At 41.1% G+C, this 60948-nt stretch overlaps 1 protein-coding gene and 1 long non-coding RNA gene across 6 annotated transcripts; one reads left to right on the top strand and one right to left on the bottom strand.

Moving 5' to 3' along the window:
- Window positions 1-2913: 2913 nt before the first annotated feature.
- On the top strand, window positions 2914-39171 carry SLC35A3 (solute carrier family 35 member A3). 4 transcript variants are annotated; one of them, XM_072127167.1, is made up of 8 exons: window positions 2914-3065; window positions 26945-27149; window positions 32021-32175; window positions 33164-33286; window positions 34324-34495; window positions 36187-36305; window positions 37472-37605; window positions 38553-39171. In XM_072127167.1, exons 2-8 carry the CDS (start codon window positions 26963-26965, stop codon window positions 38641-38643), a joined length of 981 nt encoding a protein of 326 aa, XP_071983268.1. In that variant the 5' UTR covers window positions 2914-3065; window positions 26945-26962; the 3' UTR covers window positions 38644-39171. The 4 variants fall into 4 exon arrangements, with proteins under 4 accessions (XP_071983268.1, XP_071983269.1, XP_071983267.1 ...); XM_072127168.1 differs by lacking the exon at window positions 2914-3065 and adding an exon at window positions 8840-8886; XM_072127166.1 differs by lacking the exon at window positions 2914-3065 and adding an exon at window positions 16957-17513.
- Window positions 39172-59654: 20483 nt separating this feature from the next.
- On the bottom strand, window positions 59655-60648 carry LOC140105078 (uncharacterized). 2 transcript variants are annotated; one of them, XR_011850487.1, is made up of 4 exons: window positions 60554-60648; window positions 60365-60450; window positions 60103-60219; window positions 59655-59999 (listed from the first exon to the last, which is right to left on the bottom strand). It is a non-coding gene; the product is annotated as an uncharacterized lncRNA (long non-coding RNA). The 2 variants fall into 2 exon arrangements; XR_011850486.1 differs by having other exon boundaries at window positions 60103-60450.
- Between the last annotated feature and the right edge of the window lie 300 nt (window positions 60649-60948).

The following is a 60948-nucleotide window of genomic DNA, read 5'->3' as shown; positions in this document are numbered from 1 at the left end:
CCTATCCCCCAATGTCCTGCTCCTTCTCTCACAGCCTATCCCCCATGTCCTACTCCTTCTCTCATAGCCTATCGCCCTCTCCCATATCCTGCTTCTTCTCTTACAGCCTATCCCCCCATGTCCTGCTCCTTCTCTTACAGCCTATCGCCCCATGTCCTGCTCCTTCTCTCACAGCCTATCCCCCATGTCCTGCTCCCTCTCTCACAGCCTATCCCCAATGTCCTGCTCCTTCTCTCACAGCCTATCGCCCTCCCCCATATCCTGCTCCTTCTCTCACAGCCTATCCCCATATCCTGCTCCTTCTCTCACAGCCTATCCCCATATCCTGCTCCTTCTCTCACAGAATATCCCCCAATGTCCTGCTCCTTCTCTCACAGCCTATCCCCCAATGTCCTGCTCCTTCTCTCACAGCCTATCCCCCAATGTCCTGCTCCTTCTCTCACAGCCTATCCCCCAATGTCCTGCTCCTTCTGTCACAGCCTATCCCCCAATGTCCTGCTCCTTCTCTCACAGCCTATCCCCCAATGTCCTGCTCCTTCTCTCACAGCCTATCCCCCAATGTCCTGCTCCTTCTCTCACAGCCTATCCCCCATGTCCTACTCCTTCTCTCATAGCCTATCGCCCTCTCCCATATCCTGCTTCTTCTCTTACAGCCTATCCCCCCATGTCCTGCTCCTTCTCTTACAGCCTATCGCCCCATGTCCTGCTCCTTCTCTCACAGCCTATCCCCCATGTCCTGCTCCCTCTCTCACAGCCTATCCCCAATGTCCTGCTCCTTCTCTCACAGCCTATCGCCCTCCCCCATATCCTGCTCCTTCTCTCACAGCCTATCCCCATATCCTGCTCCTTCTCTCACAGCCTATCCCCATATCCTGCTCCTTCTCTCACAGAATATCCCCCAATGTCCTGCTCCTTCTCTCACAGCCTATCCCCCAATGTCCTGCTCCTTCTCTCACAGCCTATCCCCATATCCTGCTCCTTCTCTCACAGAATATCCCCCAATGTCCTGCTCCTTCTCTCACAGCCTATCCCCCAATGTCCTGCTCCTTCTCTCACAGCCTATCCCCCAATGTCCTGCTCCTTCTCTCACAGCCTATCCCCCAATGTCCTGCTCCTTCTCTCACAGCCTATCCCCCAATGTCCTGCTCCTTCTCTCACAGCCTATCCCCCAATGTCCTGCTCCTTCTCTCACAGCCTATCCCCCAATGTCCTGCTCCTTCTCTCACAGCCTATCCCCCAATGTCCTGCTCCTTCTCTCACAGCCTATCCCCCCATGTCCTGCTTCTTCTCTCACAGCCTATCCCCCATATCCTGCTCCTTCTCTCACAGCCTATCCCCCAATGTCCTGCTCCTTCTCTCACAGCCTATCCCGCAATGTCCTGCTCCTTCTCTCACAGCCTATCCCCCCATGTCCTGCTCCTTCTCTCACAGCCTATCCCGCAATGTCCTGCTTCTTCTCTCACAGCCTACCCCCATGTCCTGCTCCTTCTCTCACAGCCTACCCCCCATGTCCTGCTCCTTCTCTCACAGCCTACCCCCCATGTCCTGCTCCTTCTCTCACAGCCTACCCCCCATGTCCTGCTCCTTCTCTCACAGCCTACCCCCCATGTCCTGCTCCTTCTCTCACAGCATATCCCCCCAATGTCCTGCTCCTTCTCTCACAGCCTATCGCCCTCCCCCATATCCTGCTCCTTCTCTCACAGCCTATCCCCATATCCTGCTCCTTCTCTCACAGCCTATCCCCATATCCTGCTCCTTCTCTCACAGAATATCCCCCAATGTCCTGCTCCTTCTCTCACAGCCTATCCCCCAATGTCCTGCTCCTTCTCTCACAGCCTATCCCCCAATGTCCTGCTCCTTCTCTCACAGCCTATCCCCCAATGTCCTGCTCCTCTCACAGCCTATCCCCCAATGTCCTGCTCCTTCTCTCACAGCCTATCCCCCAATGTCCTGCTCCTTCTCTCACAGCCTATCCCCCAATGTCCTGCTCCTTCTCTCACAGCCTATCCCCCCATGTCCTGCTTCTTCTCTCACAGCCTATCCCCCATATCCTGCTCCTTCTCTCACAGCCTATCCCCCCATATCCTGCTCCTTCTCTCACAGCCTATCCCGCAATGTCCTGCTCCTTCTCTCACAGCCTATCCCCCCATGTCCTGCTCCTTCTCTCACAGCCTATCCCGCAATGTCCTGCTTCTTCTCTCACAGCCTACCCCCATGTCCTGCTCCTTCTCTCACAGCCTACCCCCCATGTCCTGCTCCTTCTCTCACAGCCTACCCCCCATGTCCTGCTCCTTCTCTCACAGCCTACCCCCCATGTCCTGCTCCTTCTCTCACAGCATATCCCCCCAATGTCCTGCTCCTTCTCTCACAGCCTATCCCCCAATGTCCTGCTCCTTCTCTCACAGCCTATCCCCCAATGTCCTGCTCCTTCTCTCACAGCCTATCCCCCAATGTCCTGCTCCTTCTCTCACAGCCTATCCCCCAATGTCCTGCTCCTTCTCTCACAGCCTATCCCCATGTCCTGCTCCTTCTCTCAAAGCCTGCACCCTCTCATGTCCTGTTCCTTCTCTCAAATTCTGTACCCCATGTCCTGATCCTACTCTCATTGCCTGTTTGTCCCCCAAGTTCTGTTTCTTCTCTCAGTCTGTTTCCCTTATGTCCTACTCCTTCTCTCACTGTCTGTCTGTCCCCCATGTCCTGCTCCTTCTCTCACGGCCTGTCTGTCTGTCCCCCATGTCCTGCTCCTTCTCTCACGGCCTGTCTGTCTGTCCCCCATGTCCTGCTCCTTCTCTCACGGCCTGTCTGCCCCCCATGTCCTGCTCCTTCTCTCACGGCCTGTCTGCCCCCCATGTCCTGCTCCTTCTCTCACGGCCTGTCTGTCTGTCTCTCCCCCATGTCCTGCTTTCTCCGCCGCCTGCAGCCGCACACCACCAGACACTTCCCTTTAGAGAGGCTCCTCCCACTGTCTGGTCACGTGGCGCTGACATCCTGGAGGTGTTACAGTGTACTAGGAAGTGGCATCTAGCAGCAGCTAAGTGAGGACAGGAGCGGAGCAGCTGAGCTGTGTGAGTATAGCGCTGACATGTGCCGCTGCTGTGCTGCCCTCAGACGTGTCCTTCTCTGCAGCCCGTCTCTATTTATACTGTGCATGGCAATTGTAGTAATGGGTGTTCAGCCTTGTTCTATGGCGGTAATCTATATGTACAGCCTACCTACAAGAGTCCTATGATCAGGTCTGTGGGGTTTGGTTTATGAGCATTGATTTCGCAGTGACTCAGATGACAACATTGAATGGGATTGTGCACAAAAGCCACACACATCAGACCCCAATCATGTACAGCCCAGTGATGTGCAATCTTCTCTGCAGGAGCTTGTTATACAGCAGGAGGTGCTGAGCCGATCGTACAAGTGTCCCATCTGCAAGGAGCATGCTATATAGCAAGAGATGTTTAATGTTCTTTATGCAGGCAGCGTGTTATAGAACAAGGGGAACAGAGCAGATTACACATTTTATAGAGAAATAGGAGTTGAGCAGATTGCTCATAGTGTTGTATCTTCTAGAATCATGTTATAGAGCTGGAGATTATACATAGTGTCCTATCTGCTGGCAGCATGTTATAGAGCAGGAGGAGCTGAGGAGATTATACATAGAGTTCTATCTGCAGGCAATGCGTTATAGAGCAAGACTAGCTGAGCGGATTCTACATAGGGTCCTCTCTGCAGGCAGCATGTTATACAGCAATAGATGTTTAATGTCCTATTTGCAGGAAGCATGTTATAGAACAAGGGAAACAGAGCAGATTATACATAGAAGCATGTTATAGAACAAGAGTATCTGAGCAGATTGTACATAGGGTCCTCTCTGCAAGCAGAATGTTATAGAGCAAGAGAAGCTGAGAGCAGATTGTGCATGAGATCATCTCTGCAAGCAACATGTTATAGAGCAAGAGAAGCTGAGTGCAGATTGTACATGGGGCCCTCTCTGCAGGCAGCATGTTATAGAGCAAGAGAAGCTAATTGCAGATTGTACATGGGGCCCTCTCTGCAGGCAGCATGTTATAGAGCAAGAGAAGCTAATTGCAGATTGTACATGGGGCCCTCTCTGCAGGCAGCATGTTATAGAGCAAGAGAAGCTAATTGCAGATTGTACATGGGGCCCTCTCTGCAGGCAGCATGTTATAGAGCAAGAGAACCTAATTGCAGATTGTATATGGGGTCCTCTCTGCAGGCAGCATGTTATAGAGCAAGAGAAGTTAATTGCAGATTGTACATGGGGCCCTCTCTGCAGGCAGCATGTTATAGAGCAAGAGAAGCTAATTGCAGATTGTACATGGGGTCCTCTCTGCAGGCAGCATGTTATAGAGCAAGAGGAGGAGAGCAGATTATACATAGTGTCCTAACTACAGACAGCATTTTATTGAGCAAGAGTAGCTAAGGAGATTGTACATGGTGTTCTATTTACGTAGACAACTGCTCAAAATCCTCCCTAATGATAAATCTCCCCCGATGTCCTAGATGTGCTCAATTGGATTCAAGTCTGGGGAACGAGTGGCCAGTCCATTGCTTCAATTAATTCATCTTGCAGGAAAGGAACTGTTAACACACTCCAGCCACAAGAGGTCTAGCATTGTCTAGGATTAGGAGGAACCCAGGGCCAATTGCACCAGCATATGGTCTTACAAGGGGTCTGAGGATCTCATCTTGATACCTAATGACAGTCAGGCTACTTTTGGGTAGCACATGGAGGGCTGTGCGGTCCTCCACAGAAATGCCACCCCACACCATTATTGACCCGCTCCTTCTGTTCCTCCTTGCACAAAGGAGGAGGTAGCCTTTCTGCTTCTGGGCTGTTGCCAGACACAGGGCTTATTCACATGGCCGTCTGCGGGGACGTACATGCGTACACACCTCCTCCTCCACTCCAGCACACGGCGGTATGCCCGCACGGCATACCTGAGCCACTTATGTGGGTTGCCGATGCGCTGTAGAAAGGTCATACAGGCACGTGGAGGCCAGACACTATACTGAGCCTCACTTTGTCTTTTTTTTTACGGGCATTAAATCAAAGTTGATTCAGCCTGTAGTGTGTTTTTCCACTTCCATTTTGTGGGTGACTCCAAATCCAGGCCTTCATTGGTTAATAAATTTGATTTCCATTGATGATTTTTTTTTGTAATTTTGTTGTCAGCACATTCAGCTTTGTACAGCACTTAATCAATGAGAATATTTCATTCATTCATTCATTCATTCATTATTATTATTTGAGTATATGTGTCCAATCTGCAGGCAGCAGGTGGAGAGAAGCAGATTGTACATAGTGTCCTTAATGCAGGTAGCATAATATAGAGCACCTGGAACTGTATGCCATATGTATCCGCATTGTTTAGCTGGACTATGGTAAAGCGAGTAAAGGTGCATTTGAACTAAGGAAAATGCAAGTATATACAATGTCTATCCCTGGTTCTCATTTAAATATCATCTGCTGTCCAATATGAGCACCAGGAAATCAAATCTATACCAGATAGGAGATACCATAGATTTCTGACACAATTTACTGCTTTCTTCCATAAATTATAATGAGCTTTTTAGGGGCAACTACTTCTCTTTGATTTATATTCCCAAGCTCCATGTTTCAAGAAAGAAATACAATTCAACATATAAGTGCATGTTGGATTGTATTTATTTTTTTGGGTGCTGTTTTCTGTGTATGACAGCCAAATAGTAGTTTGTGCAGCATGTAAAATAATAGCCAGATGTAGGCACTCGTTTATAATTGTTGACAATGGATTTATTTGACCTTTACACCAGGGACTGGTCTGTAACTTGGGGGATACAGAAGATATAATTTGTTCAATTATGATGCACTGACACGTGTCACGTGTAAGTTTGTCTATGATTTCCATGAGTGTCTCATTAGTGTGGTTTATTAGCAGGAAGTATCCCCGGGTGTACCCCCACTCGCCCTTGTATTGGGTAAGCAGGATGATGTCCACACATGATACGGTTTTTGTGAACTTTGTTTATTTACATGCTGCTGGTTTTCATTAACGCTCTGTGTGCCTTTGGGACAAAGAGCAAAGCGACAGTCTCGTAAACCCCTCAAAAAGTAGTGAGTGATCCTAAAACTGCTATAATTTTGTAATTGTACCAAATTCTTTGTTTTTTCTGTAAATCTGTTAGTATAGTGTGATTTGTGAAGTTGTGTAACCTTACATTATTTTATATGTCTCATATATCCCCCAACAGCAAAACTCGAAGCTGTCTCTCCTCCTTGCTATCATTAACCCTAGTGTGCTTGTCTTTCATTCTGCACATTTTATCTCTACATGTACATATAATAGTCAGAATTTAATGTGTGCCTTAAAGGATTCCTGGAAAACCCCATAGGGCCAAAATAGGGTTAGGCTACCCTCACACAAATGTGTGCAGGTCTCTGGCCTCAAACGGTCCCGCGGTCTGTTGGTTACAGCCTGGTAAACTGGGCAGGAATAGGACCTGCTTCGCACAGGCATTCGGCTCATGAACGGAGCAGTGAAAACATTTGCTCTATGGATTTGCTTCTTGAAGTGTTCTGAAAAGTCAAACTTCTAAAATCTGTCTACCATATGTAGATTCGCATAGATTCAAGTAGATGATATGTCTGTTTTTCTCTGAACAAACCCTGATCACGCTCTTGTCAGACTCTGATAAAACTCTCCATTTCAAATATGAAAGGGACCTACAACATTGACTCATATATATCAATATAGATCTCCGAATATGGTTAGCAAAATTCAATGTTGGAGATTACAGATTTGTGAATGAGGCCTAAAGCTGGGTATACACTAGTGTTTGCTGCTTTCTAAATAGGGTTTTCCAGGAGTTAGACAAAAAAGTGTTGGGTGTCACAGTGCCCACTGCATCTGATCAGGGGTCCTAGTGGGCCTTGGTGACATGGCATGAGTGGCGTGATCAGAACACACATTGAGGACTGCCGTGAGCCCGTCACACCGGGCACATGGCAGCGCGGGGAGAGGAGGAGGAGGTGAGCGCAGCTCACCCCCGCCCCTCTCCATAGCAATATATGGCCGCGAGCCCATAGAAGTGTATGGGGGACGTACACTCACCGGCCAATTTATTAGGTACACTATGCTGGTAACGGGTTGGACCCCCTTTTGCCTTCAGAACTGCCTCAATTCTTCATGGCATAGATTCAACAAGGTGCTGGAAGCATTCCTCTGAGATTTTGGTCCATATTGACATGATGGCATCACACAGTTGCTGCAGATTTGTCGGCTGCACATCCATGATGCAAATCTCCCGTTCCACCACATCCCAAAGATGCTCTATTGGATTGAGATCTGGTGACTGTGGAGGCCATTTGGGTCCAGTGAACTCATTGTCATGTTCAAGAAACCAGTCTGAGATGATTCCAGCTTTATGACATGGCGCATTATCCTGCTGAAAGTAGCCATCAGATATTGGGTACATTGTGGTCATAAAGGGATGGACATGGTCAGCAACAATACTCGGGTAGGCTGTGGCGTTGCAACGATGCTCAATTGGTACCAAGGGGCCCAAAGAGTGCCAAGAAAATATTCCCCACACCATGACACCACCACCACCAGCCTGAACCGTTGATACAAGGCAGGATGGATCCATGCTTTCATGTTGTTGACGCCAAATTCTGACCCTACCATCTGAATGTCGCAGCAGAAATCGAGACTCATCAGACCAGGCAACGTTTTTCCAATCTTCTACTGTCCAATTTCGATGAGCTTGTGCAAATTGTAGCCTCAGTTTCCTGTTCTTAGCTGAAAGGAGTGGCACCCGGTGTGGTCTTCTGCTGCTGTAGCCCATCTGCCTCAAAGTTCAACGTACTGTGCGTTCAGAGATGCTCTTCTGCCTACCTTGGTTGTAATGGGTGGCGATTTGAGTCACTGTTGCCTTTCTATCAGCTCGAACCAGTCTGCCCATTCTCCTCTGACCTCTGGCATCAACAAGGCATTTCCGCCCACAGAACTGCCGCTCGCTGGATGTTTTTTCGTTTTCGGACCATTCTCTGTAAACCCTAGAGATGGTTGTGCGTGAAAATCCCAGTAGATCAGCAGTTTCTGAAATACTCAGACCAGCCCTTCTGGCACCAACAACCATGCCACGTTCAAAGGCACTCAAATCACCTTTCTTCCCCATACTGATGCTCGGTTTGAACTGCAGGAGATTGTCTTGACCATGTCTACATGACTAAATGCACGGAGTTGCCGCCATGTGATTGGCTGATTAGAAATTAAGTGTTAACGAGAAGTTGGACAGGTGTACCTAATAAAGTGGCTGGTGAGTGTATGTCGGCCATATATACATCCCCCATGCTGTAGTGTGAATGCAGCCTTAGAGTGCAATTGAACAGAATAGCACTGAGACACTGGAGAAGGAAAGTAAAACTTCTGGGACCCCAACTGATCACATGAATGAAGGTCCAGTTCTTACTGGAGCGGCTAGTCAAGTATGCCTCCTGCCCCTTCCTTTAATAACAATTGATTCAGTAATAACGGAACCTCCATTCCTGTGGTTGCACCCTCACCAATCAAAATATTACCCCTTAACAAAGCAGTTAATAGACAGTTTAATTAATGTCAGTCCACAAGAGACACCCTGGCTGTCTTCACTTGTTACATCCAGTACAACATAAAGCAATATTTAACAAATGGTACCAAGTCTTGAATCAATAAAACTTAAGGATAATCTACCACTTAAGTAAAGCAAAATTAAACTACACATACTCGCCCAGCATGGGAGAGGTAGGTGACGTAACGTGACAGACTGCTTTTTATAACTTTTTTTCAGGCGATCCCGTTGCAACAAGATTAAAGAGGACCAACACTGGGATCAGGGTGAAGAGGAGAATAGGTGAGTATGTGTCATTTAATTGTGTAGTTTAATTTAAGTGGTAGATTTTAACCTCTAATAAATTTCATATAAAAAGATTAAAAGAGGTATTACACCCCCTACTCAAAATGCCCAGTGAAAATGAGTATCATCAAGCATATACCTGGAAATAAAATCAATGCGTCTGTGTTGCAATGCACGTTCATGGCCAACCTGTGTGTAGGCCGATATACAGAACCTCAGAAAATTACCTTATAGGGATTCAGGCAAGTCATCATAACAGCCTCCAATGGTATCTACCTGTGTGCATATTGTCAAGTATGGGGAGTGCAGAGGCTATTTTGCCCCTATGTGTACCCCGACAATTACTCCTGCCCTTACAAGGAAAGTAACAACACTTTCCCTGTTAATCTTGGGACCCACTCCTTAGTTGCCCTGATTGTGTGTTTTGGCTCTTTGTCATGCTGGAAGACCTTGTCCTTATTTTCAATCACCTGAGGAAAGGATGTTGTTGGCCACAGTCTCTTGATTCATGGCCCCATCCACCCTCCATTTAATACTGAGTAGTCATCCTGACCCCTTTGCAGAAAAACACTCCCAAAGTATGATGTTTCTACCCCCATGCTTCACGGTTGGGAAGTTGTTTTTGGGGTTGTACATCTTCCACCAAACATGAAAAGTGGAGTTGATACCAAAAAGTACTATTGCTTGGAAGAAGATCCAACTTTTCTAGACTACTAATCCACAATAGATACTGCAATTTATTATTGTAGCTTTTCTCTTATAGTTGAGATCTGCTTCTGAGTTGGCAGAAGTTCGTCTAAGTATGGGACCGCCACAATGTATTCATTCTGTCACTATTTTTGTAAATGGTCTGTTTGCTGAAGACATTCCGAACAAAGAACCTGAAATTGGAAGCAAGCCATCTTGCCTTTTTGGGACAGAACAGCAAACCTCGGGTATATGAATTAGGATGTGGTAGTATGTGCATTTATATGAAAGAAGGGTGTTGCTGACTTCACAGACTCCATCTTGACCCTCTTATATACTATGTGTTTGCTCAGATTCCTCAGGTTTATTATTAATCTGTAGCATCCGTAATGCTCCTTGATCAGAAACCATAGTGATGCCCTTAATTGTTTCCAGTTTGGGTATAGGGATTACCACATTCATCAACATGCTTTTGGATCTCCTGCCACAAGGTGTAAGTCTTTGAGTGTGCTGTTATGTTACAACAAATGAATGAGTGTGCAGAGAGCTGAACTCGATTTTGTAACCCATTTCTACAACTCTGAGAATCTGCTTTTTGTAGGTTGTGTTGGCGAATTTTTGATTGGGGTTGAATCCTCTTTCCTTACCGCCTTTAGGGTAATTCCAGTGACCCTGTTTACCTTTGCCTGTTTATCACGGGAGTCAGGAAAGGAAGTCTTTTTCTCTGTCTCTTTTGGATCTAGAAAGCCTTTCTTTTTATCTGCAGTCTTTTCAAGAATAGTATCAAGATCTGGTCCAAACAAATTCTGTTGTGAAGACTAAAGTTTTGACTGGAATGGAAATCTCCAGACCATTGCTTTTATCTAGAGGGATCTACAGGCCTCATAAAAGAGCACTCCTTCTTTTGCCTAAATCCTCACACATTCAACTATCAGCATCAGCCATTAAAGAAGCAGCTAATTTCAAGAGTGGTATAGCTGCTTCCCATGTCTTCTTAAGATGCAGATTTCCTGTATTTTAACTGTATGGCATCCTCAGAGGGTAAATCCATTTTCTTAAGCACTCTGATTACTTGCACACCTACCTTTGGAATAGAGTCCCAGTTCTTAGTTTTGCTTTCGTCAAAGAGAAGACTGCTTCTGAATTATTTTGAAACAGATAGGGGCTCATTTACTGTGGGTCGTGCATCTCCCTTTTGTCAGACTGTTCGCCTTTTTCGGGGATTAAACATCTTGGACATGTATTTAACAGGGTGATTAAGTTGTTCAGATTGGCGCAATGTTGTCTATTATATGAGTATTAGTTGGTTATGTATCAAGGGGTGGTGACCTGCGGCCGCCCTACTTATTGGGTCACTTACAAAGGGATACAATTATAATAAATAACATAAATGTGATAATGTGATGCCTGCGCCAGTGTTGGAGAATATATGATAGTTATCCCCAATTATAAAAATGTAGCATAGTGCCCAAATACTACTAATATAGTTACTATATGCACACTGATAGCGTCTCTGAAACGCGTTGGAAGTTTGTTCCATCAGACCTACCGTAGTTTGGTGATGTCACCACCCGGAACTACTCGGGACTGTGCACGGAGGCAGCAGCCACCGGCCGGGGCTCTACCTCTTTTGTGCTTACAGCAGTTTCAAGTTTACATACCTGCATGTGGATCTATTGCTGGATTGAAGCAACACTTCACGAGGATATGATCTAACGCCATAATCTTAAAGGTTTGACATCGTGCCTTGAAGCGGACTGCTCCAATTACAGGTATAGTTTTCAGGTATACAGCTATATATGCACATTTTACCATCAGTCTGCATATAGTAACTATATTAGTAGTATTTGGGCACTATGCTACATTTTTATAATTGGGCATAACTATCATATATTCTCCAACATTGGCGTAGGCATCACATTTATGTTATGTATTTAACAGGGGTCTGGGATTTTGGCACGCGCGCTGGCTTCCATGCAACAAAAATGGGGTTGTGCCGTTGGACGAACCGACTGATTCGGACTGAGCACGAGATTTAACTTTAAAATTACGTTGCAAGCCCATGCACTTACATGCATCACTTAAAAGATGGTGTACTATGTCGGACCTGAGCGGGGAAGCGACACATGCAGGATATCGGGCGCATGATCTTAGTGAATCGCGGCATAGTGCATTATCGTCGGGCAATGCAGTTTCTGTGAACTCCAGTGGACGGGTATGTAAATGTGCCCTATAGTCTTTTTTCTCTGGGTCCTTCCATGTGTTAAGGTCTATTAGGTCTTCTACAGTGTTGTTTATGGGGAGAAAAACTTCTCTCTCAATCCCCCAAACAATTCGTCCATCTTGATTTGGGGATCTTCTGCCATTTTTCCTTGAATATCCTCTCCAGTTCCCTCAATTTGGTGGACAGTCATTTTCAAGTCTCTCCAGAGAGCTCTTGCTTGGTCAGTCAAGAATGGTCACAAGAGTTGTTCTGAAGCCACTGCTTTGTAGTTTTAGCTGTGTGCTTAGGGTCATCGTCTTGTTGGATGGTGAACCTTCGGCCCAGTCTGAGATCCAGAGTGCTCCGGAATGGGGTTTTCAGTGATAGTTGATAGTTGGGCAGTTCCTTAGTCCTCATGATTCTCATGTGTTCTAACATGCACCGTGAGCTGTAAGGTTTTATATAGACTTTCCAAATCAAGACCCGTCAGTTTAATTAAACACAGATGAACTCCAATGAAGGTGTAGAACCATCTCAAGGAGAATCAGAGGGAAACGTACAGCATGTGAGTTAAATATGAATGCCACAGCAAAAGTTCTGAATACTTATGGCCAGGAGATATTTCAGTTTTACTTGTTTAATAAATTAGCAAATATTTCTACATTTCAGTTTTTTTCTGATAAGATAGGGTTCAGAGTGTACAGTAATGAGCAAAAAAAAGAACTTATTTGAACTTACCAAATGGCTGAAATGAAACAAAGAGTGAAAAATGTATAACCTAATATAGATGGTGCCAACCTGGTGTGCTGAGAAAATACCTACCTCCAAAGAGTAAAGGACACCTCATATGACCAGATGCCCGGTATTTGCACTTACCGCTGATGGCTTCAGAATTATGGCCGATCTGTCTTGGATGCTTCTGATGTCCCTTTTGGTGCGCTGAGGAAACCAGAAGTTGTGATTGCTGCCACAGGAATGTTCAGTGTGTTCCACCTTCAGGAGCCAGAAGCACCAGGGACACTGGAGACGCAGGAGATGTTCAAGTCCTGTGGAATGGGCATTTAGGACAGAATGCTGCACCTCTACCTATTGCCTCTCTTGCATTTGTCTTTGGAGGGTGAGCAGCCTTCTTGGGGGACTTGAATGAGTTTGTGATGTTGTAAAGATGCAATATTCTATGAATCACAGACTTGGAATGACCAACTTCTTTTGCTATGACTGATGGGGTCACCACTTTTGCCTTTATCCCGGCAACCTGCTGACACAGGGTTTTAGTTACTTTGGAATGGCACAACATTTTTGCAAAGTCAGTGCAAACTGAAAAGTTAAGCTACAAATTTAATAGGGTGTGCCGGATAATTAAGGAAATTAGCAGGTTTCAGATTAACATCTGAAAGGGTGCGGTCACACGTTGCAGTTAAAACTGCATCGCAATCAGTTGTGAGGTGGTTTTAGGTGCAGTTTTGTTAATTTCACAGGTGAAAGATATAAACTGAATGGGTGAACTTTATTTTGAAGAGGAAAGATGTTTTACAAATGTCATTCACCTGTTGGTTAATGGGGCACATGCGCTTTTCTCGAGGTACGTTCCCCGACGTGAATGCACTGTGCCGCGATTCACTGTGCTGCTCAGGTCCGCCGGAGTTTACCATCTTCTTCCCGGTGCATGTAGGTGCTTGTGTTGCAACACAATTTTAAAGTAAAGAACGGTGGCTTCTCCGAATCCGTCAGATCGTCCGAATGCCCGTCTGATCTGTGTTGCATGAAAGCCGGCAAAATCCGATCACGTGTAACACAATCCCCTTCTAAATCCCTGTCACAGCGACGCGATCCCCGAAAAGTCGGAAAACCCAACGGAAATGCGGCCGTGTGACCCTTAGTAAATAGGCCCCAATGTCTTTCACTTGTTAAAATAAGAAACTGCACTTAAAATCACTTCAAAACTGATTGCAATGCAGTTTTAACTGCAACGTGTGACTGCACGCAAAGGCTTCTCTAATTTTGATCAGTGTTCTTTTTATTCATCTCATTATCTACATTTTTATTTGGTACTTTAGAATTTATACCGTTATGAAATAAGCTTAAAATGCAGCTTTTTACTCATGTTAGGATATACTCACATAAGACTACAAAATACCCTAAACATTTAGAGAAAACGTATGTTCTCTAATTTTGATATTTATTGTATGTAAATACGCCAGCAAACTGGCTTCAAAAGAACCTGCCATTGAAATGAACCCACCCAAAATAAATACTTAAATAAATTAGAAACTTCGCTTTAAAAAAATCAGTTTGTAAACATATTTGCAACTCGCTTGATGGAGTCCAATGCCATTAAGTGAGTACAATTGGCCTTGTATATTCAGTGGTTACAGCAGTGCCCTCCCTCTTTGTTCCTGATTGACAGCTCTCAGTGCTACGACAAGCGGCTATATGGAACATTGAGAGAGAGCTCTGCTACATTATTGAGCACTTAAAGTCATTTGGCCTGGGTGATGTCATCTAAGGTCCTGTTACATCTGCAACATCTACACCATGTATGTATCTTATCACATAAAAACACAGCATAAATCCATGGATTTCTACTCCTCCCTATGCCTTCATGGACTTCTTCACCAACCTATTCTCCATCGAGGCACACTGTGATCAGATACATGCATGAATCAGATGTTGCGGATGTAACAGGACCTCAGATAACATCACACTGGTTACATGACATTAAGTGCTGAGTACTGAGAGAGGCATGTTACATGGGGAGGAGTAGATGGGAGGGTCTGGTTGAGCAAGAGATGTCCCCTCTCATGCCAGGGAATATAACATAAAGTTGATTTATGGGAACGTAAGGGGCATTTTGGAATGCAGTGCTAACACGTTTATGATTTTAACTGTCTTTTTTTTATTTTTCTATGTATTCTAGGGAAACGTTTCCTTTTTTAACTATTATTGTGCTAAAAAAAAAATAACTCGGGTCTATTAAAAAAAATTAACACTGTACTCAACTTTATGACGTCCCCAGCATGGTCTCTTCTTACTTCAGGTGCTCCGTCTTCGGGGCATCCAGCTCCTCTTCGGGTCCTTGCAAAATGGAAGCAACCACACAAATGGTGGAGCAGACAGCGCACAAACAATGACGTCGGCAAGTGGCTGATGTCATTGTGTGTGCCAGCCAATCACGGGGACCTGAAGACTAAGCTGAAGTAAGGAGAGGACCTGTGGGGGGTGTCAGAAAGGTGAGAACAGGGTAATTTTTTTTTTTTTTTTTATAGGCTTGGCATATTTTGGGCAGGGGCTGGCTGTATAATGGGAGACAGGCTATATACTGGAGGACTTGCTGGCTATATACTGGGGGACTGGCTGGCTGGCTGTATACCAGATTTCTGTTGCGTGCAATCCCTCTCTTAGAAACACCTTAAGGAGTGAGCTCCCTCTGTGCCCATTGGCACCCTGCAGCAGTGATAACAGGGTGCGGATGGTGGCCCAAGCAACCCGGCAGTCCTCTATGGGATCCCCTGGGTTGCCTGTAGTAGCTTTGTATTCAGACTCTGTCGCTTACACCTATGTTGATGCCTGATGATGATGATATCATGTTCATTGTGTTGGCCAATCCCTGGCATCAGCAGCGACGCCTGAGCTGAGGCAGGTGTCTGCTGTATTCTATAGCCAAATCTGCCATTTACTGCTGCAATTGCTGCTGGGGACCACTACTCCTAAACAGCGGTGGCACATGACATCATTGGGGGGGCACTGATTGATTATCATGACAGCTAAATGGCTACAATGGTTGTTATGTGGCATTTTTTTTTATTGCAGCCTGCCAGAGGCAGTAATTATCAAATACAGTGAGGGATATAATTGTGAAAAAATCCAATAAAAACATAAATAAAATTTATCTAAAGGTCTTACAGTTCTAAAACGGTATCGATGAAAAGTCGGTTCTTCTTGCAAAACATAATACATTACACAGCTTTGTATGCTGAAATATGAAAGAGTTTGGGTGTCACATTTACAGGGCCACTAAGGGGAAACCAGTAAAGGAAGGCTGTGTTGAATAGAAGTTGATGGAGGGGAAGAGCTGAGTATCTTGCAAAGGGGTGGATCCTTAAAGGGGTTGTGTGGCCGTTCTAGGTAAAATATGAAAAACAGAGCATCTCTATTAGTTGCTCTCTTTTTCATTTTCCAAGGTCCTTCAATTTTTTTGGGTATAAAACCTTCTGGCATAGAATAAAGACTAAAAGTGGCCGCTGCGCTCCGCAGAAAGACTGCAACTCCCAGAATCCTTGGCTCCCACGGAGCTGTGTCAGTGTGTACACTGCACACTCTGTTCCCTGATTGGCTGTTTAAGCACCGGCTGATCTATAAACAGTAGTGTTCACGCACGTGTGGATGTGAGCGAGCAGCCGCGGAGCACAGACCTCGCTGAATGCATGCGGACTAGGATCTGCATTAAGTCTCCTTGTCGTATCCTTGGAGATTAAGGGGTTCACATATGCTGTCTGGCAATAAAACATTTGTTTTATAACTCACAAAGGACTAGGAATTGTTTAGAACATTAAATTAGTGATAGTTTAGATTATTGTTATGGGTAATGTTTAAGCCCAATGTGTTTGACTGTACAACCCCTTTAGTAGATATTTTCAGGGCTGGTCACTTACAGATACAGTTTTTTTACACTTATTTATAATATACATTTATTTATTTTTATTCACATTATTTATTTTAAACAAATATTTTACCAGTGTAATTGTTAACTTTCTAAGCAAGAGTGATCCCAAACTAGGAATGAGTTGGCAGGTGACTTTCTTTTTACTGGCTGAAGTTTGTTTTCTAATGTCCTGTAGCCACGACTCCTTTCTAGCCCTGTTTCATGAATAGATTTATACATTAATATTTAATATACCTATTTATTAAGGTGCTGTGTTATTTCATAAATATGTTATTGTATTGCATCACAACTTGTATTTTACTTCCTAAGCACAGATTTATGACTCCATAATTTATTGTCGCTATTTTTACCCTCTGTACTGTGCACGCAGTGCCCCGCCTTACACCTTTCTACAGTTTAGATAACTAGTTAAGCCGCATTCAGCAAAGTGCTGTAAAACCTGGAGGACAGGTTTGGAGGTTTGGGTGTTTTTTTTTTTTTTTTCTTCTTTTAGATATTGCTAGTTATCATTCAGTTCCTGGTAGTTTCTCACAGCGAGCGCACGCTTAGCTGAGCAGAGGAGGGAGAGTTACACTTGTGTTGACTCTTTGCGTGGATGCGGTGTACAAAGAACTGCTGTTTGCGATGACTTTCCCTCTGCCAACATATAGCTCGCAGGATGAAAGCCTCTGCATCCTGGAACAGTGTGTGCTGCTGTGAACAGATCCGTGGATTAATACTCCAACCTCTGGAGACTAGAAAGCACTGTCCAGGCTTGAATTTCGGCTTGTGATGTCATCCTGTTACTCGCATTGATTCCTTACACACTGGTTTGATGACATGGCAGAAGAACTAAGAGTTGCTCCTCCTCTTATACAGTTTTTTTACTTCACAAGCTAAAAAAAAAAAAAAAACCTAAAACCCCTCTGGCTTGGATGATGATGCACACTTATAAGACAGCCTGCAAAATTTGACATTGAATTATTTCTCTGGGATTATATTTTTACAAGAGGGACAAGTTTCAGAGCTAGAAAACTTACCATGAGTGATCCAGAGAAAGAGGAAGTGGAAGACCCTAAAATCGAGGAAATCGTATGTATATGTTATATATTGAAAGGGATTTTATGCAGTATGTATTTTTTATGACTCCATTGATATTTATTGCATTGCTGTGGCTTCTATAGAGTACATATGGTAAAATATTTTAGCAGTCGCCAAAAATTGCATAGAGAATTGGTGTTCTAACGAGACGCTCTTCTAATAGAAGAGAGTCTTTATGCCTGGTATATGGTAGAACTGAAAATCTGTCACTGGAAACTAGTCTGGATAAGGGGAGAAGTCTTCACAAAGATTTTTTTGTTTGGAAAAGTCTCACATAGGGGCTTTCTGCACAAACGAAGGATAGATCTCTAATATTAGATCCCTAAAAATCAGAGCAGCTAATAAACAGAGAGTAGAAGACCGCTCCGTACTCGGTGTAGTGGCTAAACTCATCGCTACAGCTCATATCCTATTCAAATTAATGGGAACTGATCTGCAGTAACCTGGTCTGACCACTACAGATAGAATGGCGCTGTCTGTGTTGTGGTCTTCTCCACATATAGTACAGTCCCCCATCCACTAATCTGTAATTAAGGATCTATTCTGTGGATATATTACCCTAGAAAACTCCATCAAAGCTCTGAGTGATTAGGCCTTTCTTCCAATTTCAGACTCTTTTTGTGTTAATATTTTGTGTTTAATATTTTACTATAAATCTGAGATTTAATAAATAGATGGGTGAGAGGGGACTTACTAGAAGGAATAAAAGAAACAGGAAGATTTTAGAACAATAGATTTCTATTCTAGTATTTACAGATGCGTATCAGGTATATGGAACAGGATATACTGACATTGTCATTGTTCTAAAGCCAAGTAAGAATAAGCACAGCATAAAATGTTTTGTCTTGGTAACTTGATGTAAGAGAAGTTGATATGTCGGCTTTTTAATTTTGGTGCTATTGCTTTTTATGTTGAGACAATGGGGCACATTTACTAGGGGTCCGCACACCGCATTTCTGCCGGGTTTCCCGTCTATTTCCGATTTGCGCCGCACTTAACAGAGGTTTTTGGCGCATGCAATGGGATTTTGGCGCCGACTTTCATGCCGTCTGACCACCCGACTGATTCGGACTAAGCACAGGATTTAAAATTCAAATTATGTCGCAAGACATGCACTCACATACACCGGGAAGAAGAAGGTGAACTCCGGCGGACCTCAGCGGGGAAGGGACACATGCAGGATATCGGGCGCACGATCTTGGTGAATCTCGTCGGACAGAACGGATCGGGAATCATGACAGGACCGGGTAAGTAAATGTGCCCCAATGTCTCTTTGTGGGGAGATGTATCAGTTGTGTGTACTTGCATTCATTAATTCCTTTTTTTTGATGGAATAACGGGCCATTACATATTGCAGAGTTAGGCAACATCGTCTGTTTAGAGCATCTTAACTGGGTTTAGGCCGCCCAACTCATGGACCACGTTTCTCAGACCAACCTCTACCATAAACTATGTTTATTTTGTTTATATCTTTTAACCTCATAACAAATGCCATCTTTAGATGTCTTTATAGATGCCCGAGTGGAAAAAAAAAAAAATTATATAATGGGCATAAATCCTCCAGGGGTCTTTTATGGTGCCATGGGGGACATGTACTGTACGGATGACTTCTAGTTACAGATAGACCTTTCTGACCATTGTGTCCACTGGTGCCGCTCTATGGATACTGATAATTTACTGAACTTTAGTCCCAGGCTGTAATGATCTGCTGTAAAGTGTCTATAATTAAGCTTTATTGTTGATCCTTGTTCTGATATACCATATTTGATCTCTTGTACCTGATTGTGCTAGTCGTATGAAATCCGTACAAAATGGGAAACATACGGCAACATTTGTGTGGCCCAAAGCCCCTAGTACACAGATGTTTGTGGGATTGATATACGGCCAAATATCGGTCTCTGTAGACGCCTATGGTTGCCCAGCCACGTGTTCCTGTACTGTACTGTTGATGGGAAAAAGATAGAGCATGCTCTACCTTTTCCCGTACGTACGGGCGGGTTGCATTGGTGAGTAGTGCTCACCCCTCGTCTATTCAGCACACGGCTGTATCCTATAAGCATATTGGTGTATGGTGTATAAAACAGAAAAATGGAAATACTTTCTATAAAACATCTGTGGTGGTAAAAAGCTCAGTTCACTGCTCTCGTAGCTCAGGACTAAATGTATAATATATGTAATGTATCAATGTCATCAAAATCTTCCCTCTAAAAGCTCAATGGCGCTCTTTCCGTTCTGCGCTCTGCTGTTGGCCCCTAAAGTAGTTTACTTTGACATGTGAGGTATCGCCCTACTTGTAAGAAACTACACAACAAAATTTGAGATGTGTTTTCTCATTTTTAACTGAATGAACTTTTACATTTTAGGTCTAAATAATCATTTTATTGTCAGAATTTTAAAATTCCAAATAGAACCTCTGTTTTTAATCCTTGTGAGATGCTTAAATCACAAGTTTACTAAAGGCTGCTTTGAATAGTTTGAGGGGTGCAGTTTTAAAAATGTGGCAAGTTTGTGGGGAGTTTCTAGTAAATAGAACTTTGAAAACCCTTATGAAGTAAAACAATTAATCTAAAATTTACTTAAAAATTGTGAAAATCACAATTCCAACTATAGGCCTCCTATTGTCCTAGTAAAATTTTAAAAATTGTGCTGTGTCCTAAAGGTCCTTAAGGGGTTAATAATCAACAAAATCATTGCAAAGCACAAAACATCAAAACAAAGGAGAAGAAAAAAATCTACCCCTCAATACACAAATATCAACAAAGATCACTATGAGCAGCAGTCACAATGAGGAGGCTTAGTGTATCCCATCACTTTAATTTACTTTACACTTACTTTAACATATGCCGCCTATCCAAACATTGTTACAGACCAATGAAAGAACGGATGTGCTGGTAAGTCTGCTGTATAAAAGCCTCACCTAGCATTTTATAGAGTTTCGCCATAAAAAGTTCTTATCGGGTATCCACAGAAATGGTTTATGAGTCAAGTCCAATAGAAGTTAATAAAGCAAAGGTCAGACAAGGTTTCCTGCACAATATACTTTATGGGGCAGATACCTTAAAGTGCCACATACTATGGTATACATTCAGATGTCTTGTGGAGTCCTAGCATTTAATGATTAGAGGTGCAATGTTGGCACAAGGGAGACCTACACAAAATTAGGCTAAGTTTGTCATTTAGGAACATATATGCAATTGGGTCCCCATTGCATTTGAACTGTGGTTCAAAGTGCAGTTCAATCTCCAAATGTGAACAATAACAAAAGGCTAGCGTTGAGTGCGTTGATGTGGAGATCCAAGGGCATGCACCAACAGGGCCAATAGGAGAAAGGAGATAAAAAGCGTAAAGGATTCAAGTACGGTGACGGACTTGGCGGTGTAGTGAAGTTTCACGAGGTATTGTCCCATTCTGGTAGGCTCTGCTGCATTCGGTGAATGGATCGGACTCTTATATCCATAAAATATTTTTAATAGAAAGATAAAACACAACTCGTTTCGGCTCCGGGCTGGAGCCTTTGTCAGGTGAGAAAAATTACCGTATGTAATTTATAAGAGTCCGATCCATTCACTGAGTGCAGCAGAGCCTACCAGAACGGGACAAAACCTTGTGGATCTTCACCACAAATGTGAACAAGGACTAAGTATGCCTTTCACACAGTGCAAGCAGCAAGCCAAAATAATGTGTAATGGAAAGAAAAAAATAAAATAAATGATATATAAAACTGCACGCTTTGGCTTCAAACACTATATATATAAAAACCTGAACATGCAAATTCACCCTGAATAACCTGATCGGGTCATGGTCACATTCAGGTACATTCTACTTACTGGTCAGGAGAATTTGGATACACTCCCCTTCCTGATAACATAAGTTTGCATAACTCATTGCTTTGATGGAGAGGGATGTTCAAACATCTATTCAGTGCATTTGTTTGATTTTACAAACCTGTAGCATCTCATGCAACCATCTCATGCATGTTGTAAAATACACTTTATTGCAAAGTGAAAGTCTGAAAATAATACCGTACTGTACATTATAAGAGAATCTGTCACCCCTCCTTACCAGTTTTGTGTCTTTTACAACCTATCCTGTTACATCTGTGTTTTATGTCGTGTCTGGTCTGTGTTATGTTGTGTAGTCTCATGTATTCTATGGCAGTGATTTTCAACCTGTGTGCCGTGGCACACTAGTGTGCCGCGACACATGGTCGGGTGTGCCGCGGGGAAATTTCCCCAAACTATGGTGCCCCCTGTGTTTTGTTTCCCGGCAATGTGCAGCGATGCGCAGTCACGGCTTCTTACAATGTAGGAGACGTGTACAATAACACATGCGCAAGATTTGAACCTCGTGCGACAAAATGACGTCACCGAGGCCGGCACATCATCCTGAGAGCGGAGAGACTCCCGCATTTGCCCACCGCCAAGGTAATGCTCACCAGTAATGCTGACTATATGAGCTTTTGCCTGAGTATATGAACTGTTGGCAAAATACTCAGCATATGAGCTGGTACTTGTAGTACTCCAGCAGTATACTGCATATAACAATGAAAAATACTATAGTCATGAGGCTGGAGTACTACAAGTACCAGCTCCTATGCGGAGTATATGAGCCTCATGGCCATAGTACTTCTCATTGTACCCCTTTATTTTGCAGTATATGAGCCACATAATAATCAGCACCATATACTAAAAACAGGGAGAAACTGAGAACTGTTGAAGAAGAGCTTTGTGTGCGTCTTTCCACCATTCCTGCCAGGATATCCCTTTTGTGTTTATCGAAACAGGCCCAGGTTTCACAATGAGTGAGTAAAATAAATTTAGAATCTAAATTATTAACTATATGTATAATGTGACTGTTTTAGTGTCATTTTGTGCTATTTCGGTTGGTGGTGTGCCCCAGGATTTTCTTAGTATAAAAAGTGTGCCACGGCTCAAAAAAGGTTGAAAATCACTGTTCTATGGTATAAAAAAGCAGTTGCACAAAATGTGTGCCTTTATTGATTTTTATCTGACTTTCAAAACTTCATATGACAGATTTAATAGGCAATCTATGCCCCTATGGTAAATCTGACGAGCATAAGAGATGTGGTGTGTGAATCCTGCCTCAAAGTCTGCACATGTAAATGCTCCTCATTTATTGTAACACTAGTTTCTTTGAACATGGGGGTCCAGTCAAGCCGGAGCCTTGGTCAAGTAAAATGACCAACTATGCATTGTGATGCACAGAGTAGCAAGATCATTTAAAATGGGGATACAAAACGATGCATATATCGGGTATTGTCAGACTCCTTGTATTGTGTGTTGTATTGTATCATTAACTAGATGTTTATTTAGGTGTAAATAGGTTTAGAAGGTAAAGGAGTAAGGTGTGAAGAGTGTCTGTCCATGGCATGTCAATTACTTTAGTTCTCACTATTGTTTGAGTAAGTTTACTTTTTTTGTCATTATTACTTAATTACAAATTTAGCAACTTTATCCTAATAATAACAGCGTACTTTTTACCTCATTGGCATTAACAAGGTCTAAATTCTATTGTCCCATAATTATATTTTGATGATCTCCCAAAGAAATGCAATAGTTTATCTAATTATAAAAAAAAATTATAAAAAGCTCCTGCACCTAGATATTTCAGTTACATATGTATTATGCCCCCCTCCCCTAGTACTTATTGGATTTGCTCTCATCATCATCCTTTGGATGTTTCCAGTGCTGGTGGTGACACTTGCTCAGTAACCCAAACCCACTTCACCAGATCCTTCCGCACACGCAGAATGCGGAAGGATTCTTGTCATTGTGCAGAATTGTAGTAAAAAGATGAAGTGACAGATGCTTAGAACTAATTTACAACCCCATGTACATCGGACCACGTCTGTGTCAGTACATGAGAACTAAAAATAATACAAATGCAGGTCACTAAATTCAGAATGCACATTTAGTCTTAATTATAGACAAACTGCATATAGATTTAAATAAGGAACACACCTGATATTTTCTCATTTGATCCTCGGTCTGTCTGGAGAAGAGCAGCAGCAGAGTAAACATGCATATCCAGTTAAGCTTACATGTATGCGTGGAAGGCCACGTGTGATGAAGACCGGATAAACAAGTATTTAACAGCTGTATTAGGACAGATTCACGTTTGTTTGTTTTGTTTTTTTTATATATACTTTCTGCTTAGGAGAGCTTTTAGCATATATGCTGAGCATAGCTATAGACTTATTAGACTTATGTCATATGGAGGCATAGTTTGTGCATCCAGTTGCACAGGTTTCCGCCTTCTAGTACTTAAGTCAAACCTATCAATTTAATCAGGACCAGACGGCCACTGACTATCCTAAAAAAACAAATATTGGGGGAAAATGAACATTGATATACCTGCTGCTGTTCTTATCCAAAGAGTTGAGATACAGATAAAGCCATCTGGCAGTGGTTTATTCCTCTCTTGCAATTGAGAACAACTTTATGGTCCAGCAAGACAAGTATGGGAGGTCAGGATAAATAACTGTAGGCCAAATGTGTGTAAAGTGTATATGTGCTTCAGATTGTTCCCTTTAAAGGAAACCTACCACTTGAAGTGGCAGGTATAAGGGGGAACTACCGAGCACCAGCTCAGGGTGAGCTGGTGCCGGAGCTTAGTTTTGTTAGTGTTTTAAACCACAGTATCGCGGTTTAAAACCCTTTTTAAACTGTATGGCCGAAGCTGCTTCGGCGCAGGGGGGTACGCGCTCGGCGCACCATGCGCGCGACCGTGCCCGCGGCTACATAGGAAGTGAATGAGAGCCGCGGGCACGGTCGCGCGCATGGTGCGCCGAGCGCGTACCCCCCTGCGCCGAAGCAGCTTCGGCCATACAGTTTAAAAAGGGTTTTAAACCGCGATACTGTGGTTTAAAACACTAACAAAACTAAGCTCCGGCACCAGCTCACCCTGAGCTGGTGCTCGGTAGTTCCCCCTTATACCTGCCACTTCAAGTGGTAGGTTTCCTTTAAATGTGTCAGCTGACCTCTTAACCACCCCATGGTCAGCAGGGCATCACATATTTTAATGAATAGGGCTAAGGCATAAAAAGAGGCCTTATCGATTTTCAATGTTTTACTAAGCTTCCTGCATACTATGGTATTAAGTATGATACACAGAATAAATATTCTCACTGTTTGGTATGTAAATAGCATTAGCTACGTCTCCACCAGACCGTGTTTAATATTTTATATCTGGAAATTAAGGATATCATTATCCTGGAGCTAAACAGACTTCTTAACTGCTATATTGGTTAAAAAAAAATAACAAGGATGTTCTTTTGTTGCGTTTTGATTGAGCAGATAAAACCAATGGAAAAGTTGCCATTATTTTGTTAGTATTTACGGATTTGCTACAGTCGATTTTATAAAATGTCTCTTAACCCCTTAAGGACGCAGCCAGTTTGCACGTTAAGGCTCAGCCGTTCTTTTTAGAAATCTTACTAGTGTCTCTTTGTGTCATAATAAGTTTTTAACCCTTTAGCTTTTGTGCTGTAAGCACTACAAAGCATTTGACAGCATTTCATTACTTAAAGGGAACCTCTCACCAGAAGACACAATTTCCCTGGTGACAGGTTGCAATAGGCAATGCATACTACTTTTCATAACTGTTAGTTTCAGATAAATTATTATCAATTATCAATTTAAGAAACTACAATATAAGAATTTCTCTAATATACTATAAAAATTGCTTCCTCCAATTGTCAGAGCCTTAGTAATAGTAAAGCAGGACCAGCAATGTTGGCATAATAAAGCCTTCATCACAACAGTAGTAAATTACAGTCTCTAAGGGACTGTTGCTATCTACACAGCCTGCCATAAACAGTACCTGGATTCTCATTATGTAGCCTTTAGGGAATAGCATTGAGTTGTTCCTGGTGTCACATTAACCATAATTGAAACATATAGGCCCAGATATATTATTGTGTCTATGCCAGTTTTTTGTCTAAGTTTGCACTGAAAAGAACTTTTTTGAACCTTGCTCATCTATTTAGAAGTGTTTGTGCCACTTTTGTGTCACAGTTGCATTATGTCCAACACTGTGCATCTAAAGTGGTGTAATAGTGCTTAGGCTACATTCACATACATGTATGCGGGACGTTTATATGACCGACGTATATTATACGGCCATTATATACGTCCCCCATACACGTGCGGCACCGTACCGCTCCGTAGCCTGTAGAAAAATAGGACATGTGTATATGCCTATGGAGAGGGGCGGGGGTGTGCTGCGCTCATCCCCTGTTCCTCTCCACAGCGCCGAAGTATGCCTGCCGTACTACGGTATGGCGGGCATACAACGTCTGAATGTAGCTTTAGTCGAGTTTGCGCCATATTTATTACCGAGCTGCGTCACAATTCTGTTGCAACAGCATGAAGCTGTGCACTGAAATAATAGGTGAAACTGTGTGCACATCCTAAAAACAGACCAGATTTACTATTAGCGAGCACCACTATTGGATTATCCGGTGAAGAAGTACACGTTAGTGAGGCAAAGTGCAGTGAGGCAGATGCACCAGTTTTCATATATTTGGGCCAAGACCTTTCAATAGTATTATAGTAATAGATATATACATGTACAGGCGGTCCCCTACTTAAGAACACTCGAGTTACATACGACCCATAGTTACAAACGGACCTCTGGATATTGGTAATTTATTGTACTTTAGTCCTAGGCTACATTAATCAGCTGAAAGAGTTATCACAGACGTCTGTAATGAAGCTTTAGTGTTAATATTGATTATTATGACAACCCAACATTTTTAAAATCCAATTGTCACAGAGACCAAAAAAGTTCTGGCTGCGATTACAATGATAAAATATACAGTTCCAACTTACATACAAACTCAACTTAAGCACAAACCTACAGACCCTATCTTGTATGTAACCCGGGGACTGCCTGTATAGTAAAAGAGCACTGTCCTCACATTTAGACAATATGTAGCAAACTTCCAGGTCTCCTTTTATATTAGACATGTGAACCATTTTTTTTTCAATGGATTTTTTATTTTGGCAACTGCACATAAACTTATTAAACCTCCCCTATTGATAATGTTACTGCTTAGAAACTGATAATACCGCACAGGCATAATCTAAATATAGCCTTTCCTTGACCTAAAACACACTATACCTCCACCCCATTGGAATGTCTGAACGTATGTAAAATACCTGGCTCCCATACAATAGGACGTAACTGTATACTTGCTGATTAATCGTCAAGCCAGTTAGGTGGGTAATTGGCTGAAAGTGGCTAAAAATGCTAAGTAGTTCAGTAGATAAAAAGATAGAGGGAATGAGCCAGTCCCTGCTTAATCTTATCCTGTGGGGCTACAGCCAGACACATTCATTTTCTAGATGGCTACAGAAAAGAGGTCCTCATATTATTCTCCTTTTTCTTCCTGCTTACAGAAGAGTCCCGAACCCACAATGGGATCTCACCTGAAGTACATCTCATTGGGAATCCTAGTGTTTCAGACCACCAGCTTAGTCCTGACTATGCGCTACTCTCGCACGCTCAAGGAGGATGGACCACGATACTTGTCTTCCACTGCTGTGGTGGCCGCAGAAGTGCTGAAAATCATAACCTGCATCTTTTTGGTATATAAAGACAACAGTAAGTACATCAACAAATCTAAATGATCCACAATGATGATAAAAATTACATGATGAGGCAATATTTTGTGTATTCTGTAGCTTGATAGACAGCTCTTTATTAATTGGTGCCTCAACTAGTGTATGTTCTGTTAGAAGATACAACCTGATGTATTCTTTTAGATTCAGTTAGAATTTAGGGGGAAATTAAGCTCATAACCCCTTAAGGACGCAGCCTTTTTTCACTCCACACCTTCAGAAGTATATAACTTTTTTATTTTTCATGTATAGAGCTGTGTGGGGGCTTATTTTCTGCGGAACGAATTTTACTTCTCAATGACGTTATTTATTATTCCATACCTTGTACAGGGAAGTTGTAAAAAAAATTCTTGTGGGCTTGATTTTTACGACTTTCACTTTGTGCTCTAAATGATAGGTCTACGTTATTCTTTGGTTCGGTAGATCACGGTGACACCACATTTATAAAGGTTTTGTTGTGTTTTAATACATTTTCACAAATTAAAACAATGTGTACGAAAAATACAAATTTGTTTCGCAATTTTCAGACACGAATAACTTTTTCATACTTTGGTGTGTGGACCTGTGTGAGGTGTAATTTTTTTTGCAAAATGAGCTAATGTTTTCATTGCTACTATTTTGACGACTATGCAACCTTTTGATCACTCTTTATTACATTTTTTATGTTATGTAAAATGGTGTAAAAGTTGTGTTTTGATCATTTGGTTGCTATATTTCGCTGCGTGGTTCACCACCGGAAATAACCGCTTTTATATTTTAATAGATTGGCCATTTTGGGACGTGGCGATTATATATCTTGTTTCTGATTTTTACTGTTTTGTTTAGTTTTATATCAATTCTTGGGAAAGGGGATGATTTGAATGCACCGCTGTCTTTCAAATGCTGTTGATAGATAGATTCATCGTTTTTCGGCTGCCACTTTTTCAAGTTTCCTGAAGTTGGCCTACTTAATCATTGCAATGTGTATTAACTGTTTTCCCTTTGTGATACAAGTGATGAGTTGCCTGTTTAGTCTCACTTTTGTGACTTTTTGTGGTGTGACTTTTTAGTCCCAATGTAGTAGTTTACCAAAAGTAAGTCCTGTCTAGCATGCTCTGTTTTGCTCTGTATTAGGTGTAAAAATGGGACAGTTCCAAGCTCAAAAGTCTCACAACTTGAGTAAACAACTCGGCTATAAAGATATGCGGCCACTGCATTAAATCCTTGAGGCAGCTAACTTTGGTACGCTGCTTGATTCTGTGCCGAAAAAGTCCAAAACTGCAGAAAGTTGCACAGGAAAAAAGAGAAAGGAATCAATAAGAGTGATACATGTCCCCCCATAGAGGTTAAAGAGGATCTGTCACAAAAATTTTATATTTTTAAAAGATATGGCCCCCAAATGTTTATATGAGAATTAGAATATATTATCTGAGGGGGGCCTTCTATTATCACACAGCCAGAGAAAAAAAGGTTTATCGCCCTTTTGGCTACTATTAGCTTATTCATATATAATCTTCTGTGGGTCATATCTTCAGGACAAATTTAAAACAAAAAAAGACAGATCCTACCATTCTAGCATTAACTTCCTAATACAACCCACCACTGGTATCTTGCTCTCTTCCTTGTCCCAAATCAACTTTTTTGAAGTTTTTATATTTTAAAAAGTAAAAAAGAGAAACTCTGATACTTACCAGGATGTGAGTCTGATGATGACTCACATCTGAAGATCCCATGCCAGTGCCTCTTCTCTCAATGCGGGAATTAAAGGGGTAATCCAGGAATATGAACGTCTGATACAAAAGCCCATGATGATATAAATAAATGTATATAACAAAACTCAATGTTATTAGTCACAAAATGGAGCTTAAATAGTTTGATTTTATGATTTACAAATGTTATGGCCTCTCTAAAGTATGCAGAGTTTTCACCAAGATGGCCGCCACTGGAAACTACAAGTTCCATGATCCTTTAGTTCTCAGTAACTCCTCCTCCCTCTTATGCTCTGCTCCTAGTAATGATCTAACAGATTTTCTTGCTCTGTTACCATAGTAATGATGTGTAGCTTCCTTCACTGCACATTGCATCAGTGAGGTGATGTCTTACCACAACACAGGCCATACTGGATACACCTACTGCAGTCAAACTTAGTGGTGATCACATGATCTGCCCAGGCAGGTGCAGGACATGTGATGTGGACATGTGACCAGCGGCCATCGTCTGTCCTGTGTCTGCTCCGCTCGGAGGAAATCAACTGACTGATTAATGGGCCAGTAGCATTTTAATTCTCCATCACAGTTTATGTCCATTCAACAATCAACAATATAACAATTACAATATCATTCCCCCCCCCCTTCTACTCTCCCATCCCATCCCATCCCCCGTGCTGGAGAAGGAAATATATAGCGTGTATCTTTAAACCAATTATAAATTCCACTGATCCCAAATCATATTCAATCTTCTTCCTCCTCTATAACGACTCTCATATGGGCATTCGTATAATGTTTTCTGTGTAATAAATTGTACTTCCTAGTGACAGCATTTCATTTTCCGGTTACTGGGATGCTGAAAAAAAATTCCAGTTTTTATGGCTTAGACTGTGCGTTCCAAATGGTACCTGTACTTTATTCCTTGGGCGGTATGATTGTGGGATTTTTTTTTTTTTTTTCATTTGTCATACATTTAAATGTATAAATACATTTATATACACTTTTGTCTCATTTGTAACAATGAGCTAGTAACACTGTCTTGGAGTAACCATAGTCTACTTATTCAGGTCTATGGAGAGTTTTCCATACTTGTTTTGTGCAGATAGAAGGTGGTGTTATCTTCTGTAATCCTATGTTTCTACTTGTCTGTGATGTAAATGAGGTGACTGCTGAATAGAAATCCCCTACAGAATTAGCAAATTCCAGTCTATTCTTAAATTGAAAGCGAGAATTGCAGGATATAGTACTCTTTATAGAAAGATAGGAACATTCTACCTCATTAGCATAATATAAGAAGGAAGGAGACCATGGATAATAAATATGAGAAGATTACCACAGTCACGTTGCGTGGGTCTATGAGGTAGTGTCTATGGTTTATCATGCAAGATTTTGATGGTAGATTTCATAAAACAATTTATTAAAAGATAATTCATTTTTTGGTGACACTTTCCCTTAGAGGCTCATGTTCACCACAATGAAATGGACAGCACACAGTAGCACTAACTTCATTACTTTCAATGGATCACTGCACGCAGACTTTTATTTATTTATTTTTTTTAACCCCAAAATGACTTGGCCATTTTTTATTTTTGTGTTTCCATTTTTCACACCCCACCTTGAAAAATCCATAACTTTTTTTATTTTTACATGTGAATAGCTGTGTGAGGGATTGTTTCCTGCATAACATGCCTTCTACTGGGAAGTGGGAAAAAATTCTAAATGCGGTGAAAAGTATTGGTGACATTTGGCCATTTTCTTGTGGGGTTGGTTTTACGGGTTTCTCTACGCACCCCAAGTGACATGTTTCCTTTATTTTTGGATGGCACATTTTTATGCTTTTTTTTTTTTTTTTTTTAATATATATTTAAAAAATTAAAACTTTTTGTACACAAATGTCTTTGTTTTGCTAATAAATTTTTCATACATCAGTGTACAGAGTGATTTGGTTGTATTTTCCATTCCGGGTTTAACGAGGGAATAAACATTATTATTTTTTGATAGATTGGACAATTTGGGATATGGCAATACCTGTTTTTTCAATTATATTATTTTTCAGACCCCTTAGGGTACTATAACCGTATATTGTCTGATTGGTTCTACTATAAAACAGTATGGGGCAGATTTACTTACCCGGTCCGTTCGCAATCCAGCGGCGCGTTCTCTGCGGTGGATTCGGGTCCGTGAAGGTAAGCGCGTCCCAAGCGACACTTTTATTGTTTTATATGCGGCGGTTTTTCCGAATCCGTCGGGTTTTCGCTCGGCCATGCCCCCCGATTTCCGTCGCGCGCATGCCGGCGCCGATGCGCCACAATCCGATCGCGTGCACCAAAATCCCAGGGCAATACAGGGAAAATCGGCGCAAATCGGAAATATTCGGGTAACACGTCGGGAAACCGCGAATCGGCCCCTTAGTAAATGACCCCCTATATGTGGATTTTGCACATCATGTATTACCATGTGCCACTGGCACATTGTAAATTTTCTGAAGATCTGTTATAGTCTCAGGTCTTATAACAAATTGATGCTGTCATGTTGGCAGATTGTCGCTCCCTAATGACGTCACAATCTAAATCAAGATGGCGGCGCCCATCTAAAAAGTCAAAAGCAAGGAAATGATCCATCAGTCCAGCACGGCACAGTTTAGGCTTAAAAATCTCATATATTTATTCATCATAAAATAACACTCACAGTGAAACACAGCTTTAAGCGTCACAGACTGTGACGTTTAAAGCTGTGTTTCACTGTGAGTGTTATTTTATGAAGAATAAACATATGAGATTTTTAAGCCTACACCGTGCCGTGCTGGACTGATGGATCATTTCCTTGCTTTTGTCTACCGTGCGTTGAGCTCCGGACCTGTCCATGTGCACCACTAAAAGGGTGATTTAGGATCCATTTTGGGTGAGAGCTTAAATATTTGGTGGGTTGTAGCTGGCACTTGTAGACCCTTGTACGTACACTAGTGATCAATTCATCAAGTACATACTTTGTGAAGTCATAGAAACCTGTGACTGGCATATTTATGGCATGATCTATGACTCTGTGTTTTACGGTACAATGATAACTATATATATATATATATGGTATATTGAGGTATCTTTTCACAGTTATGTAATATGATGGTTTATTTCTTTGATACCCTGATCTAGCTTTCAATTTCTTTTTATAGGCTGTAGTGTACGAGCTCTGAATAGAGTCCTTCATGAAGAGATCATCAATAAACCATTTGACACCCTGAAGCTCGCCATACCTGCTGTGATCTACACCTTGCAGAATAACCTCCTCTATGTCGCACTGTCCAACCTGGATGCAGCCACTTACCAGGTAAATATAATCAGGTCATATTATAAAGGCAAATATTATTCCAAATTAATGCTAAGCTCAGGAGACCATAGACTTCTTACGTCCTGAAGGTAATTCATATCAAAAGTGAATTCAATTACAAGCATAAAATCTTTTTTTTATCATATTATATTTATCATATCTGAAGAATAAGTCACAAATGATTAATTATTCCACAGATAGATTATAACATATAAAAAATGTAAACGGTTTTATGCCTTTAATTAGCATGGAGGGTGGTGGAGAACTAACACCCATCTTCCCCACAGATCACCTTTTGGGTGCCTTCTGTCTCTTCTTAAGTTTGTGATGTAACGTGGTCTGTGTGCATCTCAGAACCCTTCACGTATGGCTATTTACATCCTATTTGAACATGCCCCGTGCAGAAAGGATGTTTATAAACATCATGACAGTGGCCAGCTACAAACGGCCATATGTCCTGAACCTGGCACTACGAAAAAAAAAATTTGTGTTATATTAAACAGCACTGTGTCCTCCTCCAGCCTTTCAACTGGAGGCAGAATGTAGAAGCTGCAGGAGACTTTCACTTTGCACCCTCTGCAAAGTAAAAATTGTTTTGATATGTAACATTTTTCCAGAGATATTGCCATTTAAAGATTAGAACATCAAAAATTGACCTGGACATTCAGGCGCCAATGGCCAGAGGTCACAAAGGTGTTAAATAGGGACCATGTGAGAGACATTTTAGGTGCAAACGGAGTACAACTGACCCATTCTTATTCCTTAAATCACCTAAAAAGTCCAAAAAAATAAAAACCCTGCAAATCAGAGACCAGGAAAAAAAGACATGCATCGCAACTTCAACTTTAGAAAGATTCATGGCACTGCTAAAGTATTCCGACTTCAGCCAACTTTAAAATGTGGCAAAAGAAAACAAGTGCTACATCCGCCTCTGTGACAGGAGCCTATTGACTTACTGTTGTCTTACTGTATATTTTCTTTTTATTAGGTCACCTATCAGCTCAAAATCCTCACTACTGCTTTATTCTCTGTGTCCATGTTGCAAAAAAGGCTTACAAAGTTTCAGTGGCTTTCTCTAGTGATTCTTATGCTCGGAGTAACATTTGTCCAGGTAAAGTAAAAAAAATAAATGTTTTGTTTGATAAACTATTTTATAGTATACAGAATGAATAGTATACAGAATGAATGCAACTCTGTCTACCAAATTCACTGTCAATATATACGACTCTTATATTCAATTTCCCAACAAACTCCCCCTGCAGTCGTTTCCATCAACCCCCGTCTCTTTAGCTTTATACTCCTGCCACTGTCTACATATGTGGCACTGCCCATTAACCATATACAGAAAATTGTATACCTTAATTTTTTTTTTTTTTCCTGGAATCCTGACCGGTGGAAAAAAATTCCTAAATTGTGTTTCACTTGTAAGATAAACTATTTATTTTATTAAACATTTTAACTTAATTTTTTCTAAGCAGATGGCATCTGGTTTCTTGTAGACACAGTAACACACCTCTCCACATTGTGTGCAGCTGGATTGTAGCAGAGGCGTGACCCTGTTTCTAGAAGAAAGGATTTGTGTTTATCTAAGCCTGTAAAGATTGCAATATCCTTATTCTCTATTGTTCTGTTTTGCTGTAAATAGAATAGACTGCCTTTCTATAAGGTAATGGATACCTGATAGTATATTTTTTTGCTACACCCAGTTGTGCACATAGCCAGGAGGCCTTACATAAACCACACCCTCAGGCTGTGTATGAAATAGGTTTTCTAGCATTCCCTTTTTTATGTTAAAACTCACTTGTCTGCCCATAAAGTATTACCCTTTAAGGGTAATATGCAAATGAGCTGTGTTCACTTTTACAAGGTGAAGCGTGAGTGTCACTTCAAATGTCTATCTCTAGTTCTAGAACCATGGTAACTGTGTCATTGTAAAGATGAGTTTTGATCATAGTTTTGGTTAGGGTTTTACATTACAAAAAGCCTTTGGGCTTTTAGTTTTAGTTTTTCGACCTCATATTTTACAAGATATTCCACTGACACTGTGGGTGTGTGTATGTAATTATATATACATGTATATGTATATCTAAATCTATAAAATTTGCTTAGACACTTACTTCATAGTGCAAACTTCCTCCTTCTACACAGTGGCCCACAGATTCCTCCACTGCTCCTTCTAAGGATGTATCGTCCGGTTCGCGCTTCATGGGTCTCATGGCGGTCCTCACTGCATGTTTCTCAAGTGGTTTTGCTGGTGTCTACTTTGAAAAAATCCTTAAAGAAACCAAGCAGTCTGTGTGGATTAGAAATATACAGCTTGGTGAGTACACAGTGACATGAATAACATTTACAACATAAAGACACCCCAATTCACAATCTTTATGGTGCACTGCAATTCTGAGAAGATGAAGCTTTGGTACTCTGCTAGACGCTTTCACCTTAGACTGTTCTTAGACTACATTCACACTGCCGTCGCCGGCCGTACCGCAGCACTGCAGGCAACGGCAGCGCGCGGGGAGAGGAGGAGGAGGTGAGCGCAGCTCACCCCCGCCCCTCTCCATAAGAACATATAGCGCACGGCGCCGTACTACGGAGAAAGATAGGACATGTTCTACACACGTGCGGCACCGTACCTCTCCCGTAGGGCGCGGTGCGCCCATTGCCGCCTATGGGGGACATATATCGTCCGTATATACGTCCCCCTTGCGGCAGTGTGAATGCAGCCTTAGCTGGAATGGTTGACTAAGATACACAGTAGCCAAGAAGCTTTTGTCAGAAAAAAGACACTGTTCGTATAGTCCCCCAAACCTTATTAAAAAATATTTTTAAACCCTGCACAACCCATTTTGCGATACTTGTCTCAATTTTTTTTTAAACTTGGTGAAAAACTGACTGCATTTATACTATATGACTTCACAAGAAAACTGACATAGTAATGTGGCTAAAGTCTAATCCGGACTAAACACCACACCTAGTCAGACGGCTCGTCTCGTACAGGCATGAAGGCAGGTGTGAGCAAAATGAGGCACGGAGCCAGTTACACCTCTATACACCTCTGTGTATGACAGCAGCTTTGAATTCTATCTGCTTGACGTGGCAGGGGATGTTGGGAGGGACAGCCGTCTAAAGTTTGTAAATCTCTCAACAATGACTTGTTATGGTGTTACCTGGCTTATTAGCACAATGTTCCAGAATTCAAATTGTGAGGAACATCATAACCTACGCAGATAGTTTTAGGACATGGCTGTAAATGTTTCCTTTTAAAGTGCTTCATAGGAGATTATAGTATTAGTTGGTTCACAAAAGTCAGACACAATTTAGGCCATGCCCTAATTGCTTGTGATACACCCCTTTTGGCGCACCAGTAACTAAAGTATCTAAAAACTGGCAATAATTGAGATTGATAAATGTTTCACTAAATGATATTAATGGGTGGATTTATCATGACCATGCATTGATCCCCCCTACTCCGGTGAAAGTAGAAGATATACATAGAGGTCCCTGCCTGGTGTAGAATTGTACTGTAACCCTCCACAGGCTTCTATGAGGCATAATAAAGGCCTCCCAATGAGTCAAGATTGCGGACACATTCCTTTTATGTTTCCTGGATATCTCCCAGTAATACATGCTTACCATTAAGATATATTAGTAGATTAAATTTATAATGCATTAAAATATTAGAAGGGTTTTGCCTTAATTGACATCTATCCCATATTTATGGGAAATGACTGCTAGAAACTCACAGAATGGGAGACTACAGGTCCAACTAAACTGCCTTGTGTTGTTGAGATCCTTCTTATCCTCTGAGCTGAGATCCTCAGAAGTTATAGGAGCAATAGACGAGGTTTCTTCCTGCGCTTCATAGATTTGGGATGAAGGTAATGCCACAAGGACTTGCAGGACCCCCCATACATCCATGATTAGACATGTATCACTTATTCTGTGACAGGAGATATATGTAAATATATGAAACCAATGAATGTGGAATAAGTCTCTTTATCTTCCTTGCAGGTTTCTTTGGTGGTATATTTGGTTTGGTTGGAGTCTATGCTTATGACGGAGATAGTGTCTCAAAAGGAGGATTCTTTCAAGGATACAACAATCTGACTTGGACAGTTGTGGTTCTTCAGGTAGTAATATGACGTTTTTATATTCTGCAGCTTTGGCACCAGTTAGGCTACATGCACAAGGCTGTGTGCTCAATCAGATGGATAACCATATTTTTCATTGAAAACAATAGGGTTGTGTGCTACCTGTTAAAAAAACCGTTTTGGTATGGCTGGCACACGGCCAGAAAATACCATTGTGTGCATGTAGCCTTAGGCTGCGTTCACACGTGACCTTTTACTAAGCACAATGTAAAAGCAATCTTACTTCAATAGGTGATCGCAGGAGGAGTCTGTGTGATTCACTTTCAAACACAACACAAACACCATGTGGAACACGGTCTTATTATTAAAGTGAAGTTGAACTGTATAGTATGCAGTGTATTGTATGCATTGGTTACAGCCTTCATGAGTAATGTAATGCCCAGCAGCCTTCCCTCAATAACAAAATACCGAGGCAGCCTACCCTAGTAATGAAATGCCCCAAGCACCTCAGTAATGAAATGCCCAATGCAGCCCCCCTAGTAATGAAATGCCCAATGCAGCCTCCCCCGGAAACATAATGCTCAGCAGCCTTCCCTCACTACCGAAATACCCCATACAGCCTCCCCCAGTAATTAAATACCCCATGCAGCCTCCCCCAGTAATGAAATACCCCATGCAGCCTCCCCCAGTAATTAAATTCCCTGCAGACCTTTGGTGTATAAAAAAATAACTTAAATACTCACCTTTCAATGCTCCGCACGGCTCTTCTCTGTTGTTCTCTTCACTTGGAACAGAGTGGGCAAAGACACTTCCAAGCGCGCTGCCTGCAGTGCACACTGGGACGCCATAGTGAGTGCCGCGGGCAGAGAGCAGAGACATGTCTCTGCCTGCTCTGTTACAAGTGAAGAGGAGAAGGTCCTGAGGAATCAAATTGGTCCTGTGATGTCAGCGGGTTGGTATCGCCTAGCGATCCTCATCAGCCACCTAGCTTTGTCACCTGGTTTTGCAACAGGGTGACATCAGAAATTATATATATCGGCCGGGGAGCGGGAAGGGGTTGAATATCCAAGTTGGTGGAAATTTGTAGACTATGTTATATTTACTTTATTCTTTTTTTTTTTTTTTAAATCTTTTCTTCCTTTCATGCTTTGCAATTGCTATAGCACATGATGATAATGTGTATTTTCCGTCTTCATCATTTTTAGGCCTTAGGTGGATTAGTTGTGGCTGCTGTCATCAAATACGCTGACAACATCTTGAAGGGATTTGCAACTTCTCTTTCAATCATCCTGTCAACTCTGATCTCCTATTTTTGGTTGCAAGACTTTGTCCCTACCAGGTATATTTATTTTACCAAGTTTAACATTTTTTTTAAAGGTATCAAGACATGACAAATCTGTATAAGCTTACATTCACATGTGTCCTTTTTTATTGTCCATTGTCCCGGGGACATGTCCCGAGGATTCCCAACATTTTCTTCCAACAGAGGGCAGCCGTGGATTCCACTGTGTGCTTATACAATGGAATATATCATTTGCTTTGGGAGGGATATGTCCCCCTGATTGCGGGAGGAGGAGTAAACATAGCCAGCAGTTTTAGAAAGTTACATCACTAGGGAAACTCTCACAGCGTATGCTCAGCGGAGGTCATAAAGTGGCATCCACCCGCTATAGGGTATTATAGCCTCAGTTTACTCTATACAGGTGGTACCCTACTTAAGGACACCTGACTTAGAGACAACCCATAATTACAGACATACACCTCTGACCTCTGGTGAAGCTTTCTGAATGCTTTACTATAGTCCCAGATTGCAATAATCAGCTGTAAGGTGTCTGTAATGAAGCTTTATTGATAATCCTTGGTCCCATTACAGTAAAAAATGTTTAAACTCCAAATGTCACTGGGGCCAAATTTTTTTTTGTCTGGATCTACAATTATAAAATATACAGTTTTGACTTACATACAAATTCAACAAACCTCTTGTACGTAACCCAGGGACTGCCTGTACTTCTCTCTCCAGCTGGAAGCAGTTTGACACAGTGCAGACTGCTGTGCCTTTTCATTCAGGTTTTCCTGGATGTGAAGTATGCTGAGCACAGGGAGACCAAATGGAGGCCTCCGTCTGCCTATGTACATAATCAGCAAATGTGATGGGAGCTTCCATGGTGTACATACTCAATATATCCAAATATCAAGATCTGAAAGAAGTCTAAATGTATTTGTTTGGGTTTTTTTTTTAAAGATATAAATTAACCTAAAATATTTCTTTGTTTCTTCTTTTATCAGTGTTTTCTTTGTGGGAGCAATATTTGTGATTTCTGCTACCTTCCTTTACGGTTATGACCCCAAACCATCTGTGAACCCAGTGAAAGCATGAAGGCTGCAATAAATACAGTGACATTGTGTATGGATTGCCCCCATTGCTGCTTCAGAAGTGAGCAGCGCTGTACAAAGGCAACTAAGCCACATATGCTGCTGAAAACCAAGAAACAGCTGGCCAAGGCATTGCTGCTCTTTCTTGTGATGGACCCTATTTTATTTTAAAAGAAAAGTGCTATGTATATATAAATATTGTTGATACTTGAACTTTGAGGCATTGATTTATGTTTTGGGGATGCTGCGCAGGACTCACCTGATCAGGTATATCATATTGTCTTTCTTCTATTGGAGATATTTAATACGGTGGTTTCTGGGCTGGGATTCCCACCTGCGTCTGACCTCAGATTACTGCATAGGTGCAGCTTGTAGCTGGATATTGTGCTCCACAACAATTTTTTATTGAAGAGACCTAAGAATACCAGTGGACGTGTTTTGTATATATGTGAATGAATCACTGTCTTAGCGAGTGGGAATGTCATACATTGTGTAGACTGAAACAAGGGAAATTAAATACATTTTTATCTAATCTTGTGTTAGGTTGTTTATCCATTTGCTCAAGGAACAGAAAATATATGAGAAATGAATTCAAGATGCAGTAGGTTTTAGGTAAAATCCACAACAAATATAAGATTTCTCTTTTGGATGTACACTACCACTTAGAAATGTCCTTATTTTGGAAAGAAAAGCAAATTTTTTTGACACAATTTATGCCCTTATTGCTTGTGATGGATCCCTTTTGGGGCACCAGTATCTAAAGTATCTAAAAACTGGCAATAATTGAGATTGATAAATGTTTCTTTAAATGATATCAATGGGAGGATTTATCATGACCATGCATTGTGCACGATCCCCCCTACTCCCATGAAAGTAGGAGAAGATATACATAAAGGTCCTGCATGGTGTAGAATTGTACTATTAACCTCCACGGGAGCCTGGTGCTTTCTCCTCTACGTTGTCAAACTGCTGCTCCTGCGCCAGTGTCTGCCTCCTCCTTCTCCACCACCACAAGTGCTGCTCCATCATACCACATGTGCAGGACGCAGCCGTGTCACGCAGTTGTACACCTGGTTTGCCTGGGCAAACAAAGTCACACAGGAGATTGATTTCTTGCCACGCATCATGCATCAAGAAATCAATCTGTGGCTTTCTCTGCGACAACTGAAAATAGGAACGATGGTGACAAACAATGGGAGGAACATGGTGTCCGCGCTGCACCGAAGAGGAATGGTCCATGTGTCCTGCATGGCGCACGTGTTCAATCTGGTAGTCAACAAGTTCCTCAAGTCTTCCTCCCATCTGCAAGACATTCAAAAATGGCCAGGAAGCTGTGCATGCACTTCAGCCATTCTTACAAAGCCATGCACACCCTCCCGTGTTGCAGCGTCAGAACGGCTTCCCCCAACATAGTCTGATGTTTCCACAAGTTGGAATTCCAGCCATATGTTAGACCGCTTGTATGAACAGAGAAAAGCCATTAATGATTTTTTGATTATGCAAGCGGACAGGAGTACTCCCCCGTGTAACTTTGATGTCAGCCACTGGCAGCTCATGCGTGACACCTGCCGTTTGCTCAGGCCCTTTGAAGAGGCCACGTTATTTGTCAATTGCCAGGACTGCGGGATGAATAATGTCATTCCACTGCTTCATGTCCTGGAACTCATGCTGCAAAATCTGTCTGGTCAGGGCACTGGAGAAATGGAGACTACATCTCATGGCCACATGAGTCCGGTGGGGGCTGCACTGGAGGAGGAGTAGGAGGACATTGGAGAAGAGTTTGGTGAAATCAGTGGTTTTTCCACTCGGGTGACAAGAGAGGAGGAGCAGGAGCATCCGGAGGAAGTAGAAGACGAGGCAGATGACCCAGAAGCACTGTGGCAGTATACAGCAGAGATGGAGGCCGGGAGTCCTTCAAAGTCACCTGAGCAGATCACCTGCAGCATGGTGCTTTGCCTAGTGGCAGCTGAATACTCAACATCCGGCATTGGGATGAGTTTTGGCTCCCCACCCTCTTGGACCCTGGACTTCTGGGCAGCCAAACTTATTGCGTTGGTGCAACTTGCAGAGTTTGCATTGGAGAAGCTACCCGGCCAGAGCCAGTGTTCAGTTCAGCCATGACACCTTCCCCAAACAATGAGAAATGAGTCTTGTTTCTAACTACCTGCCTCAGCCACTATTCTGATTCTGCCACCCGCCTGATGCCACACATCTGCCAGTTGCTCCATCTGCCTCCTACCATCTTTACCAGGGACTGGAATTGTCAGCCACCTACACAATCTGTCATTGTGCCACTCTATGGCTTACCAAGTTGCTGCCCCCTCCACACACTGTCATTGTGCCACTCTGTGGCCTACCATGTTTCTGCCACCTACATAATTTGTAGTTGTGCCACTGTGCGGCCTACTCGTGCTGCTGCCAGCTGACCGATGTCTTCCTAGAACATCCTGTGATTTCCATAATGCTGTTTTCACCCTTCACCGCTCTATAACGTTGCCACTATGTTTAGTTTTCCTTTAAATTTCATCTGTCAGAAGGAATGAAAAGCCTCACGATTGATAGCAAAAAGCAGGAGTGGTTACAGAACACAGAGGACATGCAAATATCCCTTTAACTGGTCATCTCCTGTTTGTTTTTGGCTTTAGCAATACTGATGATGGATTATTGACCGATTGAAAGGGGACACTGACGAATGAAAAGAAGGGCAAAATGATTAGTGACGTCTAGAGATGGGTAAATTTGTTGAAATTTGGTTCGACCCAAATCGAATCATGACGAATCATGTAAAAAAAAAACAGGTATTTCCTGACTGCAGAGAGCATGTAGGGTGTTGTAAAACGTTGTGCCATAGGGAGCGTGGTTTGGTCTTCAAACAATGCTGTGTTTTAGTATGGCACGCACATGACAGCTGCGGCTCTTAGAATCGCTTCAATTCCTTGTGCACTTACAGAGGCCAACTTCACCAAATAAGTGTTGCATAATGCACACAGCAATGTCGCATAATGCACACAGCAATGTCACAAAATGCACACAGCAATGTCACAAAATGCACACAGCAATGTCACAAAATGCACACAGCAATGTCACAAAGTGCACACAGCAATGTCACTGAATGGGCATAATGCGCGCAGCAATGTCACTGAATGGGCATAATGCACACAGCAATGTCACAGAATGGGCATAATGCACACAGCAATGTCACAGAATGGGCATAATGCACACAGCAATGTCACAGAATGGGCATAATGCACACAGCAATGTCACAGAATGGGCATAATGCACACAGCAATGTCACAGAATGGGCATAATGCACACAGCAATGTCACAGAATGGGCATAATGCACACAGCAATGTCACAGAATGGGCATAATGCACACAGCAATGTCACAGAATGGGCATAATGCACACAGCAATGTCACAGAATGGGCATAATGCACACAGCAATGTCACAGAATGGGCATAATGCACACAGCAATGTCACAGAATGGGCATAATGCACACAGCAATGTCACAGAATGGGCATAATGCACACAGCAATGTCACAGAATGGGCATAATGCACACAGCAATGTCACAGAATGGGCATAATGCACACAGCAATGTCACAGAATGGGCATAATGCACACAGCAATGTCACAGAATGGGCATAATGCACACAGCAATGTCACAGAATGGGCATAATGCACACAGCAATGTCACAGAATGGGCATAATGCACACAGCAATGTCACAGAATGGGCATAATGCACACAGCAATGTCACAGAATGGGCATAATGCACACAGCAATGTCACAGAATGGGCATAATGCACACAGCAATGTCACAGAATGGGCATAATGCACACAGCAATGTCACAGAATGGGCATAATGCACACAGCAATGTCACAGAATGGGCATAATGCACACAGCAATGTCACAGAATGGGCATAATGCACACAGCAATGTCACAGAATGGGCATAATGCACACAGCAATGTCACAGAATGGGCATAATGCACACAGCAATGTCACAGAATGGGCATAATGCACACAGCAATGTCACAGAATGGGCATAATGCACACAGCAATGTCACAGAATGGGCATAATGCACACAGCAATGTCACAGAATGGGCATAATGCACACAGCAATGTCACAGAATGGGCATAATGCACACAGCAATGTCACAGAATGGGCATAATGCACACAGCAATGTCACAGAATGGGCATAATGCACACAGCAATGTCACAGAATGGGCATAATGCACACAGCAATGTCACAGAATGGGCATAAGGCACACAGCAATGTCACAGAATGGGCATAAGGCACACAGCAATGTCACAGAATGGGCATAAGGCACACAGCAATGTCACAGAATGGGCATAAGGCACACAGCAATGTCACAGATTGGGCATAATGCACACAGCCATGTGACATAATGTCACAAAATTCATACAGCAATGTCACAGATTAAGCATAATGCACACAGAAATGTTGCATAATGCACAAAGCAATGTCAGAAAATGCACCCCACAATGTCACATAATGCACACAGCAATATCACAAAATGCACACAGCAATGTTGCATAATGCACAAAGTAATGTCACATATTGGGCATAATGCACACAGCAATGTTGCATAATGCACAAAGCAATGTCACATATTTGGCAAAATGCACACAGCAATGTCACATAATTCACACAGCATTGTCACAAAATTCACACAGCAATGTTACAGATTGGGCATAATGCACACAGAAATATCACATATTGCACAAAGCAATGTCACATATTGGGCATAATGCACACAGCAATGTCACATAATGCACACAATTATGTCAATAATTGGGCATAATGCACACAGCAATGTCACAAAATGCACACACCAATGTCACAGATTGGGCATAATGCACACAGAATGTCGCAAAACGCACACAGCAATGTCACAAAAATATCACATAGTAATGTCCCGAAAATACACAGAGCAATGTTACATAATGCACACAGCAATGTCACAAAATGGGCATAAGGCAATGGCAATGTCACAGATTGGGCATAATGCACACAGCAATGTCACATAATGCAAACAGCAATGTCACAAAATGCACACAGCAATGTCATAGATTGGGCATAATGCACACAGAACAGTTGCATAATGCACACAGCAATGTCACTGATTTGGCATAATGCACACATCAATGTCGCATAATGCACACATCAATGTCGCATAATGCACACGGCAATGCCGCAGATTGGGCGCAATGCACACGGCAATGCCGCAGACTGGGCGCAATGCACACGGCAATGCCGCAGACTGGGCGCAATGCACACGGCAATGCCGCAGACTGGGCGCAATGCACACGGCAATGCCGCAGACTGGGCGCAATGCACACGGCAATGCCGCAGACTGGGCGCAATGCACACGGCAATGCCGCAGACTGGGCGCAATGCACACGGCAATGCCGCAGACTGGGCGCAATGCACACGGCAATGCCGCAGACTGGGCGCAATGCACACGGCAATGCCGCAGACTGGGCGCAATGCACACGGCAATGCCGCAGACTGGGCGCAATGCACACGGCAATGCCGCAGACTGGGCGCAATGCACACGGCAATGCCGCAGACTGGGCGCAATGCACACGGCAATGCCGCAGACTGGGCGCAATGCACACGGCAATGCCGCAGACTGGGCGCAATGCACACGGCAATGCCGCAGACTGGGCGCAATGCACACGGCAATGCCGCAGACTGGGCGCAATGCACACGGCAATGCCGCAGACTGGGCGCAATGCACACGGCAATGCCGCAGACTGGGCGCAATGCACACGGCAATGCCGCAGACTGGGCGCAATGCACACGGCAATGCCGCAGACTGGGCGCAATGCACACGGCATTGCGATGCACGCGGCAATGCCGCATAATGGGCGCGATGCACGCGGCAATGCCGCATAATGGGCGCGATGCACGCGGCAATGCCGCATAATGGGCGCGATGCACGCGGCAATGCCGCATAATGCACACAATGTCACAAAGTGCATACTGCATTATCACAAAAAACCACACAGCAACGTCATATAATGCACATAGCTATGTCATAAAAATGTTGTAGGATCACTTCGGAGGATTTTGTACGTGTGCCTATCAGACAGCAGTCTCACAACCATGTCCACATACTCCTTGGTGTCCATGACGACCGTGTTGCCCCCCTTATCAGAAGGCTTCACCTTTAGGTCATGGTCAGCTTGAAGTTCCTCCAGGGCCCTCACCTCCTTGGTATTGAGATTCTTAAAGTATTGTCTCCTGTCCATTTTGTTTTTGGAGACCAGTTGTACAAAGGTTTCGATGTTCTGGTATTTGGAGAAAGGGGGGGGGGGGGTTGGACCTGGGTCGCATATCTGTAAGTGTTATGGAGTGGACCTGTATTGTTTTCTTCCTCCAGTGTGAGAAGTGCCTCCAAGGCTTGTGTCTCCCTTTGCTTGAGTCTTTTCTCATCTGTTTCCTCCTCTTTATGCCACTTATGTAATGCTACCAAATATGTTAATGTCTTTTATCCATAGGAACTTATCCTGCCGGACTGGGTGACATGCGCACATTGGTCTCACGGGGCTACACCGCTCCCTGTGATTGGTGAGTTAGGAAATAAGCTGTTCAGTGTCACTTGTTCCTCTGGTCCATCATTGGTCAACTCATCTGCCATGTCCGCCCTCCAGACCTATCACTATCACCTAGTCTGGAGGCTGGTGCCATTTTCACATTGTTCATTGGATAATTATCCCCATATGGGAGGGGTCTTGTTTTTATTTATCCGGCGTGGTAACGCCCACAACTACTATTATGATGAAGCCAGTTTTCTGACGAAACATGTCGGGGCTAATGTCCACTATCTTTTATATGCAGTGCCCTAAGGTTAAGTATCTAGGTTTCATTATAGCACTATACAACTGCTTACCTTCAAGCAGAGGGACAGGTTTCTGTACATAATTAGGATAGTTCACGATCTCATGCTACAGAAACTATTGCATGGGTTTAGAAGATAATAATCCATTGCATTCACATTTTAACTATATGTCGGCTAACTCCGCTAGCCTGTGACTGAATTCCTGTACCCTGAGTTGGAGCTACCTGGGCTTTATTTACCTATAGGGGGAATCTATACGTTATCCCAGTTAGGACACACAGCTACAGCTTTCCTTTTGAGCAACCATCTCCCCCCTGAAAGCCACTTAATCTTGGGCATTTGTGTTTTTAAATACACTTCTCTAGCTGAGCACATAGTGGCTATCCCACAGTTATTTTATAACGTTAAATACTAATAAAAGCTATGTTTTAGTATTTATGTTCTTTTGTCCGGATATGAGCTATTCTGTGCCACCCCAGTCGGTTTTGTGAAAAATAAAACAACATAAAACACATTTCACGTAGACCTTCTGCCTGAAGCAGAGGGCCGGATGGATTCCCACCCGACACTGCGAACATCCAGGCGATGATATTTCCTTACAAATAGGCAATGTCAGTGCTCAACTCCTCAAAACTAATTACTCAGTCACAATGAGTGGTCTCACCACCTGTAAACCGGTTAAGAATGGAAGATCTCCCAGGTTCGCTGCTCCTTTCTCTATTTCCTTCCACTGGATCTGATTGCAGTCCTCGTATCCCCTCCGTGTCCGTGGTGTACTGCAGGTCCTATGGCAGGAAATGTATGGAGAAATAGTGCAGACTTCCAGGGTAAAGGAAGAGCTTTATTGTATATACTTACAACATATAAGTTAAAATTGCGCGTTTCAGTAAAAGCATACAGCGTCAAACACCTCGTCGACCCAGGTTTTGCCTCTTCAGGTTTCTACTGGGGCATGGCACTTGACGCAAACTCAGATGTTTAAATACAAAAAATTGTTGTTTACAGATGTTTACATGCGAACTTTACATAAGAGAAAAACATTCTTTAAACCACAGTTCACATTACCGAATGAAGTTAATCACCCTACAACTCTAGATTACAGCCAAACGCCATCCCACAAGCGTTATATACTTGCAGCATTACAGTCGTACAGGGCTAAGTTGTAAATTAATGTTAAATAGTCACAAACTTCAAGATGTTGTAAATGTTGTACATTCATTAAACCAACTAAAACATTTCATGATACTTCAGGCAAGAATAGTACTTACCACAGAAAACAACACCTTACATGTAACAGCTATAATGTTGTGTACGTTATACAATGTAATGAATGGAACATTTTTTTTGTTGGTTGTACCATCTGTAAGTTCAAACATATAAATGACATCACTGGGACTGAGTCTCGTAACATAAGTGGAGCTTCGGCTCATTTTAGGAATACTCATCATGAACAAATTCGCAATTTTTCAGCATTTGCCATAGAAAAAGTGATGATCCCGAGAAGGGGGTGTGACATTAGGAGATTGTTATTAGATCGTGAAGCATTTTGTATCGTGCTATTGAACACCATGTCACCTTCAGGCATGAATATTAGAAATGAAATAATGTTGCATTACTAGTGATTTATTACTCTTTCCATTTCATGTTATTCGTGTTTCTTTTATGTGTTTCTTGGTGCACTCAGCACATAATGATTGCTGTTGTTTTTTGTGTTTTTTCTTTTTATACATTTCTATATACACTCATACCATGTATCTATGGCTGTGGACTGACGTACAGCAATTCTATGGACAAGGTTATTTATACCTAACATTGGGCATCGTATTCCTGCTCTTATGATGACTTTAAATCTTTCTCCTGTTGCCGATTTCGTGACTTACCAGTTGCTAGTACAATTTAACACATTGTTTATCTTGGTTTTTACCCTCTTAATAGGTTAACCCTCTTTCTGGTTGCTCCGGAACGGCGTTGGTTGTCATGGCGACGCTTATGAGCAGCTGTATGGCTGTTCTTGACACACCCCCTTGGTGGGCCGGACGGCTGGTCACCTGCTAGTCGTTGCCATAGCAATGCAACCAGCTGGAGTCCGGCACGCTGATCGTATTCTCCCTTATGGGAGGGACTTATTTATCACATGGTATGTTTTTGAGCATTTAAATGTCTTAATTTATAACAACTATTGTAATGCATGACTTAGGACGCAAACTGCGTCTGAAACGCGTTGGAATCTCGATGCCTTTCCATTTCTTTTCAAATTTAATAAATACAAAGATGTTTTACTGAACGCTGTGCTCGTTTGGATTTGAGCTGTATCGTGTTGGTGCAATCAAAGCTCAGAGCTCATATTAATGACCTGTGGCTAGCACTGCAAGTCGCACGATGTGTAATTGTTTACGTGTGGAAGTCCCCAAAAAAACTCCTCATCGCAGAGTGGGAAAATAGATTGAATAGAATAACAAATTTTGAAAAAATCAAATATGCAGGTTTAGGAAAAGAGGATATCTGGTATGGATGGATGTGTAAGAATTAAGAGAATTAACTAATACTTTTAACTATTTTCTTTTTTTTTCTCTGCTGACTGATCATATGGTTGTTAGGCCAAGATATTTATATATCATTTCTCTTTTCTTTTTCTACTCTTGATATACATGAAGTGAGCTTTCAAATACAATCTGTATCTATGCACATAAACAAAAGGGAGAACCCATGTCACGTGGGAAAGAACAATCACTAAATAGACACAAAAAAATGCATGTGTGGGTCTTTATGGGCCAAAGCCATGAAATCTGTAAAGATCACAGGATACAGCTGTATAGGCAATCATTATATTTATATTTATCTATTTATACAGACTAACATTATTTGTGGTTTTGAAGAATCATTGTCCATAAAGATCGGAGAAAAAATATTTAAAAAATAAAACAAAAAATGCTCTACTGTAGAATGAGTTTTGCTGAAAAAAAAAGTTGTGTTGTGCTTCATTATATGCTGCAAACAATTGATACAGAATGGTATGAAGTATGGTATGAAGATTGAGTCTCTCTTTGCAAAGTGGATTTTGTAATAGTCAAATGTGAGAGGAATGCCATTCGTTGCTTCTTGAAACACATGCCATTGGGAATGAGCATGTAAATGCATATGAAATTGGCTTGGTCTACATTGCATTTCAAAACGCAATGTGTGAATGCGGCCTTGTATGTTTAAAGGCATCTGCACAAATTCCATATTACCTGCAAAAGAGCCTAGATTTATGTAACTGGGGGGAACAGCAGATGATGCTTTATAAGTATCCAACAGCAATTTTTTTTTTTTAATTCTAAAAAAACTTTTATTTGGTTTTCCATTTTTGCACAAAAAGGAAAAAGAAGACAATACAACAAACGTGGGGATACATCTTCCCCTTCAACAACAAAAAACCCCCATAACATACAGACAAAAGTTGGTGCTGATCTTTACATGAGAGGCTGTAGATGGTTTACAGAGCAGAGAGGAATACAAAGAATAAAATGTGCTGCATTCTGAACCAGCCTGGGTTTATGGCTTTTTTTTATTTTTTAAAGGAAACCTACCACTTGAAGTGGCAGGTATAAGAAGGAAATACCGAGCACCAGTTTAGCACCGAGCTTAGTTTTGTTAGTGTTTTAAACCGCAGTATCGCGGTTTAAAACACTTTTTAAACTTTATGGCCGAAGCTGCTTCGGCGCAGGGAGGTACGCGCTCGGCGCACCATGCGCGTGACCGTGCCCGCGGCTTTCATTCACTTCCTATGTAGCCGCGTGCACGGTCGCGCACATGGTGCGCCGAGCGCGTACCTCCCTGCGCCGAAGCAGCTTCGGCCATACAGTTTAAAAAGTGTTTTAAAACACTAACAAAAATAAGCTCCGGCACCAGCTCACCCTGAGCTGGTGATCGGTAGTTCCCTCTTATACCTGCCACTTCAAGTGGTAGGTTTACTTTAAACAAAGGGGACTTATTGGATTATAAAAGAGCGAGTCTTCATCAAAGAGTGGCGAATCTTTTTTTATATATATATGTATATACAGAGTTGTGTAAACTTAGTATAGCAATAATTGCTGTGCCCTCACATATACCTACAATCCTGTTCTCTTATTAGTATATAGATTAGATTGAAGTACAATAATTAACCTGAGTAAAGTTGCCCTCCCCATCTTGTTCAAATCTAACAAAATTGGTGTCAAACGTTTGTGCTAAGTTTGTGCAGCAGAAATTTTCGTTTGTGCCGGTATTGTTTTACAGATATTAATAAAAGTTTCAGGAGATCATCAGAGGTCAACCAGCCCCCCCACATTACCCAAATCAAACAACACTGGTGCCAATCAATTCTGCTACGCTTGTGCTGCTCAAATTTTTGTTTGTGCTGCTTTTGTTTTGAAGATATTAACTGATTTGTAAAGTTCAAATCCCCCACATTAACCGAATCAAACAAAAGTGTGTCAAACGCCTGTGCTACATTTGTGCAGCAAAAATTTTTGTTTATTGCTATCGTTTTTGTATTGATCATTTTTTCCCAGATGTCTTCAGAGTTTATTCCTTCCAAAGTGCAATGTGTTTTCTAGCTCCCTCTGGTGATTAAACAAGAGAAGTGTCATTAGGTTTGTTTTTTTAGCAGTTCATCCTAAACACCGTAATCCCAGTCCTCCCACATACATATCACTAACAAATTAGCATAATAGTTTCTGCAAACGTAGTTTTCCAATATACTTTCTATATCAATTAATTATGGTTTTATAGATCTCTGCTATTAATCTATATAAAGATTTGTTTGCATAAAAACCTGTCCCTGACATGTGCGGGTTATTAGTTATCATACTACAATAAAACAGTACTGTGCGTTTTAATGAGACTTCACTTCACTTTGATCAGTGACAGATTTCTAGCTACTGAAATTGTTCTATGTAGCCTTCTATAGGACAGCAAGCAGAGATATAGAAAACCTTGAGAAGTTAATTCAGACAGTAGATTGGTAAATGGCATTACTTTTCATTATTCAATTATTTGCTGACACTGGAAAGCCTCTTTAATTCTCCAAGTAATAATGATACTGAGGTTTGAACATACACTGTCAAAGAAAATAAAGTTGAATGTGCTGACAACAAAATCACCAAAATCATAAATGGAAATCAAATGTATTAACCAATACGGTTAATACATTAAGCGATGGTCCAGGACTATGTTCTGTCTCTTCTTGAATGATCTTTAGCAAAAAAAAACCTTTTACAAATGGTTAGTAGCAAAAATGCAATCTCTATCAGCAGACTTTCATCTCTCTGATACTTGATGATTGCATTCAACTTACTTAAAAGATTGGTTACATTTTTACAGAATGGTGGACATTTCTTACCAGCCATAGGGGTCTGCATCTTGATACTTGGAACTTCTCTCTCGTCAACAGCTCAAACCGACACTTGATGAAGTGGACTTGTCTGGGCTGCAGAAAATAAAAGAGAAATATTTTGTTAATTCAAGTTTTTTAATAGCCACGCAACAGAAAAAAGTAATAAGATTAAATGCAAAGATACATTTCTACTTACTTTGTCTCTGTCCAAACATTCTGTAAGAATGAAGCAGCCATAGGTTAGAATATTCAATGATGGAGATTCTATGATAAGCGATGGTCCACGACTGTGATGTCTCTTCTTGTGTGATCTTTAGGTAAAACAAAACTTTGGAAAATGGTTAGTAGTAAAAATGCAATCTCTATTAGAAGACTTTCATTTCTGATACTTGATGATTGCATTCAACTTACTTAAAAGATTGGTTACATTTTTACAGAATGGTGGACATTTCTTACCAGCCATAGGGTTGCCCTTTTGATACTTGGACCTTCTATCTTGTCGACCGCTAAAATCGATACTTGATGAAGCGCTCCTGTTTGGGCTGCAAAAAGTAATAGAGAGAAGTTTTGTTAGTTTAAGTTTTTTAATAGCCACACAGCTGAAAAAAGTACTATGATGAAAAGCAAAGATACATTTTTACTTACTTTGTCTCTGTCCAAACATTCTGTAGGAATGAAGGGGCCATAGGATATGATCCTCCGCTGTGAAGAATCTACGATAAGCGATGGTCCTGGACTGTTTTCTTTCTCTTCCTGTGTGATCTTTAGCAAAAACAAAACTTTTACAAATGTTTAGTAGCAAAAATGCAATCTCTATCAGCAGACTTTCATCTCTCTGACACTTGATGATTGTATCCAACTTACTTAAAAGATTGGTTACATTTTTACAGAATGGTGGACATTTATTACCAGCCATAGGGGTCTGCATCTTGATACTTGGACCTTCTATCTTGTCAACAGCTCAAACCGACACTTGATGAAGTGGACTTGTCGGGGCTGCAGAAAATAAAAGAGAAATATTTAGTTAATTCAAGTTTTTTAATAGCCACACAACAGAAAAAAGTAATAAGATTAAATGCAAAAATACAATTCTACTTACATTGTCTCTGTCCAAACATTCTGTAGGAATGAAGCGGCCATAGGTTAGGATCCTCCGCTGTGGAGAATCCATGATAAGAGATGGTCCAGGACTGTGTTCTGTCTCTTCCTGGGTGATCTTTAGCAAAAACAAAACTTTTACAAGTGGTTAGTAGCAAAAATGCAATCTCTTTTTCAGAAGACTTTCATCTCTCTGATACTTGATGATTGCATTCAACTTACTTAAAAGATTGGTTACATTTTTACAGAATGGTGGACATTTCTTACCAGCCATAGGGGTCTGCATCTTAATTCTAGGACCTTCTATCTCGACAACAGCTCAAATCGAGACTTGATGAAGTGGACTTGTCTGGGTTACAAAAAGTAATAGAAAAAAGTTTTGTTAGTTTATCTTTTTAATAGCCACACAGCCTAAAAAAGTACTATGATTAAAAGCAAAGATACATTTCTACTTACTTTGTCTCTGTCCAAACATTCTGTAGGAATGAAGCGGCCATAGGTTAGGATCCTCCACTGTGGAGAATCTACGATAAGCGATGGTCCAGGACTATGTTCTGTCTCTTCCTGGGTGATCTTTAGCAAAAACAAAACTTTTACAAATGGTTAGTAACAAAAATGCAATCTCTATCAGAAGACTTTCATCTCTCTGATACTTGATGATTGCATTCAACTTACTTAAAAGATTGGTTACATTTTTACAGAATGGTGGACATTTCTTACCAGCCATAGGGGTCTGCATCTTGATACTTGGACCTTCTCTCTTGTCAACAGCTCAAACCGACACTTGATGAAGTGGACTTGTCTGGGCTGCAGAAAATAAAAGAGAAATATTTTGTTAATTCAAGATTTTTAATAGCCACACAACAGAAAAAAGTTATAAGATTAAATGCAAATATACATTTCTACTTACTTTGTCTGTGTCCAAATTTTCTGTAAGAATGAAGCGGCCATAGGTTAGGATCTTCAGTGATGGAGATTCTACGATAAGCGATGGTCCACGACTGTGATGTCTCTTCTTGTGTGATCTTTAGGTAAAACAAAACTTTAGAAAATGGTTAGTAGTAAAAATGCAATCTCTATTAGAAGACTTTCATCTCTCTGATACATGATGATTGCATTCAACTTACTTTAAAGATTGGGTACATTTTTACAGAATGGTGGACATTTCTTACCAGCCATAGGGTTGCCCTTTTGATACTTGGACCTTCTATCTTGTCGACAGCTAAAAACGATACTTGATGAAGCGCTCCTGTTTGGGCTGCAAAAAGTAATAGAGAGAAGTTTTGTTAGTTTAAGTTTTTTAATAGCCACACAGCTGAAAAAAAGTACTATGATTAAAAGCAAAGATACATTTCTACTTACTTTGTCTCTGTCCAAACATTCTGTAGGAATGAAGCGGCCATAGAATCTATGATAAGAGATGTCCTGGACTGTTTTCTTTCTCTTCCTGTGTGATCTTTAGCAAAAACAAAACTTTTACAAATGTTGAGTAGCAAAAATGCAATCTCTATCAGCAGACTTTCATCTCTCTGATACTTGATGATTGCATTCAACTTACTTAAAAGATTGGTTACATTTTTACAGAATGGTGGACATTTCTTACCAGCCGTAGGGGTCTGCATCTTAATTCTAGGACCTTCTATCTCGACAACAGCTCAAATCGTGACTTGATGAAGTGGACTTGTCTGGGCTACAAAAAGTAATAGAAAAAAGTTTTGTTAGTTTATGTTTTTTAATAGCCACACAGCCTAAAAAAGTACTATGATTAAAAGCAAAGATACATTTCTACTTACTTTGTCTCTGTCCAAACATTCTGTAGGAATGAAGCGGCCATAGGATATGATCCTCCACTGTGAAGAATCTATGATAAGAGATGTCCTGGACTGTTTTCTTTCTCTTCCTGTGTGATCTTTAGCAAAAACAAAACTTTTACAAATGTTGAGTAGCAAAAATGCAATCTCTATCAGAAGACTTTCATCTCTCTGATACTTGATGATTGCATTCAACTTACTTAAAAGATTGGTTACATTTTTACAGAATGGTGGACATTTCTTACCAGCCATAGGGTTGCCCTTTTGATACTTGGACCTTCTATCTTGTCGACCGCTAAAATCGATACTTGATGAAGCGCTCCTGTTTGGGCTGCAAAAAGTAATAGAGAGAAGTTTTGTTAGTTTAAGTTTTTTAATAGCCACACAGCTGAAAAAAGTACTATGATGAAATGCAAATATACATTTTTACTTACTTTGTCTCTGTCCAAACATTCTGTAGGAATGAAGGGGCCATAGGATATGATCCTCCGCTGTGAAGAATCTACGATAAGCGATGGTCCTGGACTGTTTTCTTTCTCTTCCTGTGTGATCTTTAGCAAAAACAAAACTTTTACAAATGTTTAGTAGCAAAAATGCAATCTCTATCAGCAGACTTTCATCTCTCTGACACTTGATGATTGTATCCAACTTACTTAAAAGATTGGTTACATTTTTACAGAATGGTGGACATTTATTACCAGCCATAGGGGTCTGCATCTTGATACTTGGACCTTCTATCTTGTCAACAGCTCAAACCGACACTTGATGAAGTGGACTTGTCGGGGCTGCAGAAAATAAAAGAGAAATATTTAGTTAATTCAAGTTTTTTAATAGCCACACAACAGAAAAAAGTAATAAGATTAAATGCAAAAATACAATTCTACTTACATTGTCTCTGTCCAAACATTCTGTAGGAATGAAGCGGCCATAGGTTAGGATCCTCCGCTGTGGAGAATCCATGATAAGAGATGGTCCAGGACTGTGTTCTGTCTCTTCCTGGGTGATCTTTAGCAAAAACAAAACTTTTACAAGTGGTTAGTAGCAAAAATGCAATCTCTTTTTCAGAAGACTTTCATCTCTCTGATACTTGATGATTGCATTCAACTTACTTAAAAGATTGGTTACATTTTTACAGAATGGTGGACATTTCTTACCAGCCATAGGGGTCTGCATCTTAATTCTAGGACCTTCTATCTCGACAACAGCTCAAATCGAGACTTGATGAAGTGGACTTGTCTGGGTTACAAAAAGTAATAGAAAAAAGTTTTGTTAGTTTATCTTTTTAATAGCCACACAGCCTAAAAAAGTACTATGATTAAAAGCAAAGATACATTTCTACTTACTTTGTCTCTGTCCAAACATTCTGTAGGAATGAAGCGGCCATAGGTTAGGATCCTCCACTGTGGAGAATCTACGATAAGCGATGGTCCAGGACTATGTTCTGTCTCTTCCTGGGTGATCTTTAGCAAAAACAAAACTTTTACAAATGGTTAGTAACAAAAATGCAATCTCTATCAGAAGACTTTCATCTCTCTGATACTTGATGATTGCATTCAACTTACTTAAAAGATTGGTTACATTTTTACAGAATGGTGGACATTTCTTACCAGACATAGGGGTCTGCATCTTGATACTTGGACCTTCTCTCTCGTCAACAGCTCAAACCGACACTTGATGAAGTGGACTTGTCTGGGCTGCAGAAAATAAAAGAGAAATATTTTGTTAATTCAAGTTTTTTAATAGCCACACAAGAGAAAAAAGTTATAAGATTAAATGCAAAGATACATTTCTACTTACTTTGTCTGTGTCCAAATTTTCTGTAAGAATGAAGCGGCCATAGGTTAGGATCTTCAATGTTGGAGATTCTATGATAAGCGATGGTCCAGGACTGTGATGTCTCTTCTTGTGTGATCTTCAGGTAAAACAAAACTTTGGAAAATGGTTAGTAGCAAAAATGCAATCTCTATCAGCAAACTTTCATTTCTGATACTTGATGATTGCATTCAACTTACTTAAAAGATTGGTTATATTTTTACAGAATGGTGGACATTTCTTACCAGACATAAGGTCAGCCTCTTGATACTTGGACCTTCTATCTTGTCGACCGCTAAAATCGATACTTGATGAAGCGCTCCTGTTTGGGCTGCAAAAAGTAATAGAGAGAAGTTTTGTTAGTTTAAGTTGTTTAATAGCCACACAGCTGAAAAAAAGTACTATGATGAAAAGCAAAGATACATTTTTACTTACTTTGTCTCTGTCCAAACATTCTGTAGGAATGAAGCGGCCATAGGTTAGGATCCTCCACTGTGGAGAATCTACGATAAGCGATGGTCCAGGACTGTGTTCTGTCTCTTCCTGGGTGATCTTTAGCAAAAACAAAACTTTTACAAATGTTTAGTAGCAAAAATGCAATCTCAATCAGCAGACTTTCATCTCTCTGATATTTGATGATTGCATTCAACTTACTTAAAAGATTGGTTACATTTTTACAGAATGGTGGACATTTCTCACCAGCCATAGGGGTCTGCATCTTGATACTTGGACCTTCTCTCTCGTCAACAGCTCAAACCGACACTTGATGAAGTGGACTTGTCTGGATTGCAGAAAATAAAAGAGAAATATTTTGTTAATTCAAGTTTTTTAATAGCCACACAACAGAAAAAAGTTATAAGATCAAATGCAAAGATACATTTCTACTTACTTTGTCTATGTCCAAATTTTCTGTAAGAATGAAGCAGCCATAGGTTAGGATCTTCAATGATGGAGATTCTACGATAAGCGATGGTCCACGACTGTGATGTCTACTCTTGTGTGATCTTTAGGTAAAACATAACTTTGGAAAATGGTTAGTAGTAAAAATGCAATCTCTATCAGCAAACTTTCATTTCTGATACTTGATGATTGCATTCAACTTACTGAAAAGATTGGTTATATTTTTACAGAATGGTGGACATTTCTTACCAGCCATAGGGGTCTGCATCTTGATACTTGGACCTTCTATCTTGTCAGCAGCTCAAATTGACACTTGATGAAGTGGACTTGTCTGGGCTGCAGAAAATAAAAGAGAGATATTTTGTTAGTTCAAGTTTTTTAATAGCCACACAACAGAAAAAAGTAATAAGATTAAATGCAAAAATACAATTCTACTTACATTGTCTCTGACCAAACATTCTGTAGGAATGAAGCGGCCATAGGATATGATCCTCCGCTGTGAAGAATCTACGATAAGAGATGTCCTGGACTGTTTTCTTTCTCTTCCTGTGTGATCTTTAGCAAAAACAAAACTTTTACAAATGTTTAGTAGCAAAAATGCAATCTCAATCAGCAGACTTTCATCTCTCTGATACTTGATGATTGCATTCAACTTACTTAAAAGATTGGTTACATTTCTACAGAATGGCGGACATTTCTTACCAGCCAAAAGGTCAGCCTCTTGATACTTGGACCTTCTATCTTGTCAACAGCTAAAATCGATACTTGATGAAGCGCTCCTGTTTGGGCTGCAAAAAGTAATAGAGAGAAGTTTTGTTAGTTTAAGTTGTTTAATAGCCACACAGCTGAAAAAAAGTACTATGATGAAAAGCAAAGATACATTTTTACTTACTTTGTCTCTGTCCAAACATTCTGTAGGAATGAAGCGGCCATAGGTTTTGGATACTCTGCTGTGGAGAATCTACGATAAGTGATGGCCCAGGACTGTGTTCTGTCTCTTCCTGGGTGATCTTTAGCAAAAACAAAACTTTTACAAGTGGTTAGTAGCAAAAATGCAATCTCTTTTTCAGAAGACTTTCATCTCTCTGATACTTGATGATTGCATTCAACTTACTTAAAAGATTGGTTACATTTTTACAGAATGGTGGACATTTCTTACCAGCCATAGGGGTCTGCATCTTAATTCTAGGACCTTCTATCTCGACAACAGCTCAAATTGAGACTTGATGAAGTGGACTTGTCTGGGTTACAAAAAGTATTAGAAAAAAGTTTTGTTAGTTTATCTTTTTAATAGCCACACAGCCTAAAAAAGTACTATGATTAAAAGCAAAGATACATTTCTACTTACTTTGTCTCTGTCCAAACATTCTGTAGGAATGAAGCGGCCATAGGTTAGGATCCTCCGCTGTGGAGAATCTACGATAAGCGATGGTCCAGGACTATGTTCTGTCTCTTCCTGGGTAATCTTTAGCAAAAACAAAACTTTTACAAATGGTTAGTAACAAAAATGCAATCTCTATCAGCAAACTTTCATTTCTGATACTTGATGATTGCATTCAACTTACTTAAAAGATTGGTTACATTTTTCCAGAATGGTGGACATTTCTTACCAGCCATAGGGGTCTGCATCTTGATACTTGGACCTTCTATCTTGTCAACAGCTCAAACCGACACTTGATGAAGTGGACTTGTCTGGGCTGCAGAAAATAAAAGAGAAATATTTTGTTAATTCAAGTTTTTTAATAGCCACACAACAGAAAAAAGAAATAATATTAAATGCAAAGATACATTACTACTTACTTTGTCTCTGTCCAAACTTTCTGTAAGAATGAAGCAGCCATAGGTTAGGATATTCAATGATGGAGATTCTACAATAAGCGATGGTCCAGGACTGTGATGTCTCTTCTTGGGTGATCTTCAGGTAAAACTAAACTTTGGAAAATGGTTAGTAGCAAAAATGCAATCTCTATCAGAAGACTTTCATCTCTCTGATACTTGATGATTGCATTCAACTTACTTAAAAGATTGGTTACATTTCTACAGAATGGTGGACATTTCTTACCAGACATAAGGTCAGCCTCTTGGTACTTGGACCTTCTATCTTGTCAACAGCTAAAATCGATACTTGATAAAGCGCACCTGTTTGGGCTGCAAAAGGGTAATAGAGAGAAGTTTTATTAGTTTAAGTTGTTTAATAGCCACACAGCTGAAAAAAGTACTATGATGAAATGCAAATATACATTTCTACTTACTTTGTCTGTGTCCAAACTTTCTGTAAGAATGAAGCAGCCATAGGATAGAATCTTCAATGATGGAGATTCTACAATAAGCGATGGTCCAGGACTATGTTCTGTCTCTTCTTGAATGATCTTTAGCAAAAACAAAACTTTTACAAGTGGTTAGTAGCAAAAATGCAATCTCAATCAGCAGACTTTCATCTCTCTGATACCTGATGATTGCATTCAACTTACTTAAAAGATTGGTTACATTTTTACAGAATGGTGGACATTTCTTACCAGCCATAGGGGTCTGCATCTTGATACTTGGACCTTCTATCTAGTCAACAACTCAAACCGACTCTTGATGAAGTGGACTTGTCTGGGCTGCAGAAAATAAACGAGAAATATTTTGTTAATTCAAGTTTTTTAATAGCCACACAACAGAAAAAAGTTATAAGATCAAATGCAAAGATACATTTCTACTTACTTTGTCTGTGTCCAAATTTTCTGTAAGAATGAAGCAGCCATAGGTTAGAATCTTCAATGATGGAGATTCTATGATAAGCAATGGTCCACGACTGTGATGTCTCCTCTTATGTGATCTTTAGGTAAAACAAAACTTTGGAAAATGGTTAGTAGTAAAAATGCAATCTCTATCAGAAGACTTTCATCTCTCTGATACATGATGATTGCATTCAACTTACTTAAAAGATTGGTTACATTTTTACAGAATGGTGGACATTTCTTACCAGCCATAGGGGTCTGCATCTTGATACTTGGACCTTCTATCTTGTCAACAGCTCAAACCGACACTTGATGAAGTGGACTTGTCTGGGCTGCAGAAAATAAAAGAGAGATATTTTGTTAGTTCAAGTTTTTTAATAGCCACACAACAGAAAAAAGTAATAAGATTAAATGCAAAAATACAATTCTACTTACATTGTCTCTGTCCAAACATTCTGTAGGAATGAAGCGGCCATAGGTTAGGATCCTCTTTTGTGGAGAATCTACGATAAGAGATGGTCCAGGACTGTGTTCTGTCTCTTCCTGGGTGATCTTTAGCAAAAACAAAACTTTTACAAGTGTTTAGTAGCAAAAATGCAATCTCTATCAGAAGACTTTCATCTCTCTGATACTTGATGATTGCATTCAACTTACTTAAAAGATTGGTTACATTTTTACAGAATGGTGGACATTTCTTACCAGCCATAGGGGTCTGCATCTTAATTCTAGGACCTTCTATCTCGACAACAGCTCAAATCGTGACTTGATGAAGTGGACTTGTCTGGGCTACAAAAAGTAATAGAAAAAAGTTTTGTTAGTTTATGTTTTTTAATAGCCACACAGCCTAAAAAAGTACTATGATTAAAAGCAAAGATACATTTCTACTTACTTTGTCTCTGTCCAAACATTCTGTAGGAATGAAGCGGCCATAGGTTAGGATACTCCACTGTGGAGAATCTATGATAAGCGGTGGTCCAGGACTGTGTTCTGTCTCTTCCTTGGTGATCTTTAGCAAAAAAAAAAACTTTTACAAATGGTTAGTAGTAATGCAATCTCAATCAACAGACTTTCATCTCTCTGATACTTGATGATTGCATTCAACTTACTTAAAAGATTGGTTACAATTTTACAGAATAGTTGACATTTCTTACCAGCCATAAGGTCAGCCTTTTGATACCTGGACCTTCTAGTTCGTCAACAGATCAAATCGGTACTTGATGAAGTGGACTTGTCTGGGCTACAAAAAGTAATGGAGAGAAGTTTTGTTAGTTTATGTTTTTTAATAGCCACACAGCGGAATAAAGTACTATGATTAAAAGCAAAGATACATTTCTACTTACTTTGTCTCTGTCCAAACATTCTGTAGGAATGAAGCGGCCATAGGATATGATCCTCCGCTGTGAAGAATCTACGATAAGAGATGTCCTGGACTGTTTTCTTTAGCAAAAACAAAACTTTTACAAATGTTTAGTAGCAAAAATGCAATCTCTATCAGCAGACTTTCATCTCTCTGATACTTAATGATTGCATCCAACTTACTTAAAAGATTGGTTACATTTTTACAGAATGGTGGACATTTCTTACCAGCCATAGGGGTCTGCATCTTGATACTTGGACCTTCTATCTCGTCAACAACTCAAACCGACTCTTGATGAAGTGGACTTGTCTGGGCTGCAGAAAATAAAAGAGAAATATTTTGTTAGTTCAAGTTTTTTTAATAGCCACACAACAGAAA

The sequence above is a fragment of the Engystomops pustulosus genome, chromosome 10 (genome assembly GCF_040894005.1).
Source record: "Engystomops pustulosus chromosome 10, aEngPut4.maternal, whole genome shotgun sequence".
Classification (NCBI taxonomy): domain Eukaryota; kingdom Metazoa; phylum Chordata; class Amphibia; order Anura; family Leptodactylidae; genus Engystomops; species Engystomops pustulosus.
The sequence above is the reverse complement of the archived record's forward strand: the minus strand, read 5'-3'. Positions and strand labels throughout refer to the sequence as shown.

Excerpts from the sequence above, each read along its gene's own strand:
- SLC35A3 (XM_072127166.1), top strand. The coding sequence starts at position 17,463 with ATGAGTGATCCAGAGAAAGAGGAAGTGGAAGACCCTAAAATCGAGGAA. Across the intron at positions 17,514-26,944 it reads ACCCTAAAATCGAGGAAATC|AAGAGTCCCGAACCCACAAT; the intron begins GTATGTATATGT and ends TCCTGCTTACAG. Across the intron at positions 37,606-38,552 it reads CAAGACTTTGTCCCTACCAG|TGTTTTCTTTGTGGGAGCAA; the intron begins GTATATTTATTT and ends TTCTTTTATCAG.